Source organism: Lissotriton vulgaris, chromosome 6, assembly GCF_964263255.1.
Source record: "Lissotriton vulgaris chromosome 6, aLisVul1.2, whole genome shotgun sequence".
Lineage (NCBI taxonomy): Eukaryota > Metazoa > Chordata > Amphibia > Caudata > Salamandridae > Lissotriton > Lissotriton vulgaris.
The window spans coordinates 394,690,549-394,762,637 of NC_141694.1; positions in this window are offsets into that span (position 1 = coordinate 394,690,549).

Sequence of the window (72,089 nt, forward strand, 5' to 3'; positions counted from 1 at the left end):
GTCTTGGGGCATTCCTGGGAAGGTCTAATACCGGGTAGAAGTGGTTGGGACAAAATCCAGGCCGATTTTTTTTTGGGCTATTTCTGACATTTTGCTCTATGTAGCGTTTTCGGGGGCCTGTTTGGGGGGCTTCCTGGTGTTTGTGGGTGAGTTTCGTGGTCTGGGAGCACTGCTGGGACACTCTAATCTTGATTGCATTTGCTTTTCAGGAAATCCGTCGTGCCAACCCCGACTTATGGCCTAGCTACGCAGCGCGTTTGGACCGAAGGCCCAGAAATATTGCAAGTATGAGATTTTGCTTTTGGCCTGTTTGGGGGTGTTATGCTTCTTGGCGGGTGGGTTGCCGGGTCTTGGGGCATTCCTGGGAAGGTCTAATACCGGGTAGAAGTGGTGGGGACAAAATCCAGGCCGATTTTTTTTTTGGGCTATTTCTGACATTTTGCTCTATGTAGCGTTTTCGGGGGCCTGTTTGGGGGGCTTCCTGGTGTTTGTGGGTGAGTTTCGTGGTCTGGGAGCACTGCTGGGACACTCTAATCTTGATTGCATTTGCTTTTCAGGAAATCCGTCGTGCCAACCCCGACTTATGGCCTAGCTACGCAGCGCGTTTGGACCGAAGGCCCAGAAATATTGCAAGTATGAGATTTTGCTTTTGGCCTGTTTGGGGGTGTTATGCTTCTTGGCGGGTGGGTTGCCGGGTCTTGGGGCATTCCTGGGAAGGTCTAATACCGGGTAGAAGTGGTTGGGACAAAATCCAGGCCGATTTTTTTTTGGGCTATTTCTGACATTTTGCTCTATGTAGCGTTTTCGGGGGCCTGTTTGGGGGGCTTCCTGGTGTTTGTGGGTGAGTTTCGTGGTCTGGGAGCACTGCTGGGACACTCTAATCTTGATTGCATTTGCTTTTCAGGAAATCCGTCGTGCCAACCCCGACTTATGGCCTAGCTACGCAGCGCGTTTGGACCGAAGGCCCAGAAATATTGCAAGTATGAGATTTTGCTTTTGGCCTGTTTGGGGGTGTTATGCTTCTTGGCGGGTGGGTTGCCGGGTCTTGGGGCATTCCTGGGAAGGTCTAATACCGGGTAGAAGTGGTTGGGACAAAATCCAGGCCGATTTTTTTTGGGCTATTTCTGACATTTTGCTCTATGTAGCGTTTTCGGGGGCCTGTTTGGGGGGCTTCCTGGTGTTTGTGGGTGAGTTTCGTGGTGTGGGAGCACTGCTGGCTATATATACTTTACTTTGCAAGAGGTTTGAAGCAAATCCATGGTGGCTGAGGGGACTTAGGGCCTAGCTGCAGAGTGCGCGCGGAGTGATTTGGGAAATTTGTGAAAAAGTGACTAAGTCCCCATTTTTGTACTTTTGCTCTTTGGCTGTTTGGGGGTCTTCTACTCGTTTTCTCCTGGGTTGACGGCTCTGGGGCCATTGCTGGGAAGCTCTAATACCGGATAAAAGTGTTTTGGACCAAATCCCAGGCGGAATTTTTTTTGTGTTTTTGATGACTTGCTTGCCTTTGAGGTGCTCTTAGGGGGGGTTCCGTCTGTTTGCGGGTGAGTTTCGTGGTCTGGGAGCACTGCTGGGACACTCTAATCTTGATTGCATTTGCTTTTCAGGAAATCCGTCGTGCCAACCCCGACTTATGGCCTAGCTACGCAGCGCGTTTGGACCGAAGGCCCAGAAATATTGCAAGTATGAGATTTTGCTTTTGGCCTGTTTGGGGGTGTTATGCTTCTTGGCGGGTGGGTTGCCGGGTCTTGGGGCATTCCTGGGAAGGTCTAATACCGGGTAGAAGTGGTTGGGACAAAATCCAGGCCGATTTTTTTTTGGGCTATTTCTGACATTTTGCTCTATGTAGCGTTTTCGGGGGCCTGTTTGGGGGGCTTCCTGGTGTTTGCGGGTGAGTTTCGTGGTCTGGGAGCACTGCTGGGACACTTTAATCTTGATTGCATTTGCTTTTCAGGAAATCCGTCGTGCCAACCCCGACTTATGGCCTAGCTACGCAGCGCGTTTGGACCGAAGGCCCAGAAATATTGCAAGTATGAGATTTTGCTTTTGGCCTGTTTGGGGGTGTTACGCTTCTTGGCGGGTGGGTTGCCGGGTCTTGGGGCATTCCTGGGAAGGTCTAATACCGGGTAGAAGTGGTTGGGACAAAATCCGCGCGGAAAAGCCTTTAGTTTTGGCACTTTTTGTAACTTAGGGTTCGTTAGGGTTAGCCCTAGCAGCAGGATTGCATGTGTTTCGGGGTGTTCTAGATTTTTCAAACTGAGTTCTGGGGTCTTAGAGCACTCGTGAGAATGTGTAATTTTGGTTGCAAGTCATTTGAAGAAAATCCATGGTGGGAAAGGGGGGATTTGGCATAGTTAAAGAAAGCCTTTGCCACTATTCTTAACTTAGCGTTCGTTAGGGTTAGCAGTATTTCTATTGCATGTGTTTGAGTGGGGGGGATTTCGAGTCTTGGAGCGATGCTGGCTATGGCTACTTTTGCTTGGTTGCTTGCAAGTGGTATGAATGCAATCCACGGTGGGTAATGGGTAATTAGGGTACTTCGGCCTACTTTTACTTTCAAAGTAAGTTTTGTCACCAGTTTTCTGCTAGGCCTCGTTTTTTGAGATTTGATTGGGGGTCTTCTACATTTTTGCGACTGGCTTTAGTAAGGGTCTGGGTGGGAGCACTGCTAGGAAGATCTAATTTTGTTCTAAAACACAGTTTACAGTACACCTAGCTTGAGGGGCAAGATCCGATACATTAATTTGCCCATACATCCTTCAAAAGGTGACTCAGAGTACGCACTTTCAAAAACATTGTACTGTCTACTAGGAAAAACAAATTGTGACTTTTTGCACTCCACAGCCTACATGCCTTATATTTATTTATCAGTGGTGTTGTAATATTATATCACTTCCTGTTTTTCGTTGAATAATTACAGGCCGGGTTTCAGTCTCTGCAATGGGGAAAAAAGGATGGAGTCAGGCTTCACAGTAGCGAGCCACAATTCAGCATCAGGCAGGCAGTGGACAGGGTGTCTTCTGGTGACCAACATCGATGGACGAAGCGTCGGCTGCAATGGAGGAGTGCCGCTAATAGGAGGATTTTTTTTCTGCGGGCAACTTACTTACCACTTCCAACAGGACCACTACAACCACATAGATACAGTATCCCTTGCCTTTTTCTCTGACTGTGACTGCATTTCTTGGCTCTCTCTCTGCTTCTACATTGATCCCTTAACACATCACTTAGTCCACTCCACTATCACATCTGCACCACACATAGTCATTTGTAAGTGCTCCTACGTAATTCGCAAGTCGCAGCACGCCCCAGGCCGTAGAGGACTGGGATGGCCCCAATGATGAAGCATGTCACCAAGGGGCAACCCTGGTGAGTGAGGGGACACCTAGAAAAAAAGCAATTTCTCCTTTTCTATCTACTATACCTTCTGTCAGGTTACGCAGCCCCTAAGCGCCTACCGTACTATGAAACTACATTTCCCATGAGTAGGCGGGAGACTTGCAGACTATTTAGTGAGACTATATGAGAGTACCCTTGTATGTTAGGACAGCACTTCACTGATGCCTGTCTTGTCTTCTGTTACAGGTATCCTTTCCCTGCTGACCCTACCTTTACCCATCCCACATTTTTTATTTTAGTTTGTTATTTTTCTCCCCCGCCTAATGCCTCGAACACCCTGTGTTTACACTTCTGGGTGTTGGTGACATTTGGAGGTGGAACCATATTTGCATCGACTGGATCACGGGGAGTAAACCTGACACCTTCCAGACCAACCCCATTGAGTGTTGTTGTGAATGGATTTATAGTGACCAGCAAGGCTCTCAGGTATCTGGCTACAGAGACCTTATGTTGAATATAGTTATCAATATTTCCACCCACGCCCTGTACTGTCGCATTCTTTCTTCCACAGTTGTCGAAAGTACTAATTACTTTTAACTGACATGCATGCAGTTACAGTAGTGTATGCACTTTCAAAGATTGAGGGATAGGTTTGTACCCAAAGATTTGTTTATGTTCACAATTGTTCGTCCATGCTGTGCTACTTTTTCTTGTCTCCCAAAACCTTTCCCAAAAACCCCCGTACCCATCCATTTTTCAAACCCTAACCCTCTTCCCCCGGGCTGTGTGGTTTTGATTGATGTGTGACTAAATTACAGCAATAAATCCACACACTTGCTGGGGAGGATAAGGTGATAGCAACAGGCTGGTGAAGAAATCCGAGGATATATTCTTACTCTGCTTGACAAAGACCCATGGCTAATGTCAAAGAACTTCAACCGAATTAGTTATACTTTAACATTTGTTAGGCTACAACGTGGCACTGTTCTAGTGTACTTCTGTCACCTGCTATATTCTGTATTGTACCTTTGTATTGCTCAGGAGGACAAACCAGATTTCATTTTCTTTTTTTCATAGGCAAGCAACTGCCACTGTGTCACACCAGTAGTACCACCGCTATGAGGAAATTTTATCCGCCCAGGATTGCCAATGCCAACCTTATTTGCTGTTTCCCATGGAGCCAGCCCTGGGCCTAGCCCTACTTGCAAACAGAAATTACAGGTAAGATAGGCGTTTGGTTGGAGGTAGTATAATGGAGTATTAGGAGAGACGAGAGATTTGATTGACGGTAGTACTACTAAAGTCCTAGGACTATTCAGGAAAACAAACTTACTGTTATGTTAAACCCCCACCCACCAGACTCAAAAGCAGTAAAAAACAGGTATGGTCAGATAAAGTTTCAAAAAGTATATTTTTATAGCCCTAACAAAAGAATCTCCCGCAAGACCCTCCCTAACCCCAACGATTGTCCTTCAAAAGTCCCCAAAAATCACAACTCCCAATTCCCACCCCCCAAAAGTCTCTAAAAAAGGGGCAAGGGATACTATGGCAGGGTGCTGTTGGAATTAGCAGCCAGGGCATCATGCTCCTTGCGGAGGGTGGCAAGTTCGAAGCGGAGGCCCTCCACCACGTTCTTATAATTATGGACCTCCTGCTCCAGGTAGGACAGTCTGAGGGATAAGCGGCGCCGGTGTGCCTTGCAAATCCTGTGAGGGGCAGCTGCTTTCTTTGCTGCTGGGCGGTGGCGTTTGGCTTTGGTAGCCCGGCTCCGTACCGCTGGAGCACTGCGCTGGCTGGCAGCCCGCACGGAGGAGGAGGCAGCTGTCCCAGTGGACGTTGTTGTTGTTCCAGACTGCGTCTCCTCCTCCTCCAGGGCCACCAGCCGCCGATATTCAGCAACAGTGGCATCCAGCCTCCGTTGCCGGGCCATTCGAGCCTGCTCCTTCCTCCTTGATGGTGTCTTGGATTTGGAAGGAGCAACTACATGAAAAAAGAAAGACATAGTCTGTGACCAATGCTCCTTAAGATTAACACAAAATGATTGAGCAGAAAGTTGTCACAGTACAAGTAGCAAATTGAAAGCACAGTGCATAACTATTGAGGACAGTATCTATGTAACCTCCGACTTCTTCATCCTTGCTCTAACATTAGTGGGAGTTTAAGGAACAAATTCTACGAGCACTATGGACTTCTATTACAGTCGACTATGACAGTACACCACTCTTATTCTTCTTCTTCTCTCTTGTTTAGGAAAATTGGTACGTTATCTTATGCAAGCCGGCATAATGCCAGCGCAGTGAACTTGCACCCGAGAAAAACAGACGCACACCATGGTGAGTGAGACAGACTTGCGTTACTGTACCGGTCCAGTACATGCAGGTGGTGAAGCTCTTACTTTTCTATTACGGGTGGCACTGAGAATACTCTGTTAAAAGGGCTACGGCTTAATTAATTTAGCTTTCACCCTACAGTGCAAATGAGTATTAGAAAAGGAAAATGAAGAAGCTAAATTATCTGATTATCTATCACTTCACATGGGATGTATTTGATGACATATGGGATGACTTTAGGTGCTTTGCTTATTATTGAGTGAACAGTGATACCCCCACACATGAATGACGTACTACTACTAAACTAAAGTTATTAAGGGAGGTAGGGAGTGCCCACCGTAATAACTGGATATATGCTGTGCTTGCAGTTGCAATACAAACTACTGCTACTATTCATGGTAGTCTTTGGACAACGTTACAACTTCTTTTCCTTGCCTTTCCTACACTGGAACGGACGTGCGGGTGCGGTGTTACATGCTCTTCAAAGTAACACTTAGTTCATCCAGTGACCGTCTACTCTCTCTAGATTCACATATGCTATCTAAGAGTCAGATAGTACCATGAATGATCCAGGCATCCATCCATTCAAAGTATATTGCACACATACAGTTTCTGTCTCACCCACCCAGGCTGTTCTCCTTCCACCCATCCTTGCTTCATCATTCACCCAGCCATGCACCATACCATTTTCTTACCTTCCCAGCCACCTCGGGGACCAAGCAAACACATATCATTCTTCTTTGCCAGTCATCATTACATTTCTCGTGCTTCCACACTTACTTACACCCTTCTTTCGCTTTTCGTTCATCCCATCCATCAAGTTCACCTCAGATCTGATTGGGATTCTTCTCGCCAAAAACTTCACAGCTAAGTCGAAGTACATTTAGAGGAGGCTACTACCTGCTTTTTTTATAATACACCCGTGCAGAAAGCACACTCTGCAGTCTTCAATCTCAATGACTAAGGAATGTATAGCTTACCTCTGCCCGCCACCACCGTGTGAACCCTCACAGGCATGTCCTTTTCCGGCACTTGCACCGCCTCCTCCCCAGAGTTGTCCTCCTCGTCCAATGCCACCACCTCCGCGCTGGCCCCGTCTCCAGATGTTCCACCTACAAAGTACATTTAATAATGTTAGAATACACCACTCACTACTATATAATATTTGGTCTAGGAGGAAGAAAGAAATGTGAAAAAAAGTGTACAATTTAATAATTTTTGACTGTGTACTCTAGAGTAAAAATGTCCCTTTTTCCAGGGAAGGCTGTTGTCTTGCTGCACTTTTTGGCACAACTGATGAATGTTTGCTTTTTACTTTTTAACACGCACCACTTTTTCTCCTAACAGACAGAACCTTGACTTCTAAGAACACGAGCAGGATCAAGTTCAAACCAGGTGAGAGCTCGGCTCGACCACAAGAAATGTGTCCAATTAATCGTCAGCACTAAGCACTTTTCCATTTTCAGTTACACGTTCACTTTTATGACAAACTTGAATTTAATAAATGTGTTTACTTTTAATAAAGCTTTTAAACTTAAATAGACTCTGTGGTTTTTGGTCCTCCAGACTAGAGTGGATGAGCTAAAGGTTTTCGAATTTTTGCAAGCATGAGTCCGTGCCTCTGCCATCGGTGACTTTGGGAGCTAAATGACTCTGCCACACTATCTAGTCAGTAAGGAGATTGGGGCCGGGGTTCAACTACAAAGTCTGTTATCACTGAGGTATGTGGAAAGTCTAACAGTTACAGCACCTATTATAATTGATAAGCTAAGCGATGCATTATTTAGTGTCCATAGTTCTGTTTGTGCAGATTTGTCCCTGCAACAGTAGTAGAATGGATTGTCCTATCCAAACCAAAAGTAAAGTAGTATCTTATTATTTCTTGGTGGTGGTCATTCACCTTTTTATTGTTGGCAATGGTCAAAGCATAAACATTTAGAATACTTGAAAAGACAATATGGACAATCCCAGAGGACTACACTCAGTGCATAGAGCTATTGCTGACTAGAATGGGAGTCCAATGGAAATGCCAAATGTGCAATCTTAGTTAGCTACACAGACAGACTAATAAGAATAATCTAGTAATACCACACGGAGTCATAGGGATAAGAATTTAGATCCTGTCTACAAGAAGATCAAAGACGATTTAGAAAAAATCGAATGAGGAACGCTAGGAAAAAATAAGTACTCTATATTAAAATTAAAACTTACTGGGGCCAGCAAAGGAGCCCTCGACTGCCCGGTCCTGGCCTGCATCGACAACAGCACCCTCCTCCTCCTCCTCCTGTGTCCTCCTCTTGCCCCTGGGGGAAGCTGATGTACAACATGAAAGAAAGAAAAACAGAAAACATGGATGATATTTATTTCTCAACCAAATCAAACATTTAAAAAAGAACTAACAAAGTAACAAAATATTTTTGCGAAATAGCAAATAGGGAACGACTCCACGGGATATATTATTGACCAATCTCATGTGGTCGACTACGTCATTACTTTAGTATTGCTTGATTTGCGGACCGTCGAATTGGAAACTACCCTATGTAACTCACTAAACAAAGTACTAAAAAGGTTTGCCTAGGATTGGCAGGCAGCAGTACGCAGCACGCAAAGTGACAGCCAAAGTCCATCGTGATTGAAGATCAGCGACAACACTAAAGTTTCCTACTACATTCACCAGTCATTAAAATACTCAAACTATTAATCCACCACCACTATTTCTTCTTATCGCCATGTGTACAAAGGAAGGACTGGACTTGAGTCTGTAGGGGCTGATTTATAAGGCCCTTGCGGCTCTTTTGCTCCATTGTTGCGTGACTTTTGTGACGCAGCGACAGCACAAAAGAGGCGCAATGGTGCGGCGTATATTAACAACGTGACGCATCTGGGAGATGCATCACGTTGTAAAGCCCTGCGCCAATAGGGGTGTTCCGGCGCAAGGGAGGGCGTTCCTGCGCAGGAACGCATCCTAAAAGTGGCTGAGGGAAATCTACAAGATTTCAATCAGTCACTTTGAGGACAATGATGCGTGACTCAAACCCTGCGCCTGCTTGAAGCAGACGTACGGCTTGACGCAGCATTGGGGAGATAGGGCACCCCAGAGAATTGATGGAGCTGCACCATCGTTGCGACGCAACTCCAGCAATGCGCCACCTTTACGGCACAGATGCGTAACGCTTTGGTGACGTTTTGGGCCCATGGCGCGCCGCATTGTAATACGGCGCACCATGGGTGATGGTGGCGTGACGCACAATTACTGGCGCATCCCTGCAACTTTGCAGGGATGCGCCGGTAATTAAAAATCTGAACCTTAGTGTGTAGCATTGCGCAGTTCTTTCAACTACACTCATACATAATTTCACAGGCCAATGAAATGAACACAAAATCTAAAACAAATAAGCATAGTAGCAACACTACTGAGAAGGAGAGCAGTGTACCTGAAATGCACAGAAGATTTTGAAATAAAATGTACCTACAATGTAATGAGCAGCATTATTGCTCTTGGTAAAAAACAAAAATTTGCAATATAATAACACAGCAGGAGAAAACATAGTAGTAAAGACATAGCTACTACTACTCACCAAGCCCGGGGATCTCAAGGCCAAGGAGGTCGAGCAGATCTCGCTCACGGGTCAGGACATCCGTCCAGCGGTGGGTGGCCTGGTTGTAGGTGCGCCAGACCCGAGAGTGGTGGTAAATGGCCTGGCACACCTTCTCCCACCGCTTCTGGCGCTCCCGGGCCCCGTACCCGGCACTGATCTTGCCGCCTCCCATGATGGTCCTGGGGAGGCGGCGCTGAACATAAAAAATGAGTTGGGCCACCTCCTCCGGGGTAAAGATCTCCCGTGGCATCACTAGCTCCCCCCTCAAACGCCCGCACGGGAGCCGGACACGGGGTGCGGGACCCTTCCCCTTCTCGGGATGCTTCCCGGCTCCCTTCACCATGGTCTGGGCGGAAAGGAATAAAGAAAATAGAATAGGGAAGAGAAGAAAAGAAAAGAGTTTACAAAAGTAGTTTAAAATTAACCAAAAGTAGCAGTAAACACAAAAATATAGGGCTAGAAAAATAGAGGGATAGATAATAAGTAAAATAGATAAAAAAAAACTTCAAACAAGCAAAGGATGGCAGAGATTGACAGAGGATACAAAGACCATGCCCAGAACCATAGCAATGAATGAGAAACAAGATGGCCGCGCCCGTTCACGAGTTCGCGGGTAAGTTCGCGCGAGATTTTCCTTGCGAACACGCGCGAGACTGTACTGGCAAACCGCGGACTTTGCGAGATTACACTTCGCACCCGGAAACGGAAATACGTCAGGCAAACAAGATGGCTGCGCCCTTGAACGACCGCGAGGGTAACTTCGCGTCTTGCGCTACGAGCGGCTCGCAAAAACGCACAAAACCTTGCCAACTAACACGCCGCAAAAAAAACAAATTGCATATTCGCACGAATTTGCGGCTTCCGAATCCGATCTTGCGCGTGTTCGCACCCTGCGAACCCCGCGAAATTGCAGAAAAACGAGTTTTTCAAAAGTGAAAGCACTCGGCAGGGGCAAGAGTTCAAACTCATCATTAGTAACAATTCCCGGTAGTGCTTCCTGACTGGGGCCCCTCCAGAATTCAGTTGCTAGTTGCAACAATTGTATGACCCTGCTCTGACCCTCACAGCAGGCTCATACAATAGCTACAAGTAGGCCACAAAGAAGGTCCTGGGGAAAAAAAATGCACTGCAACAGAAAGCAAAATTACAGATAAGGAAGCAGGTGCCAGACTGGAATTTTAAAACAGTGACACATTAATAAACTAACCCCAAATTAATTCATCTGAGTTGAAGCAGGGATGGTGTGCTTGCTTTTCCCCCCCATAATCTACAGTAATGATGAACCAGAGGGTGGCATTGATGTAACAGAGGGTTGCAGTGGTGAAACAGAGGGTGCTGGGAACCTGTGATGATGAACTAGACGTAGAAACAACATAATTCGCGACCGTTGCGCGACGAAATGTAAGTTCGCAATTGCGAACTGGTACGAAACCCTCGCGAACTGGCAGAAATCCTTGCGAACACAAAAAAAAAAAAAATCCGCAAATTCGCAAGAATTCGCGGATTTTGCGGATTGCGAGTTCAAAAATCCGCAAATTCGCGAACGCGAGATCCGCAAAATTCGCCCATGCTTAGTCAGCACCAAGAATATCAGGAGAACAAGAGATATGAGGACCAGAGCAAGGAGGAGTAGTGTCAAAGCCCAGCTCACCTGAGTTTCTGTTCAGTTCTGATGGAGGTTGAAGACAGTCCGACCCCACCCTGAAACTGCTTGTTTCAGCACACTAGTTTTAAAACAGTGCACTAAGAACCAGAAGCTCAAGGGAAGGGGGGAAGTGGATAAAGTAAAAAAAGAGAGACAACACCGATCTTGCGTTTCCACAGTAGGAGAGCTGCTAAAATCTGCGGCCCTCTCTGACTTCTGTTGAAACTGGTGCCTAATGAAACATCAACAAACGACAGATAAGTGCAACCTATCCCTAAATGAGTTCCTGACTAAACCTTAATCTTATTAGAAATTCTCTTCTAAAAGTACATCTTGGATCCTGGTCTCAAGCTTCCAGGTTTGGAATGTGTTACTGTTCTGGGATGTGCTTTCTATTACTGTAAAACTTCTGTAAAATCAAACGAATAACATTATCAGAATTACCAACGTCCAACATTCACCTTAATATAACTAAAGCCTAAATTCTTAATAGCAAACTCACTTTTCACACATTTCCAGACTTTTTATAAAACAAATACTGTACTTTTACATCAAAATACAGCAGATAATTTGTGCAAGTCCTTGATTTACTGTTTGCCTTGCTGTCAATGGTTTCCTCTGTTCGATTCTTTAAAAAGTTCCATGTAAAACAATGTTTATTTCACAAAGTTCCAAAAAGTATTCTTGTAACAAAGGGTTTGAACCACAAAGTTCGTGGGAGATATCTTGTTCCAAATTGTCTTTACATGAATCCAGAAATCACCGATAAAGTTCTTTCAGGTAATAAAAGGTTTTGCTCTTACTTGTGGCTGAAAAAAGAAGCTGATCAGTCTAACCTTGACCTCTTTCTCTTTTGCAGGTTGATTGCAGTGGACAGAAGAGGGGCTGAGGCAAGAAGTAACCGGAAACCAGAAGAAGGAAGAGCCAGAAGCCGCGCCTGTTGAAGTCAATGAAGGTCTGGAGAGAGCAGGAGTGCCAGCGCCGAAGGATCTGTTCTCAGGTAAGTGGGAGGTAGACGAGCACAAGCACTGGGTGAGGCTCAGGGGCTGCCTTTTATAGACAGGCTGGGTGTGATTCGAAGAGCTGGGTGTGGTTCGAAGAACTGGGTGTGGTTCTCACAAGCAGGTGTGCAGAGCTTCAGTTATTATGCTAATGAGTTGAAGTAACACATGGCCTAGGGAGGAGTGTTCTAAATAAGCCTAGGTAAAAGCAAGGTCCAATGTTTTCTAAATAAGCCTTGGTAAAAGCAAGGTCCAATGTGCAAACAAGACAGCAATGCCCAAACTTGTGAATACATTGAGCAACATACACAGAAGTCTTAGGGAGGGGCTGAGATAACAAGAAAGGCTTTCAGTATTATGTTTAAAGAGAGCTATTATAGAGACCACAAATGCAATGAGAGGGGACATGCTCTTTGCTGTGCACAAACCCTAACAAGTAGAAGGATCAGCATCAATAGGACCAAGAACAGGCCTAGGAGTTGCAGGGGACCATGACCAAAGGATCAAGGCTCAAAGTACCAAGTGGTGCAGAAAGTCCAGGACCTTGGGGTAGCAGGACCAGAGTGAGGAAGATCTGAAGGACCAGAATAGCCAGGAAGACTAAAGGAACTGGACCTGAATGTCTAGGAGGACCAGAACCAACATAACATGGTTCAGAAGAACCCAACCAAAGTAAATCCAGGTCCAACAGGGCCCAAATTGTTGGCTGCAGCACGAGAAGGACCACAAGGCAGGACTAAGCAGGACAAGTATGATCCAAAGCATGAGGACAAGAGCTAACAGGGCAATGCTGAAGAGGGCCCGGACACAAGATGCCAGTTAGACTACGGTGTCCGGCGGGATCAGGAACTGATTTACTGGCAATCTTAGGAGCAGAGTGAGACGGATAAGGAGGACAGGGTTAAATAGAAGTGGGTCAAGAGGATCAGGAAAGAAAAAAAAGAGCTTGGGGAAGGGGGTCTGAAACACCAGGATGGCATGAAGGACCAGAACTAAGAGTATCAGGTATACAAAGGCCCAAACAAGGAGGACCAGAAGCAAAAGGATCAAGTCTAGTGGGCACACAACCAGGCAGAGAACACAGACTATGAGCACCAATTATATAAAGATGACTGTTAGGCAAACCAGAGTGAGAGTGAGGCAGTCTAGGAAATTGGGACCTGAAAAATAAAGACAAGCTGGTCAGACAGCAACAAGACAAGCGCTAAGAGGACCACGTCAATGAGAACCAGTTGGACTATAATCAGGAGAAAAAGGATGCTCAATTCGTATTTGGAGACAGTCACAATTTGGATCAAGAGAGCCATGAATTGACCGCATTCCTGGAGGTCGGCAATCAAAAAGATTCATGCATTTACCAGTGGGTTATAAAAACAGCCCTGGGCATTTGGTGCATGTGTTCTCTCTTTGTTACACAGAATTACCCATGGTGCGTTCTCATATGACTATGACATTTATCTAGAGGTAATCAATTGGAGGGGAGTAAGAGATGAGATCCTTTCAAACTCCTGTTAAATTACATTTCATCAAATGGGGAAAGGATCACTTGTCCTGCGAAAAACTTAGGTCTGCAGGTTGGTAACTGGGTGTCTCCCAATAAAATGACCCTCATACACGTGTTTCTCTCTTGCTTGTTTTCGTAAGCGGTATATGAGGTGTCCCCGCTTATATCACACGTGTGTGCGTAATCACTGGGTCAAGTCATTTGTGTGCACCCTCCACCAGGAGGTTGTACCTTAAGTTTTAAGGCAGTAGTGATCGTGGAAATAGAGTGATCGGGATAGTGATGAGTGATGTTAAAAAATAGTCCAGATATCCAGTACTTGGAAGTTTATTAATTTTGGAATTGGACTATTGTTAAAAAAGGGATGATCGTGCTGCTGTGGAATCTGTTATGAATTCTAGCGTACTTAAGGGTCTGCTAAAATGGTCGACGTGTTTCAGCTATAGGTGACAATTTGTCAGACAGCTTTCTTCAGGACCAGGGGGTGAAAGTGATGGAAAAAAGTGAAAGAATAGGTAAATTTGTAACCTGATTCTTCGAGTGATGAGAGGTCTTATTGTACCTGCAAAATAAAACACACAAAAAACAACAAACCAGAAAGGGAGATAGGGGGTAGGGGGAGAAAAGAACTTGGTGAAGTACAAATATGTACACGTTCAAAATCATTTGATTTTGAATGAAGAAACTGTAAAATGGCAATACTTAGCGCAGAATCACTCTCATTTTAGGCGTCAACTCATCCATTCTCATGCCTTACCAGCGTGAGGTGATTGTGCTATACTGTTCTTTTGTGCTCTTAACTGTAACCGGTAATTGGCGGTATCACATTTCTTTCGTTTAGTGAGAATCACATGCTTATTTAGGGCACTTAGTGCTCTTAATGTGGTTTGTGTGCTGATTATTGCATTCTCGGTATTCCCAATCGTGGTTGGTTATCATTATAAGGAAACTCTCTTTTTTACTACTACCCTCTAGGTACTGGCGGGTATAGTGGTCTAGAGTTCGTGGCTGTTGGCGGATTGGGCGTGGTTCCCTATCTAATTCAAGAGATTATGCCTACCTCCTTATTAGTAGCTAGTTGCCTCATCAGGGGAGGGAGGTTCTATGAGGAAGACGGTAGAGCTAAAGGGAGCAAAACATTTGTTAGTGCGGACAGGTTTTACTTGCGCTTGCTGTCTCTTGGTTGAGCGGCGTCTCAGTCTGCTACCTTTCGCCTTAACGTCCTCGTCTGCAGCATGTGCTGTCTCTGCCTCCCTCCACCCGGAAATGGTGTTTGTTGAAGAGGCGGATGTTTATAAGTAGTTTAGTATGGAAATAGAAGAAATCCTTTCCATGGCGAGGGTTACGAGAAATGTTAAAAAATATATATATTTTTTGAAGATTTATTAAGAGGTGCTTTTTAAATTCTGCAGTGTATTTTTTGGCATACTCGCTAAATAGTGAGGAGTTGGTTAAATCTTCAATGATATTTTTTATGAATTAAGAAATCAGCAAACGTGCAAAATTAATTTAGACAGTGATACACGTTTAACAAGAAATGGTTATTAGACCGGGATGTGAAAGTAGGATAGCCAGGATGGAATTTTCATTTGTTGAGGGCAAGCCAAGGGATAGAATCACTGAGTCCCAGGGTGTCGGTTTTAAGTCTATGTACCCAGCGTTGTTCTTTTTCGAACAGGATTTTTTTTGGGGCGTTTCTATCTATTGTTTCCAGAGTCTCTAGAATGACCCATTGTAGATCTTTGGCCGTATGTCCCTGATCTTTGAAATGTGTAGACATTTTTGTTGTTGTTCTTTTGCAATTGACATTGCTACGGTGTTCGTACATCCGTTGTTTTGCCTTGCGACAAGTCATGCCGATGTATTTCAGCTGGCATGGGCATATTATCATGTATATGACATGACTAGTATTGCAATTAGTATGTCTCTTTAGTTTCCAAGTCAGATCAGGGAGTAGTTGTAGTTCTTTGGTAGGTTTGGTAGTTTCACAGGCTAGGCAGGTACCACAAGGATAATGTCCTGTTATAGGGACAGTATTCCATAAGCCTTGTTGTTCTTTTTTCTTTTTTGGTGGCGGTCTGGTGTGTACTAATAGATCTTTGAGATTTCTGCTCCTTTTATTGGCAAAACGGGGTTTTGGCCAGTCAAGGTTGTTGGAGGTGATTTTTTTCCAGTTCTTGTTGATTATCTTTTTAACCTTATTTGTGACTGGGCTGTAGGTGGTGACACATGTTGTTCTTTCGTCCCGTTGCTTGGGGTGTGTTTCTAATAGTACATCTCTTGGCTGGCTTTGTGCACATTTTTTACAAGAGGAAATTATCTTCTTGGGGTATTCTCGTGCTGCGAGTTTATCACAGAGGTCTTTTGCTTGGTCCTTGTAATCACTTGTGGTGCTGCAATTTCTCCTAAGACGCAGAAATTGACTATAAGGGAGGTTTTCCCTTAGGGGCCGAGGGTGGAAGCTTTTGAAGGATAGTAAACTATTCTTGGCTGTAGGTTTGAAGAATGTTTTGGTATGTAGGGAGTTGTTCTTTGCAAAGATGGTTATGTCTAGAAAGTCTAGTGTACTTTTGTTGGCAGTGTACGTGAAGTTCAGGCAGTCGTCTTGATCATTTAGCCACCTGTGAAAGTAATTAAGGGTCTGTTCATCTCCTTTCCAAATCAGTATGATATCGTCTATATATCTTTTCCAAAAGACAATCTTGTTAAGGAAAGGGTTGATTTCGTTTTGGATGAACTTCTTCTTAAAATTGCTCACGTACAGCCCGGCCACGCTGGGGGCAAATGTACTGCCCATCGAAGTCCCATGGCGTTGGAGAAAGAGGGTGTCTTTGTACATAAAGAAGTTTTCCATCAAGGCCAATCTGCAACATTCTAGCACAAAGTGTCTTGGGGTTTTATGGGGCCAATCGATACTGAACAGTATGCTCTCTAAAATATTCAGTGTTTTTTGTTGCGGTAGGCTCGTGTAGAGGCTCTCTACATCTAGCCCTACCAGGAGCATAGAGTCTTCAGAGTATTCAAAGGAATTGAGTAGATTCAAAAGGTCTCTCGTATCTTTAAGATACGTGGGGGTTTTTTGAACCAGAGGTCTCAAAAACTGGTCAGCGAATTCGGATAGTGGTTCCAGGAGTGAATTGATTCCTGAGACGATTGGTCGTCCTGGAGGAGGTACTCACCCTTTATGAGTTTTTGGAAGGGAGTAGAAGTAAGGTATTGTGGGTGACTTGGTTACCAGGTAATCCGCTTCATTTTTAGATATCCAATTGTTAGTCTCAGCTTCATCGATCATGAGCGATATTGTTTTTTGTAAGCGCGCAGTGGGGTCTGAAGTGAGAGTTTCATAGAATTTTGTGTCAGCCAATAAATCAGTACATTGTTTATCATATCCTTCATTAGTTAGGAGAACTATCCCTCCCCCTTTGTCAGCCGGTTTGATCACTAGTTCTTTGTCATTCCGTAGATCTGTTAGGGCCAGTTGTTCTGCTTTTGTGATGTTTTGAAAGGCCTTTTGTGGTTTTTGGTTTAGGTCATCCAGTTCTTTCATTATCGCCTGTTCAAATGTACAGATTTCAATAGGAACTTGGGAATTCAAGGCACAGAAGTTGGATTTATTTCTCAAAGTGGTATCGCCTTCTTGGGGTGGTGGTGCTTCGTCCTTGAAGAAGGCTTTCAATTTTAGGGTGCGACAGAAGTTAGCTATTTCACATTTGGTTCTGAAAATGTCTGTTTTGGGAGTTGGTACATACCCAAGTCCTTTATTTAGGACACTTATTTCTTCATTTGTGAGGATTTTGTCAGTCAAGTTGACGATGAGGTCGCTGGACTGGGGCCTGTTTTCGCCTTGGTTACGCTCCTGGTCTCGACCTGTCTTGTCTGATCGGACCAGGTTACTCCTTTTCGTTTTGGTCGGCGGCTGTTGCGGCCATTCCCTAAAAAAGGAACCCCTTGTTGGTAATTATGTCCACCTTGTGGATGCATTTGGTGGTTTAGAGGTAATTGAAAATAGGGATTAGGCCATCCTTGAAACATGGGGTTGAAGGGATGAAAAGGCATTCCTTGTCCATTGTTCTGATAATACAGAGGGCGTCCTGTGGTATTGTAGCCTCTCCTGTATCCTCTTTTGTTCTGGAAATTGTTTCTGCCTCTATTTGACTGTTCGTCTCCACTGTGGTCTGAACTATCATTAGATGAGGCACTGCTTGAATCCAAATTTGTGGTATTTTCATTGGGTTTGTAATCTTTACTGCTGTAAGGATGGATTCTTTCTAATGAGAACCTTTTTAGTTCTTTTGCTAGTTTTTGTAATTTTGTTTGGATTAGGTATTCTGGACTTTCCTTCATCTCTTTATTAATTTCCTCTAGGCGGGTTTTGTAGATGGTAATGTTAATGGTGCTGTTCAATTTTGTCTCAAGGAGTTCTATTTTTACTGTTAATTCATTTGTAAGTCTTGTCGCTGTCTTTATTATCAGGACTAGGTAGTCTCTGGTACACTTCCAGGAGATGGCAGACCAATCTATCCTGAAAGCGAGATCTTTGAGAAAAATCCGGGGTGCATTCGTTACCCATAGTCCTCTTGGTGCTGCATTTACCCGAAGGTATTCTGTCATTATTATCCCATGCACGGCCGTGCGTACTTGTTCTTTCTTGGCTTCACTTAACTCATCCCATTCAGCTGTTAAAAATTACCCCATAAGCTTGTATAGTGAAAATTACATGCATTTTTGAGGCTTTCCTAATATGGACCTATCGAAGAATTGACGCAGGATACAAGAAATTTATCGTATCGTACTTAGCGGCAATGGCATCAAGAAAATATAGGTGATTACCAGCAGATTTATTCCCTGTTTTAGGTTAGTACATGTCAATCTAAACCAAGTAATGAGATAACAAAATTGCAGGTGTTATGGTGGATTTAGTAACAATTGGTTTGTTATTCTTTTATTTTCAGAATATAAGGGATAGATTCATCATATCCGGATAATACCATTAGTTAGAACACAAATAGAGTTTTGCAAGAAAGAGAAAAAATTAGATAAAAAGTAAGTGATTTTGTAGTATAATTACGAGCAGTCATAGGGGCTATTTTAATAAATTGATGAATCATTAGGTTAACTTACAACTCAGTACATTATGTCCTTAGAGAGAAGTAATTCGATGTACCTGCCTAACATCAACAGTCAGAATAGATGAGATCTGCAACATAAGAGAAAAAATCAGATAAAATGTAAGTGATCTTTCAGTATAATTGCGAGGAATCGTAGGGCCTATTCTAAGAAATTGATGAATTATTAGGTTAACTTCGAATCCTGTACATTATGTCCTTAGAGAGAAGAAACCTGATGTACCTGCCTCCGTAACAGAACTGCCATTTTATATCTGAAGATCTATTACCTTTTAACATAAGGTGATAAATATTTCCATCTATATAGATGTTGTATAGTCTAGAGATAGTATGGATAAATAACAGGGAATTGAAATCCTGCTCTATACATAGGTTACAATGTTTCTAATAGAGCAACATTACTAAAGGCATCTGGTTCCATGTATACTACTGTCAAGACGTTTATGTCATAAAGGATAACACAATTCTGTCTAGATATAGTAGTTATCATACTTTATATAGGCATACAAGGGGAGGTTTGGACAGAATAGTGAAGACCATTATACATGAAGAGATGGGCAAGTTATAGAAACACATAAACTCATATATATTCACTTCTATATTTTTTATATAGTGTGAATACAGAAGAACAATCTAAAGTTCCTTATCTAATTGAATGAAGAGTAATGTCCTAATAAACTACAAGAAGAATTTAGTACAGGTAATCCATCTGAAACAAAAGGAATCATGTGCATAAGATTTTAATAGACTATAACATCACAAGAAGTATATTGACTTCTAAAATTAGAATTTTATTGTGCCTGCATGCACATGTAGAGCTTGAATAGACACTATGATCTAGAGCCGCAGCACGTCCCAATGTATTGAAACCAGTAGGACTCAGACAGACCTACATTACATTTTTGTTCCTTCATACACTTTTAATAATAGCACTATAGCACTTATGTAAGCAAGAATGGTTCACTTTTAACGTGATGTTTGCACAGTATGACTTAATCATAGTTGTTTTAGTTATTAGACCAGGCTCATCATTTATACATCAAATGCTGTATATATAGAATTGAGAAAAATAGTTCGTTTTAATACTAGATTACATTTTTGTTTATATATTTGTTCATTTTAGTAAACCATTTGTAAAGAAAATCCTGAAGAAGGTATTTGCCGAAACGTGTTGGTGATATTCTACAAATCATTACCAGTGATGGCGAATATGGCTTGAATATCTTCTTGGTGATTTGTGTAACAACTATAGAGATGATGAGGAATGCAATGTATTATCTAAATAATCTATTATATATGAGTTAGTAGAATTTACCAAATATGTACATCTATTTCATTCAGGACAGTTTTGAATCAATTCATAAAAGTGTTTTTTGGAAAGGGGCGACCACTCGGTCCCCCCGAACGTATGGTGGAGTACCCCGATACCCCCGGGAAGCCGTTTTTTGGCGGGAGGCGAGCCTCGGCTGGTATGCCCGAAGCGGCGTAGCTGGGGCGCGCCTGTTCCCGCCCAAGAGTGGGTTGTCCTAGACACCGAAGCCGCTAGCCACGCCCCGGAGGCGGATTGGAGGTGGGTCCACGCCCGCCCGAAGAAGGATAAAAGGAGCGACAAGCCAAGAAAGCATCCTCTTGTTCCTGTGCTCTGAAGCTGCACCTCCCCGTTTGCACGTGAGCTAGAGACGGAACGAAGAGCCAATTTTGAAGGATTTAATTTTGTCTTTATTCTTTCAGAAAAGTCAGCGTTGGACGATGCCGGGCAAGAAAGTCGGAAAACGGGTCGGTACTGATCAGATGCTCCGCATGCTGGTGAAAGACATGGCCGAGATGAAGAAGCAGATGGCGGCAATGAATGGTGTGGGGGGACCCAAGCGAGTCGTTGGACCAGCATTGCCGGGAGTAGTCCCTAACGGGAGAGGTAGAAGGGCCAAGAAGGGAGCGCCAGGGGGGGAGGCCCCAGTTCCCGAGGCGCCGCCGGTGCACCCAGATACACCAACTGAGGCCCCGATCCCAGTCCCGAACGAGGGGCAACCAGTTCCGGTTGTAGTCACCCCCGTGAATGGGGACGATATGCCTCCCGAACTGGCTGCACAGTTGGCAGCATGGTTGGGGAAAGATAGCGAGGGGGCCACGGCTGATGAGGCCAGAGCAGTGATGAAGCAGTTGCGGCAATCGAAAGATGCTGCGAAGGCACCATGTCCTCTTGTTCCCCCGCAGGCTCCCGTGGAACAACCAGTATCGGGCGTGAGTTCGGCAGCGACTACGGTCACAGTTACCGGTGCAGGTAAGCAGCTATTGCCGATGGCGGGGGAGGGGTCGGTACCCTCAAGGAGGGAAAAAGTGGCTCAGCATATCCCGATGGAAGTCAGAGAGAGGATATGGGCTGATAAATATGTAAACATGTTTTCTTTGCTAACTGATCATTATGAGATTGAGCATGTAAAAATTCAAAAGGAATTTCTGCACCCTAGTGTTTGGCGCGCAAAAATGGCCGCCTTCAGAGTTGACGAAACAATAGGTAATTGGGGCAGAGCGTTTGGGATGTTCACCGCAATTATGGGGGAACGAAGACCCGAACTGTTGGCTGAATTACCCGTGTATCAGACACGTATCATGGAGTTTTCTCAGACATATGAGGGTAATCAATGGTTCTTGTACAATAGCATATTCCGTAAGTCCAAGGAGTTCGACACATCTCTGACGTGGGATTGTTTCGACTCCATTTCCTGGCAAAAAATGGAGAAATCAGGCATGGCAAAGTCGCCATTGTTGGGGGGGAACGGGGGTGAGTTTTCCCGCCACTCGTCTGGGGCGCCCTTTCGGGTGGGATCAGGCAATGATCAGCACTCAAGGACCAATGGCAACTAAGGTAAAAAAGGGGCATGCTGGAGTTTTAACAGAGGCAAGTGTACAAGGCCCCAGGGGTCATGCAAGTTTAGACATGAATGTACAGGGTGTGGGCAGTCCTCGCATCCCGAGACCATGTGCAGAGCCAAAACGGGTGACACGGGAAGTAGGGGAGCGCCAAACAGGTCTGAAATAGTCCGAGGGGCGCCCCTACCTACCCCGGTTGATACCATGGCAATGATTCCTTGGCTCAATGAATACCCGGATCATAGCTCCGCTGGGGTGTTGCGAGACGGGTTCTTGTATGGTTTCCGCATCCCGGCGGGGAATTTTCAGGGTAGAACACAATGTAGGAACCAACTGTCGGTTCTGCAGAATACAACTGTGGTTCAAGCGAAGATTGGGAAAGAGGTGACCCGGGGTCGGGTTGCCGGACCATACGACAGACCGCCAGTTCCTGATTTTGTTTGTTCACCCCTGGGAGTAGTCCCCAAAAAGAACCCAGGCGAATTTAGGTTGATACATAACTTGTCAGCTCCGAGGGGTCTTTCGGTGAACGATGCGATTGACCCGGGAGTTTGTTCAGTGCGGTATGCGTCTTTTGATGAGGCTGTCGCCATGTTGAATCGCCTGGGGCCCGGAGCGCTGATGGCCAAATCGGACATCGAGTCAGCGTTCCGGTTGCTCCCGGTACACCCAGACGACCAGCGTCTCCTTGGTTTCATGTTTCAGGGACGCTATTACATGGATAAATGTATGCCAATGGGTTGCTCCATATCTTGTGCGTATTTTGAGAAATTCAGTAGTTTTCTTCAATGGGCGTTCACAAGAATAACGGGGTTTACGCATGTGATGCATTATCTTGACGATTTTCTGTTCCTGGGGGCAGCCGGGGACTCCGAATGTGCACAGGCTTTGAATGAATTTTGTGATCTCATGAGACATTTCGGGGTGCCATTGGCGCCAGGTAAGACTGTGGGACCGTCTACTTCGCTCGAGTTTCTTGGAATAGAGCTCGATTCCGAAGAGGGTTGCTTCCGGTTGCCCAAAGAAAAGGTAACAAAATTCAGGGCCTCGCTGGAAACATGTATTAGCGAGACAAAGGTGAATTTGCATCAATTACAACAGACGGTCGGTCAGCTGAATTTTGCCCTTAGAGTGATACCAATGGCTCGCCCTTTTTCCCGCTCGATTGCACAAGCCATGGTCGGCCTTAAAGAGGGGCACCACCGCACAAGGCTCACGGCAGAGGTTCGCCAGGACATGCGCATTTGGTTTGCATTCCTGGCGGATTTCAATGGTCGTGTGGTCTGGAACAAACCGGCGATGTCCTCCGAGGAGCTGGGGTTGTGGACAGACTCGGCAGGGAGTATGGGCTTTGGCGCCATATTGGGTAATCACTGGTCAGCCCAGACATGGCCGTCGTGGTGGCATGAGGGTGGGCTTACAGGTAACATTGGGTTTCTCGAATTATTCCCTATTCTGGTGGCCTTGAAAACATGGCCTGAGGGGTTTCGGGATCACTCGGTGGTGTTCTGGTCTGATAACATGACCGTGGTTGAGTGTATCAATAGTCAGGCAGCACGATGCAAATGGATTTTGAGATTGCTTAAGGAAATTGTCTTGCTATGTATGCAACTGAACGTCCTTTTTAGGGCAAGACATGTGCCAGGGGTGCTGAATCAAGCAGCTGATGCGCTTTCTCGTTTCCGTATGCAGGCCTTCTGGGATTTGCTGCCCACAGCGGACCCGGTGGCAGCACCATTTCCCGAAGCTCTCTGGTCTCTCGGTGCCCCGAACTACAAAACCTCGTGGGAGAGAGTTTAGCACCCAGGACAAGGAAGGCATACGAAGGGGCGTTCCGTTCCTATTGGTCCTTTTTGGGTTCTGCTAGGGGGGAGCTTTGGGGCCAAGAAGAGTATGTCCTGAAATTTTTGTTGTCGTTACATCAGGCAGGCAAATCAGTAGCTACGGCTCAGAGGCACCGGGCCGCCATTTATTTTATGGCTCGGGCTCATGGTATCCAGGACCCCACAGCGTCTTTTGTGGTACAGAAGGCGCTGCGTGGGTGGCAACGCCTTGAGGGTCGCAGAGTGGACGAAAGGCACCCGATAGGTCTGGAAAGGTTGGCCCTGTTACTGTCCGTACTCCCTGCAACATGTTCATCTCAGTCTGAGACAGTGCTATTCCGGGCCGCTTTTGCATTGGCATTTCATGGGGCTATGCGGGTTAGCGAACTGGTAGCAAAGAACAAGCAGGATACGGGGGGAGGTCTGTGCCGAGAGCACATACAAATTAAGGGGGAGACGATGATGGTCCAAGACCGATCAGGATGCGATCGGGGACAGTGTAGTAGTCCAGCGGATTCCCGGATCTCCCATGTGCCCGGTTGCATGCGTTGAGGAGTATTTGGCGCACAGGGCGGCATCATGTGGGGGAACCTTGCTGAGGCACGCAGACGCCACCCCACTGACTAGATTTCAGTTCAAGCGGGTGCTTGCGATGGCAATTACAGCCGCGGGCTTGAACCCGTGCGAGTTTGAGACCCATTCCTTCCGGATAGGGGCTGCAACAGAGGCTACAGCCAGGGGTCTGAGTGTGGAAAAAGTAAAACAGTTGGGGCGTTGGTCCTCGAATTGTTACAAAAGGTATGTGCGGTTGCACATGTTGTGAAGCTGATATCATGCACTCACGCTTCTTGTTTTTGTTTGGTTTACAGTTTCGCAAGCTTACGAGGCGGGGCGGACTGTGCAGTCGACCCGACACCTGGGAACCAGCGGTCAAAGACCACCGGCTGAGGAGAGAGTGGTGTGGGTCGTGGGCCACTCATACGTGAGGCGTGCCGCGGACGTATTCAAGGCAGGTGACATGATTCACATGGCTGGGGAATACGGGTACAGGGTGACCTTCTACGGAAGGGGCGGGCTCTGTATTGACCAGTTTCAAACTTTTATGGAGGGCTTGTTAGGGCGGACAAGGTCACCGCCATCTATAATCATAGTGCATCTTGGGGGCAATGATTTGGTGACCACTGGTAGACGACTACTTCTCGAGGCGATACTATCCACAGTAAGTTGGTTGGTGAGAAGGGTTCCAGGGTGCACGATTGCATGGTCCCATATGATTCCACGGAAAGTGTGGCGGGGGGCTAGTTCGGTGGCTGCTGTAAATCATTCAGTGAAGAAGGTGAATAACAAGCTTGGTAGATTGTTCCGTACTAGTACATTGCATTCTATTCCGCATGGGTGTATCAGGGGGGACCGAATGTATCTAGAGGATGGAGTCCATTTGTCCCGGGTGGGGAATTCTTTACTCTTAGGAGACTTCGTAGCTTGGTTAAAGAGTTTGCAGCCATGACCTTTAAGTAGGAGTTTTTTGTGGGGGGTCCGGATAGCCGGTCAACTATCCGGCCTGTGGCGGTAAGGTCATGATCGGTGAGCAGTAATTGGAAGATCCCTAGAGGTGGGGGCGTCACCCATTACGGATGGGAGCGCCCGGGGGGAGGCGGCCATTGGCCCCTCAACGGGGAGGCGGTCCCCTCTAAGGATGGGGACGCCGAAAGGGAAGGCGGCCATAGGCCCCTCCCTGGGGAGGAGGGGCTGCAGGGCCTCTCCTGGGAATTTCCCGGGGCCAGGACATCTGCGAAGGCAGATGTGGTAAGTTGTGTGGGGTGGGAGGGGGGTCTACGCTACCTTCTAGACACCTCACACGAGTCCTCGGACGACCACTAAGATGGCGTCGAGTTAACATGGGGCCCCCGTCAAGACAAGGGAAATTGGAAATCGGCACAAAAGGTGTAGTCCTCTGTGCGACCGGCCCTCACAAGTGAGGGGGGAGTTCTGGGTTAGGGATCTGACACCGGTTACGACCTTGCCGTTGGCCCGTAATGTTAGGATGTACAATTTCAATTTTTAGAAAATGCATTTGCAGGATGTTTAGTATCGGCTAGGAGAACCTTTGTATTAGAGATGTGTTAAGGTTAGCCAAGAACATCGTAATGTGGAAATGAAATTGTACATGATATGAAACTGTTATTTTAATGTTTTAATTTTTGTTTCATATTTTAATAAATACGGCCGGGAGGGTAACTCCCTCCCGCCTTCCAAAAGTTCAGAACCGTTTCCGTATTCCCATTCTTGGGGATTGTGTTGAGAGGGGGTGGCGGGTATTTCAGCCATATGGAAAGGGGCGACCACTCGGTCCCCCCGAACGTATGGTGGAGTACCCCGATCCCCCCGGGAAGCCGTTTTTGGGCGGGAGGCGAGCCTCGGCTGGTATGCCCGAAGCGGCGTAGCTGGGGCGGGCCTGTTCCCGCCCATGAGTGGGTTGTCCTAGACACCGAAGCCGCTAGCCACGCCCCGGAGGCGGATTGGAGGTGGGTCCACGCCCGCCCGAAGAAGGATAAAAGGAGCGACAAGCCAAGAAAGCATCCTCTTGTTCCTGTGCTCTGAAGCTGCACCTCCCCGTTTGCACGTGAGCTAGAGACGGAACGAAGAGCCAATTTTGACCCACCCACCAGCCCCTGATGACAGCGAGTTGTTTGAATAAAGTCGTGTGACGTGGTATTGTTTTTCTTACAGGTTGTTCTGAATAAAGTTGGTGATTTGATATGCAATAAAGTTGATAATGTTTTTTTTCAACATGTTATCCAAAAATAGTTGCACCAGAGTTGAACAGTGATGTTCTGTAGAGTTATACTTTGAATGCTTAAGTATAATTGTTTTTTCTCCTCTTTTAGCCTTAGTTTGTCGTATTTATTTTTTTGGTCGGGCGGTAAGGTCATGATCGGTGAGCAGTAATTGGAAGATCCCTAGAGGTGGGGGCGTCACCCATTACGGATGGGAGCGCCCGGGGGGAGGCGGCCATTGGCCCCTCAACGGGGAGGCGGTCCCCTCTAAGGATGGGGACGGCGAAAGGGAAGGCGGCCATAGGCCCCTCCCTGGGGAGGAGGGGCTGCAGGGCCTCTGCTGGGAATTTCCCGGGGCCAGGACATCTGCGACGGCAGATGTGGTAAGTTGTGTGGGGTGGGAGGGGGGTCTACGCTACCTTCTAGACACCTCACACGAGTCCTCGGACGACCACTAAGATGGCGTCGAGTTAACATGGGGCCCCCGTCAAGACAAGGGAAATTGGAAATAGGCACAAAAGGTGTAGTCCTCTGTGCGACCGGCCCTCACAAGTGAGGGGGGAGTTCTGGGTTAGGGATCTGACACCGGTTACGACCTTGCCGTTGGCCCGTAATGTTAGGATGTACAATTTCAATTTTTAGAAATGCATTTGCAGGATGTTTAGTATCGGCTAGGAGAACCTTTGTATTAGAGATGTGTTAAGGTTAGCCAAGAACATCGTAATGTGGAAATGAAATTGTACATGATATGAAACTGTTATTTTAATGTTTTAATTTTTGTTTCATATTTTAATAAATACGGCCGGGAGGGTAACTCCCTCCCACCTTCCAAAAGTTCAGAACCGTTTCCGTATTCCCATTCTTGGGGATTGTGTTGAGAGGGGGTGGCGGGTATCTCAGCCATATGAACAGTGTATTTAAATTACTGAAAGACATAGTCATTCATGTTTTGAAATTAACTATGCATAAATAGGAGAAAAGAAAGAAAGAAAAAAACATGTTTTAACATATATATATTTTTAGGGACACATAAAAACAAACAAGAAAGAAGAATAAAAATCGAACATATTTTTCTAGATTATGCATTGTTATGTGTTTTATATTTTTGTGTATCTGAAGTTTTCACGATCTTTGATAGTAAATCAGCACTGAGCCCGCTGCATATACTGTCCCAGTGAGCTGTTTTCCTAGTTAGGGTTTATTCTTTTTTTCAGGGGCCCGTGTATTTACCAGAAGTACATAGGCGTCAAGGCAAGAGTGAAGAGGGTTAGTTGAATGTGAGAATGATCCGAAAATATTTGAATAATTTCTGCCAATTTGTTTATTGAAAGTAAATCCTTTTACAGAAAATCATTAGGAACGTGAGGATAAACAGGAATAAAACACATCCTTTTGCTACCTGAGAAGAAAGAACTGAGAGAAGAGTAGGATATTTACTATGTTAAAAGCAGAAGATAGATAAAAATCGATAAGAAATAAAATAAAGTTCTGATAAAATAATAGCTGAAGAAACTTAGAAACATGAATAAGAGAATGTAGAGTATTAAAATGCCTTAGTGAGTTGACTACTGAAGATAACATTTCTTATGGTACAGATCAAAGGTTCAAACCTAGCTAAAGAAACTCAGCCCTTCATGCTGCCATGGTTAAAATAATAATAATTATTATTATTATGTTTCTTATATAGCGCCTGAATCGACCCCCGACGGGGTATCTCCGCGCTTGCCTTGGGAACCCGTCCTGGGTTTTCCCTGTGAGATAGCCCCTACAGGGCATCCCCAAGGTGAAAGCCAGGCATCCTGCCGCAGGGGGCCGTTGTGGAGATTAAGCAAGCTTAATGCCCAGAGTTGCAGAGTGTGAACCCATGATTAGGTTAGGCACCGAAGCGAGAATTATCGAGTCCATGGACATTTGAGCTCAAGACCCTGCCGCGTCGGGAATTGACCCCTGGTCCTGGGTCTGACCTCTGCTTCAGGGTCTGCCTGCTCTAACCTGTGAGCCACACTTCTCCGCTACCATTACCATGAAGAAAGGATTTAGTGGATCCTGGAATTTAAACTTTCAATCTAGTTTTTTTAGATTTGTAATACAAACCATAAAAATATATCAGTACTAATAACTTAGTGTTGAAAACAAATAATATGAATACAAAATGTAAGTACTGAGTTTCATTCCATACTTTAGTCCACAGCAGCACGAGAATTATTATTCACCTCTCTAGTTAAGCACTATGAATTGAGGTGTTGTTTCAAAATGCCTTTTTGTTGGCCAGAATAATCTACATCCACCAGGTATTTCAAGTATATCTCCTTAAGTGACATTAACTGTGAGTAGGTTAGCAAAACAAGTTGGTTTGTCTCTAGCTCAACATGGTACAGCTTGTTAAGTCAAGCAACCTTATGAACTCCATACCTGGCCCTATTCAGTACTTAAAAAAGGAAATGGCCAATTCGTATCAGTTGAGGCAGCCTTTCATACTCTGACTTTTGTCTAGCAAACAAGTTATGTTTACTTCATTGGCGTACATCATTTATGCACCAAAAGGATGGGAGGCTTTTCAACGCAGATGATTCAATGTTATATCCTATTTTAGGCGCAAAACATATAGGGAATGATAATTATTGCACACCTCACGCACAATTCAATACACCTTGGTTTTCGTTTTTTATAATGTGCAGTAATTATCGTACATAAAAAACAGGTTAAATAGTAATGAGAGGTTTAGAAAGCTATGGTTGGATAAAAAATAATGGGGTATATTTACTAAGCTTTTGAGCCGTGTTTGTGTCACAAAAGTGATGTAAATTGACACAAAACCTTTTTTTACCAATTTGCCTTCCCATACAAAACGTGATTTGCCCAGGACATTCGCTTAAAACAAAAGCAAAGCAGCAAATAATGCTGCTTTGCACAACTTGCTGCCAAGGGGGCATTCCATGGGTGGTGTATAGGCGTTCCATGGCAATAACCCATGGTTTTTGATGCAAAACCGTATTTACTAAATAAAGTAGATAGGGTTTTGCCTCACAAAAAAAAGCCCAATTCACATAGGGGCTATCAAGGAGAAATGCTTTAATTTATTTTTTCTTTTTTGACTTTACATGTGTTGCACTGTACGGCACACATACAAAGTGGGAAATATTTTGCAGATGGTCTAAGCATTATGTTTTTTACTGGAAAGAAACAGCTGCCTGATTGTGTGTTGGCGCTAGCGAGAGGACAGGACATTGCCATATCTCTGTAAATATATCTCTGTCCTGCTTTCTCCTTCCTATGCCGTGAGCATTTTTGGCTGCTGCGCTGCACTGTGTGAAAATTTGGTAAATAGATCCCAATGCTGGATAATCATGTCAGATAACTGGACACCTTGGAAACTGGCAACACCTGTAGAATCAGTTTATCCTACCATATGACATGAGACACTATGGGCCCGATTCACTGAATGAACTTAAGACTAAATCCTAAACTTACTACTATTTGGTATTCACAGAATGCACTTACTACTTTCGGGATTCACAGAGTGAACTTACTACTTTTGGGATTCACAGAATGAACTTACTACTTTCGGTATTCACAGAATAGACTTAAGACTACTAACTTTACGTCCGAACTCGGGCCGTAAATTACGGCCCGGGGGCGGAATTTCCGGTGTGGGGGCGGAGCTTGCGGCCCGGAGGCGGAGCTTCCGGGCTAGAGGCGGAGCTTCCGGGCTGGAGGCGGAGCTTCCGGCCCGGAGGCGGAGCTTGCGGCCCAGAAGTGGGGATTTAGGCATGTCTGAAATGCCCACTTCTGGGCTGCAAGCTCCGCCTCCGGCCGGAAGCTCCGCCTCCAGCCCGGAAGCTCCGCCTCCGGGCCGCAAGCTCCGCCCCCAAGCCGGAAATTCCGCCCCCGGGCCGTAATTTACGGCCCGAGTTCGGACGTAAAGTTAGTAGTCTTAAGTCTATTCTGTGAATACCGAAAGTAGTAAGTTCATTCTGTGAATCCCAAAAGTAGTAAGTTCACTCTGTGAATCCCGAAAGTAGTAAGTGCATTCTGTGAATACCAAATAGTAGTAAGTTTAGGATTTAGTCTTAAGTTCATTCTGTGAATCGGGCCCTATATTTACATATGACGATAGTATATAGCTCATACTATTGGTCTTGTTGATCTTGAAGACTGGGGCCATAGATATTAAAAGCAGTTAATGAAATATTAATCAACAATTTAACAATCAACAATCTACCTTCGGAGTCTGTTTCTTGAGTAATAACAGTAGTAACAGTATATTTACATTTTTTATCATAAAATAATTAATTAATTAATTTTATTTTTATTAGAAACAAAAATCAAACCCACCCAATAAGGTTCTAGTTCTAAAGTCTCCACATCTGTAAGATGTATTTCCTTGAGAAAGACTAAGTCAGGGTTATAGGAGGCAAAATGAGCCTTTTATTAGGGCTAAAAAAACATTTTACATTCCAGAATTTAACTCTGAATACAACAATTACCAAATAACTAGAAAACCATATTGTTAGACCTGGCACCATAGGCGTGGGTTTCCCCTGCATTTTTTGCATCGCCACCTGTATTTTTGCTGTGTTTTGGACTCTGTTTTGCTGGTCTGAATGCTTTGGGCACTTTGCCACTACTGTTCAGTGCCAACATGCAAGTGCTGCCTTTGTAAATTACTGTTATGGATTGATGTTCCCATGAAAGGCTATTCGATTTACTAGTCAGTTCCTAGTACAGTGCATCGTGTGTGCCATTGCCCGGTAAATCAAATGCTGCTAGTGGGTTTGATTAGGCCACACACATAAGCAGCCTGTAATTGTAATTCTAGCCTGCTATTGCAGAGCCTGTGGGCAGTCTGCTACTGCCATGTCGACTTGGCAAGTGCACCCACTTGCCAGGCCTAACCTTCCCTTTTCTTACATATCAGACACCCCTTAGATAGGCCTAAGGTACCCTTGTCTGCAAGGTGCAGTTTATGTGAAAGGAAGGACATGCCCATGTGTGTGTGGCATGTCCTGATAGTGAATTACTGCCAAATTTGTTTTCTCACTGTTTCAATGCTACCTGTTCCCATAGGACAGAATGTGGAGTTTGTTTATAACATCTTATAAATGTATCTGCCCCTAGGAACCAGGTAGGAAAATAAAGTTAAGTATGCCAACAGCATGGCCAGCAATACCCGGCTGGAGGCAGCGATCCAATCAGAACGGGGCCACGGAGACGGACCATGCACATCCGCCATCATTAAGAGGTCAGAACTCCGGGGAAGCCTGCAGTAAGTGACGGAGCCCAGCACCAAGAAAAACTGAGGGACGCCCAGGGCCATGGGGAGACAGATCACTCAATATTGCCCAGGCCCGGGGGAGACCCCAACACTGAAGACGGGGAGCCTATGTGCCGAAGAGCAGAAATAGCTCCATACCACCGGCTGCTCCCGGATTGGGCCCCGCGCGCCACTAGCTCCTGGGAGGCCTGGGGAGAGCTAGGGGAGACCCATTGATGGCATTAGAGCGGGGTGCAGATGGTGGAAGAGGCCTGTGGGACAGCAGAGACTCAGGGAACCAAGGAGGGAAGGGACAGCGAGGCGCCTCTACAACGGGGTGAAAGGAAGTCGACCCCTCCCCATGGCCTGAAGAAAAGCAGCGAAGGGTAAGTGAGGGAGTCATCCAAGCGGGTGAACACGTGGAGGTGTCGGAGATGGGAAAAAAGGACTTGGCCGCTAAAACCTCCAGGCAGGGGACCATGGACAACTACGCCATGACCCGGCCACAGATAGAGGCTACACCTTCCGCCTCTGGCTCACGCTCGGACACCGAGCTGCTGATGGGGGCGATTCAAGCGTCCAGGACAGACATTAAGGCTCTCCATGGCAAAAGTCCCAAGTTCATTAACCATCTGATAAACAAACACGAACCGACTCTTAATCTCCGCTCTGCTCACTTGTCCCTCCTCACCTTGCCCTTTTTCAAAAAGAAATGACTTGGCCCCTAAGATCAGGAACTCTTTTCCCCTTTCACTCCGGAGCTGCACCAATCTGGCGGAATTCAGGGGCGTACTGAAGACCTGGTTATTCAAGTAAGCGCACGGTTAGGGTACTGGTTACCATCCTTCTCACCTCTAGCGCCATGAAACCCCTGGGTGCCCATGCGCTTAACAAATTTCGAATAACATAACATAACATAAAAATTCAAGAGTCCGGGGCAGCCCTGGAGGCTAAGATCGGTGAGGTGTGCTCGGCAGTGACACTACTGTGGCAGGACTTCCGAAATCTAACAGAGAGGGTGACGACGGTGGAGACACGGATAAGTGAGGCGGAAGTTTCACTCACTACCCTCCGGGAAGACATGGCGGAACTCCAAGCATCACATGAACGGGCACACACAGGGAGCTGTTGGTAAAGCCACCAGAAGGTGCGAGGCCGAGACCGGTCATTGCATGCTTTCTCAATTTTGCGGACCGAGACCTGATACTCCGAGAGGCCAGATGGGGGAGATCCGACTAGAGAATACAAACATTATGATATTCCCAGACTACAGCCAAGAGGTGCAAAAACAGCGGCTCTCCTATGATGAGATAAAAGCGAAGCTGAGGGACTTGCATATCACATATATGTTGCTCTTCCCGTCGAAACTGTAGGTGATATATGATCGCAGAACGCACTTCTTCAATCATCCGGAAGATGCATGGCAGTGGCTGGAGGAATGTCCTACATTCCCTAGAGCGGAGGCCGAAGGACATAGGGTGGTGGACGGGATGGCAGACAGTGGACTTCAGCGGGGATCGCCAAAGACCGAAGAAACCGAGGAGCAGGAGACGGATGCAGACAACGCCATATCCAGGACACAACTCTTCTGGACGACGGAGACGGAACTCGGCTTCACCCAGAGGGAAAGATGTGACGGGATCTAGGTTCAGCTGTCTAGAAAGGGATGCCCACTCTGAAGGTGAAGATGACACTGTGGGTCGCTCCTCTGGAGGGGAAGATGAGGAGATGCGCTTCATGCATCCTTTATTGGCAACAATCTGAGAAATGGAACAGGACGCGTCTGGACGGAAGGAAGACCCAAGAACTGATACCCAGGACTCAAATTCCTGAAAGGGGGCAGAACTGGCAGCACAGATTGCAGCTCATAGCTAAGGGGGCACACAAGTTAAAACACCTCCTTTACTTATTGTTTTGCTTCTTACTCTTATGTACTGTTTTCGTGAATTTCCAGGTTGATCGGGCGGGAATGGGCTACATACCCGCTACGTAGATCGCAATTGTTGGTTAAAGGGGGGGTTTCAAGGGAGGGCGACAGACCCTCTCCGCCGACAGTCCTGTTTCTGTGGAAGTTGGGACTGAAGAGGGGGTGGTGTGGGGTGGGGGGTTATGTGTGTTTCCAGTTTGGGGGAGTTGAGGGTCTGAATGGCGAGGAGGGCGGGGGGGGGGCAGGAAAGGAGAGGGAACGGGACATGTCAGAAAGGTCACATATGCTGCAATACAGGATACTCCACTAGCACTCTCGCTTCTTTTCCCCTCAGGCACTTAAGATCATCATGGCCGCATTAGTGATGTCACGATTGGACTACGCAAACGCTCTCTACCATGGCATCCCCGCGTACAGCCTGCGTAGACTCCAGATTATTCAAAACCAGGCAGCCCGGCTGGTGTATGGCCTTTCTCGCTATCACCATTCCACCCCCCTTCTCAAGGAGCTTCACTGGCTCCCTGTAAAAGAACGCTCCCTTTTTAAGATCGGCTGTATGGCCTTCCAGGCCCGCCAGGGCACCGCCCCGCTTTTATTTCCTCACTAATCCACCCGTATGTACCTGCAAGAGATCTTCGGTCTTCCTCCAAGTCCCTTCTTCAGACCCCCCGCTTCACACGCAAAAAGTGGGGCGGGGCCAGTTTTTCCACACTGGCTCCAACTTTTTGGAACTCACTCCCCGACCACCTCCGCTCTGCCACTCAGTACCTCTCCTTTCGTAGAGACCTGAAAACGTTCCTCTTCGACCAGGCCTTCCCTTCTTAAAACTTCCTAAACACCCCCTTTTTCCCTTCTCCTGGTCTCTCTCCCTCAGTTGCCAATCCCCCCAGCGCCAAGAAACCGCAAGGTGTACGCTGCGCTCTACAAATATTTTAAATTAGAAATTAGAATTAGAAATTAGCAAGAAGCCAGAACACCTTGATAATAACATGGAATGTGAATGGGCTAGGCAGTAGGATCAAAAGAGGCCTGGTAAATGCATATATCAAAAGGGTAGGCCCGGATATAGTGTTGCAACAAGAAACACACCTTATCGGTAGCAATTGCCGTTTCCTAGCGAGAGGGCAATATAAATTCCTAGCACATGCGGGATTCACCAAAGGCTCGAGGGGGTTGGCAATACTGATAAGGAAGAACCAACCATTCCAGGTAGTACGGATCTGGGCGGACCCACAGGGGACATATGTTGCGGTACGGGGCGCCTGGAAGAGGAAAGAATACACAATAGTTTCGGCCTATGCACCACCTAAATTACAGGCAGCCACACTGAAAGGAGTCACAGAGGTTCTACTCCATACATCTGACAATATACAGGTGCTGGGGGAGATTTCAATGACGTAAGGATCCAGACCCTTGATGGAACAGGAGACAGGGTCAGAGACCAAACCCATACCACCCTCTCTAGCTTGCTCAACGCTATATGACTGACAGCAGATGTCTGGAGGTGGCTTCACCCAACAGAAAGGGCCTATTCCTTCTTCTCCAGTCCATATAAGGTCTACTCTAGACTGGATTATGTATTTCTAGCCCGACACGCTATAGCAATAGATGACTCTGCCGAGTACAAAGCTAGGGGAATATTGGACCACTCCCCGCTCATGGTAAAGGTGGGAAGAAGACCCCAGCGACAGGGGTCCTGGAGGCTGTCAGCCTGGGACTTGCAGAACCCGAGCATATTGAAGTGCCTTCGGGCTGATGTAAAAGTCTGCATAGCAGAATACGAGGGCTCCGTATCGTCCAAAGTGGTCTTATAGAAGGCCTTTAAGACAGTTATGAGAGACAGGGCCAAAATAGGCTAGCAGAGGTGAATCGGGAGGCTCAGAGAGAGCTGGAAACACTGGAAACCCAAATATTAAAGCTAGAAAGGGAATATCAAGAAGGTAAAGCCACGGGGATTCTCCGTCAACTAACGGACACTCAAAGTCAGTATAGGGACCTAGTAATGGGAGAGGCCAGAATGCAAGCATTGGCGACGCTACACCATCTATATGACGTAGGGGACTAATCTGGCAAACTACTGACATGGCTGAGCAGGAGGGAGAGGGATGCCTGATGGATAGAGCAGGTGCGAGACACCCAAGGGAATCTGATGAGATCAGACATCAAGATTGCAGATGCGTTTGGCACACACTATCAGACATTCTATGAGGCGAGAGATCTGGGCACTGAGGAGGATGCTCTGCAATATATGGAGCACCTTGACCTCCCAGTGCTGACAGACACTGATCTTAAGGACCTGGAGGCTCCCATCACGCTGGAAGAGGTTAAAAAGGCCCTGGCTAAACAACGTGCAGGAAAAGCCTCTTGCCTGAATGGGTTCCCGGCAGAGTTCTTTAAAAAAATGGCGGACCTTCTGTCTCGCCATCTACTTGGACTCTTTGAGGAGGCACGTCAGGAAAAGAAACTTCCGCCAGGCCTCCGCATGGCCACGATCATCCCGATTTTCAAGGATGGTAAACCACCAGAGGAATGCACCTCTTATCATCCTATTTCCCTCCTGAATATAGAGGTGAAACTACTGGGGACGGTACTAGCGCTTAGATTGCGTAGGGTGATCCCAGACTTGGTCCATTTGGACCAAACGGGATTCCTCCCAGGTAGGGCCACGAGATTCAACCTCCGGCAAACTCATAATTGGCTGCAGGAGGTGAGTAAGGGGCGAGACCCCCATTGGTTCCTCTTGCTGGCGCTGAGAAAGCGTTTGACGCGGTCCACTGGCCCTTCCTGGAGGGAGTCCTGATGCGACTGGGCTTTGGTCCCAATTTTGGGCAATGGATACATCTACTCTATACAGACCCGAGAGCAAGGGTCAAGGTAAACGGGATTATGTCGGGGGACTTCCCAGTGAGATGGGGAACCAGGCAGGGTTGCCCGCTGTCCCCCTTGCTCTTCATGTTGACGATAAAGGTGTTGGCAGTGACGATCCGACTACATCCAGACATCAGAGGCTTTCAGCTGGGGCCACTAGACGACACCAAAGAAAAAATATCCCTGTACGGGGACGACGTCCTCCTTTATATAACACGTCCGGAAACTACGGTACCAGCGCTTTTCTCAGAGCTGGAACGTTATGGAGCACGCGTGGGTTATAGGATTAACTAGCAAAAGTCGGTCCTGTACGACCCCAGAGGCCTAGAGCAGTGGATAAACCTTCTGGAAAGGCTACAGATGACAACGGAGGGCTTTACCTACCTTGGAGTGTTTATGACACTAGATAAGACCGCCTCGTACGAAAAAAATATCGGACAGATATTACGACATTTTGTAGAAGATGCGGCTTGATGGGGGCTCCTACCCCTCACACTCCTAGGTCGCGCAGCCATGTTCGAGATGATGACGCTGCCCAAGCTCCTATATGCGTTTCAAAATTAATATTACCCTCTTTCCCAAAGGGTGTTTCAGGAAATAAACTCAGAAGTCCGCACCTATCTCTGGCTCGGTAAGCAACCTAGAGTAGTTCTGTCGACCTTACAAAGACACCAATATAGGGGGGGTTTTCACTTCCCAGCATTGAAGCCTATTACTGGGCAGAACACTTGGTAGCCATCAATGACTGGTTTCATGCCTCGGCTATGCACCCCACATACGCACTAGGGAAACACACGATGGATACCCACTCCTACAATTACTACGTATACGGGGGCAAAGGGAAAGGGAGACTGCTGCCGGCTACTAGGCTCACGTTGGTGCTATGGCATAGAGCAAACAGAACCATAGGCTAGGAAAAAAAGCCCACAAGACAGACACCCCTGTGGCACTGCTCATGGCTACAAGACCTGAATAAATTGAAGGGGTTCAAGAGGTGGGATGATATAGGGATCTCAACGCTAGGAGATGTGATTGCGAAGGGGGAACTGAAGTCATTCCCAGCCCTTAGGGCTATACCTTAAATATGCTTAGCTGAGACATGCGTGGTCGGCGGAGGAGATCCCGGTGGCCACACTCCTGGAGTATGCACCTCTAGAGGGCCTCCTATTGCAAGAACAAATACCAGAGAGAGCAGTGTCAGTCACTTACATATAGGACCCTTATGAATAACATGCCAGATGACCTAGGTGCAATTAGAAGTAAATGGGAGAGTGAGGTGGGTGACTTGGAAGAGGTAGACTGGGGCACTGTTCTCATGCATCCACGGGAAGTAGAGATTAAATCCCAGCTGCGACTAATACAATTTAATGTTCTCCACAGGACCTATTTCGACAGGGTATGCCTACATAAAATGGGAAAGATAGGAGATACGAATTGCCTATGATGTGGCCAAGAAGGGGGGGACTTCTTCCTCACACTCTGGTCATGTCCGCAGATTCAGGTTTATTGGGGGGAGATCCTTAGAGAACTGGGTGAGGTATTGGAAGCTCCTCTGCCGGCAGATCCATAAATGGTCCTACTGGGTATGACTAACAATATAGATCTCACTCGTCCGCTGCTGATCTTCTTGGCCCTGGCCTTGGTGGTAGCTAAGAGAGATGTGGCAAAGTACTGGGGGGCAGCTACGACACCATGGTTGGAGGAAAGGAGGAGAGGCCTAGACCTCTATATGGCTGCTGAAAGGGTCATATACAAGGCACGGGGCTGCCCTAAAAAATTTGGCAGTGTTTGGAGTAAGTAGCGGAAATATCACGGCCTTGATGGGGGTCTGTGAGCAGGGGGGCGGGAAGAAGGTCCATACGCAGCCAAGTGGGAGATGAGGGAACTCTGGCAAGACATGGCAGATTGGGACGCAGACTGTGGTAGTGAAATGGTGTGGGAGGAGCACTGAAGTATTGTTTTTAATGGTAAGGCTAAGGGGGTGGAGGGTGGACAGGCGGGATATGTGGACCAGTGATGACATGACTGTTTTGTTGTAATATGATAAAATGCAAATACAAATATTTATATAAGTATGCCTGAACTCAGAATGTTAAAATGCATCTTTTATTGAGGGTGATTTTCACATTCTATGTTTAAAAATACCACTTTTAGAAAGTAGGTTTGTTTATTGCATGTCAGGCTTTTGGATAACAGGGGCTGGCGAGGGGCAGTGGCTCCAGAGAGCCTAATTAGTTAGGGCAAGACTGAATAGACCTGGGTTGCATTCAGAGTAGGGGGAGGAGATTTCCTTTCACCTTGGGCCTGGTCTGCCAATGACAATGCTATCTCCACCTCCTGCCAGGAAGCTGCACCAAAGAGGACATAACTGGTTTTGCCTGCGCACAGGGCTCCTCTGCCACCAAAGAACAAAGGATTTTACTGTATACAAAGAGGTGCCTAGACCTCAGATCTTTAGATCACTACTGGGAAATCAAGAGGAACCTCAGCCAAGGAGAAGAGCCGGAGAAGCTGTGGAGGAATATTACCTCTATGCTGTTTGCTGTCTGGGGTTGGCCTGCAGTGACTACTTGCTGCCAAGGAAAGGAGAAAAGGACTTTGCTGTTTGCTTTGTCACCAGTTTGAGGAAAAGATCTCCAAGGGCTTGAAACTGAGTTTGCCTCCTGTTCTGAAGTCTCATGGACACAAATACTTCACCACCAGCTCCCCGGAACTGCCTTGCTGGTGGTTCTGACCTGCAAAGAGGTGCCTGTGGATGTTTTGGGCCTATAGATAACTGGAAAAGCAATGCATCTTTGAAAAAGCAAGACGCATCTGCACCTGTTTCTGAGGCATCGTTGAAGAAGCCGTCACAGCGCCTGCCGCAGCTCGAGGAATCACCACATGCCACACCAAGTGCACCGATATTCGAAGTCCAAGATCGTCACACCGACTTCGACTCAAGGCCCGCTGTGCAGCTGCAAGAATCCATGCATCATTTAGGATCATGGTATTGCATAGAGGTGCCAAGTTTTTTGGAGTAAGAAACTGACGGGAACCAACACATCACCTCCCCGGAGCAGGGAAACAACACATCACCTTCCCTGAGTGGAAGGAATCGAGGCACCACCTTCCCTGCGGCCCTTTTTGTTTGTTTGTGTGACACATCCCAGGTACTTTGTGAGAAAAGTGTTGCATCTGCAATTTGCTTTGAACTGAACTATTTCTACCATCAGAAAGTCATATTTTTTTTACTGTATTGTGGATCTGTGTATTTTGTTCTTGTTGTGCTTTAGATAAAGATTAGTAAACTGATGTGGTGTCCATTTGAAGTGTTTTCACTGTATTACTGTATGTGATCACAAACGCTTTACACATTGCCTCTGTGATAAGCCTGTCTGCTCATGCCAAGCTACCAAGGGGTGAGCAGGGGTTATTTTAGAAGTGTATCCCCTTTACCCTGACTAAAAGCAAGGGCCCCTATTTGGACAAAAGTACCTACCACTGCCAACTAGAGACCCTTATTTCTAACACATATGATTTACAATATTAAAAGAAGCTCATGCACCATTCATTGAGATCACAGAAGAAGACGAGCCAGAGTCTGGTGGGTAAAGAGAATGACCTTTACTGGAGTTTAAAGGTTTCCTAATTCTGCCAGATGAGTCTTATCTTGAATAAAACAAAGTCTGACAGAATAGTTCAGTCAAAGCAGCTTGTGAGACCCCTCAAGCCTATATATTAGAATGCAGGTGCTTTAGAAATCGTGTAGGCATGTAGCAATGACTTCCCAGGAAAATGTCATAATAGAGCTCCAGAAAGCTTGTAAAGCAGAAAGGAAAAATATTAATGTGCCAACTGTGGGGTCAAAAATGAAAAGAACTTTTAGAAACATCATATTTTGCTTCATATGACAGTAACTCATGAGCGATTGTAGCGCTGAAGAGCCAGTGTTTGTCCTGGTAAGCTTTCAAAATTTAGACCACATTGCTTCATCTGATATAGCTTCTCCTAAATAGCTCTACGCTGCCATAATAAATATTGTATTATGGAGTAAAAATGTGAGGTAACACTCTGCTGCTTAAAATTTTTATTTACGCTAGTGGAACATTCCAGAAACTGCACTTATTTAATCTGCTGTTCCAGTTTGGCGTGGTGTTCATCTTGAGTCATATCTTAGCCACACCCTCACACCCAATTCCTACAAATATGGAAAAATATAAAGAACAAAATGACCCCAAAATGTCAAACATCTAATAATGGGAACCAGAGATATGAATTTTCAAACATTCAAGAAAAATCACCAAGAAAAAATATAGCACATCATTAGTCATATTTTACAGTTGAATGGGACCAAGAAATTAATTCAGGTTGAATACAATAAAGCTCAGTTTGAATATACCCAGTGGGTCTACACAAACTACGATTTAAAATATCGATTTTGAAACTACAAGTATCGGGATCCAATTAGTAACTCAGTATTCTTGATGTATGATACTCACCATTCCTAATTTTGCGATTTGTTAGTATTTACATTCGCTATTCATCGATTACCAAGCATAGATTCTGTAGTTAGAGAATGACCATTTGGTAATAGCAAATTAAGAAAGTGGCTTACGGAAGCAGCTTGATGACCTCGTAATGAGGAAGTTAGTTCACACATGCTCTATTGAGTTCACAGATCCAAAGAGGAAGGCATGCGGTGTGAGCTCTATGTGAGCTTAGTATATGAAAGTTGTATTTTTAAATAAGCCAAATCTACTGGATTTCAGATTTACTTTAATAATTATTATTAATGAGATAGGTCTCACTTTGTGTCCCATTGGGAAAGATAGCCATCACAGGGATTATGGGCTGCTGAGTAGCAGACCACCATGCCTGTGCTTTCTTTTATACAAATCAATTTTGAAAAAGAAATGCAAGAAAATAACTATTTAGCTTCAATTTCATAAGAGTACTCAGTGTCAAGGCACAGGGAGAACATGCAAGCGGAGATGGGTCTCTACAGTTGTAATGTAGCATGTGGCCTAGAACAAGTCACCAGGGCTTTGGAAAGCATCCAAAGGTAAAACATCTCTGCAACTGATGAATTTCCCGGATGTGAAAGTGAGAAATAATGAAGCCTCAGTAGCATTTCAGCCCCAGGAGCAATGAGTTTATATTGCTCTCACAGTCAATGTTAAATTACAGATGTCTCACAACGTCAATAGGCTGAACACACTGAAAAGCCGAGTGGAGTGAGAGGTAGGAAGAAGCATTATCACAAATAGTTTAAAATTACAGGTTTTTTTTAAGTTTAAAGATTATTGAAAGAAAAGTTATAATATTCAATAGGAAACATAATGTTGTAGAGTAAATAGCAAAAAAATATGTATAATCTGGTAACTAATGAAAGGGGGAGAGAGGGGAAGGGTATCATAATAAACAGTACAAGTAAGAAAATAACCTGAATCATAAAACTTAATACATCAACAAGAAAACAATAGCAAATATACAATAAGTCATACAAAGTTCAAAATTGTAGTAATGAGAAAAAATAAAAGGAATAAGAACAAATAGTAAATCTTAAAAAGAACAAAATAAAAACAACAAAGCATTCATGGAGGTTTCCGAACTGCATCAGGGTGGGCTGATAAACTGGCCAAGTATGAAGCAATGGTTAAGATAAGGGGAGCCATAAAAGATCCCTTTTAATGGATAAAGATATAGAAGTGACATTACTCTTGTCCAATCTATGATGAAAACAAACAGCATTCCACCAAGCTTTGAAAGTAACCTTATCAGCTTGTTTCCAATTTGAAGTGAGTAAATGAAGGGCAATGGCAAATAACAAGTCAATTAATGAGGGAGTAGACGTTGAGGATGGCCAGGAAGGTGATAGGGAACCTAAAAAGATGTTGGAAATGGAAAAATGGATTTGAGTGTTAAAAATGTTATTAATATGAGACCAGTCTAATAGCCAAAATTTGAAAGAGATGGGCATCAAAAAGCATGTGTTTTAGATCAGCGGTGGGTTTTTTGCATGACCAGCAAGTGGAGGAAAGGTCAGTGGAAAATGAGGCTAATATCATTGGGGTAAAAGGGAGGCGCTTATAGATAAAATAAAGAGTCTGAGAGGTATTAGCTGCTCTCGACGTTTTATGAATTTTTAACCACAATTTGTCCAAAAAAGAAGTGGACCCACATTCAGAAAGATCTTTTTCCCAAGCCAAATCAGACTTCACCTTGACCTTGTCAGATGAGGAGGAAAAGAACGAAGACCTATATAGGGAAGAAGCCGATGTAGCAATAGATAGTAAAGGAAAATGAGTAGAACTTCTGGCAGTTATACTGGGCGCAGGTGGTAAGGAAGAAAGATATTGAGAAAGGGAATGAAGAAGGTAATCATACTGGGATTTAGAGGAATAGGGTAACGAGATTTAATTGAAGATCTGAAAAGGATAAAGGTGTATTTTTAAATAGCAATTGTGAAATCCAGAGTAAACCTTTAAGTCTCCAAGTTTTCCAATAAATAGTCTGACCTTTGATGCGTATTAAGCGATTATGCCAGATAGGTTGATGATCTAATGATGTAGAGGAAGGGTAAGAGGATGGAAGAAGAGGAGTTAATAATTTACGTGTATGAGATATCACTGAAGAGCGGAGAGAAGAAATATTAGTAGTAAAAGCAAGAACTTCTTTAAAATGAAAAGGGGCTATAAAGTGTCATTCAATATCCAACTAAAGAGGAGGATGAACAGATTGATCTGAAGAAAGCCAACGAGATGACTGTCTCAGAGAAAAAGCATAATGATATGACTTAAAATCCGGAAATTTGAGGCCACCAGAACATTTGTCTGCTTTAAGAGCATTAAGAGCTATTCAAGGAGATTTATTCTTCCAAAGGAATTTGTTTAAGATTGAATCAATTCTCTTAAAATAGAAACAAGGAATGTGGACCGGAATCATAGAATAGAGATAAAGAATTAGTGGGGAGAGCATCATCCTAATAGAGTCTAGGCGACCCCACAAGGAGAGGAAAAGTGGATGCCATTGATCAATAGATGCGGAAAGATTCTTGGAAAGAACATCAAAGTTTTCTTTTAAGGTTTCTGTGATAGTAGGGGAAAACCATAATCCTAAATATTTAATCTTAGAAGATTTTCAAGAGAAACCAGTTAAAATAAAGTCCTGTTTCAAACAATGAACATTTAAAGGGATAATTTCACATTTATCCGAGTTCAGACGATATCCAGATAATTGCAAAAATGTAGCAACTTGGGAAAGAAAAGCTGGGAGAGAAATAGAGGGATTAGAGCAATATAAAAGTATGTCATTGGCGTAAACAGACATCTTAACATGAGAGGTATCAAGTTTAAAACCGGTAATTCTGTCATCGAAACAAATTTTTGTTAAAAAAGGTTATAAAGCAATAATAAATAAAAGAGGAGAAAGGAGACAACCTTGACGAACTCCTCTGAAAAGAGTAAAATAATCAGAAGTTTTCCCATTAACAAAAAGAGAAGCCTTGGGACCAGAATATAATAGTGAAATAATAGAAATTAATTTAGAAGGAAACCCAATCCATTTGAGCTCCTGAAACATAAAATCCCACCCAATCCTGTCAAAAGCCTTCTCAGCATCCAATGCTATCGCGGCGATGGGATAATCGAGGGAAGAAGCTTTACTTAAGGTATTAAAGAAAACCCTGGAATTGTCTGAGGATAAGCGACCCTTGACAAATCCCGATTGCTCAGGACCAATAATATTGGGCAAAATGGGGTCAATACGGAGAGCCAAGATCTTTGCCCAAATGTTATAATCTAAATTAACGAATGAGATTGGACGATCATTTTTACAGAAAGAGGTTTCTTTATTCTCCTTGGGAATTAAACAGATTACGGCGTCTTGAAAGGAACCTGAAGAGGATTGTTCTGAAATAAAAAATTTATAAAGTGATAACAAATGGGGCAATAGTAGAGACGCAAAATGAGAATAAAATTCAATGGTAAACCCATCCAGACCTGGTGCTTTACCTCTTTTCAGGACTGATACTGCATGCTTAATTCCGGACATAGTGATATCCAATTCAAGTGAAGTAAAATCGGTCTCATGAGTAGGGAAGAATTTATCGATTGAAAGAATGAGGATAGATCAGCAGGGGATGGTTGTTGCTCTGGTGTGTATAGATTTTTATTAAAAGAAACGAAGGGGCATATTATCAAGGGGGTTTATCTCCGGTTTTTTTGGCTTTAAAAGCCAAGAAAGCGGAGATAAAATTATCTCCCTATTACCTAGCTAACACCAGTTAGAAACAGCTAGTAGGAGATAGCGACCATCTTGGGCCCCGCTTTGCATGTCAGTGATTTTTATCACTAATGAACTGCAAAGTGGGCGTGCCAAGATGTTAGCGACTGGAAACAGTCGCTAACATCGCTATCTCCTATTACCAACGTTTGGAGATATTAGCGCTAAGCGCAAATTTCTCCAAAAGCTAACACCTGCCCCTGAACAGTTCTTAGCCATGTTATCCAACGGTAGGTGGATAACATGGCTAAGAGCATTAGCTCGGTAATGCATGAATATCGCTGACTTTTCAGCGATATTCATGCATTTCGGCCGAGTTTTATCGCTTAGGAGATAAACCTTGATAATAGCAAGGTTCCTAAGCGATAAAAATCGCCGCAGCTAGGCGATAAAAATATCGCCGCTAAACCAACATGGCAATAATTATCGCTAGTTGTTGGTAATATGCCCCTTATTCCTTTAAAATATCTTTGTCTTTAAATAGTGACTCTCCAGCAGAATTAGGAATGGACTCAATTTTTGTTAATTCCCGATGGATTTTTTAAATAATTTGCAAGGAGTTTACCCATCTTATTCTGGCCTCCATAGTAACGAGCACTGCTTTTTAGAAAATAAGCAGATGCAGCTTCTGTAGAGGATTTATTAAAAGATATTTTTGCTTCAGGAAGGCTTTTTAAGGATGATTCAGAAGATGAGCGATAATAATCATATTCAAGTTTTTTAATATTTGTCAATAACTGAACATGTTTGGCCTCAAAAAATTTCTTCTTTCGTGAAACAAACTTGATGATAAAACCTCTAGCCGCAGCATTAAAAGAGTCCCAAATCATCACTGGGGAGGAATCTGGAGTGGAATTAATAGAGAAGAATTCAGAGGCAAAAGAGGTGAATTGGCTTGTGAAATTGGGATCTGATATTAGAGTATTGTTAAAACGCCATCTACCAGCGTTAGGTGAGAAGGGAAGCAAATCAAAATCAACAAAAACTGGGGCATGATCAGAAATAAGGATAGAGCGAATCTCGGCATGCAAGACAAGTTGAGAGAGGGATTTACTTAGAAAAAGATCATTTATTCTGGATTGGGAATTGTGGGGAGGAGAGTAAAAAGTATATTCCTGAATATCAGGGTTACAAAGTTTCCAAATGTCAATTAGAGCTGTGCGTTGTATTGCAGAGGTAATTGAGAGTGCATTTTAGTATTGGCAAATTTCACAGAGGAACGTCCATCCAAAATAGGGTCTAGAATCTGATTACAATTACCTCCAAAAATAACATAATCTTGTTAAACATGAGAAGTTAATCAGAAATTTGAGTCCAAAACTTGCTATCAATATTAACTGATGCATAAACGTCAAATAACACTAAAGGAATTCGGTCAATAAGTAATTTAGTAATGACCCAACGGCCATCAGGATCACATTCCTGATGCATGACTGAAGGCTGATGTTTTTTATGACACAATATAGAGGTGCCATTTTTCTTTCCTAAAGCAGGGAAAGAAAAAACATAACCAACCCAACCCCTTTTCAATTTGGCTGCTTCAACTTCTATCAAATTAGTTTCTTGAAGAAAAGCAATATCAGTATTTAACCTAGCTAAGTGAGTTAACACGCGTTGCCTTTTTATAGGATTGTTAACTCCGTTAACGTTCTATGTTACAACTCTAAAGTTAAACCATTAACAACAAAACATATGCAATTGTTATGAAAACAATAAAAGAAGAATCTATCAAGTAATGCATGAACTATTGTTAGACAAACAGCATGGAAATGCATGTACTTTGTATAAACATTATGAAGATGCAAGAACGTTGAATGCGATGAAAAGAAAATTGAGAAAAAAAGAGTACGTAAGAAAATCAGGAGCGGAAATATGAGAAAAAGGAGAAAAATAAAAGTACTGTGAGATAAAGTATAATGGAGTAAGAAAGAAGAAAAAAGAAAAAAGAAAGATAGGGAATGAGATATCCGAAGGAAAAGAGAGATAAATTAGAAAGAGAAAGAAATAGAAAAGAGTGCACTATCAACCAGAGTAAAAGGAATAATTAGGAAAGAGGAGAGAAAGGAGGAACAAGAAAGGAGAAGATAGAAAAAGTAAGAAGAACAAAAAAGAAGTAGAGAACACGGAACAGATATAGAAACCATGATAAACACAATGTAAGATATTATAAAAATACCAAAAAGACATACTACAGAAAGACAATGAGAGCGGGGGTGTGTCTATTGCGGTTTTCCAAGTTTTCAACCTGTTGTTTAAGGGACTGTATTTCTTTCTGCATTCCAGGAACTTGATCTGTAATCACCTGTACAATAGTAGCCTTCCGGTCCAGATCAGCAACCTGTAGCTCCGTATGAGTCCATTTGTCCTCAAGACTCTGGAGACGAGCATTTGTTTTAATCATGAAAGGTTTGAGGGCTCTTATTTCTTCAAGAAGCAGTTCCATGGAGATGGAGAAGGAGGTATTGGGGGAGAAGGAGGGTTCACCTTCACCCGTTTACCTGGTGTGGCAGGTATCTTGGAATTAGTTTTAGTGTTCGAGCGGGCAACAGTAGAAGAAGAACCTTTTACTCCAAAAGAGTCAGTACTAGAGTCTTCCACATCATCATGTAGCCCACTGAATAGATTAAACTCTTGAAGTGGCACGCCACTAGAGGACAATTGCTGTGAATTGCTACGTTGAGAGTGAGCCATCGTAACAAATAAAGTAGAAATAATAACAGGTAAGTAAAAGGGACAAATGATACAATGGAGAATAAGCGAAAAAATCAGCTAATTTGCATCAAAAATAAAACCATCATCCATCCAAACAATTGTCTATTCTGAAACAAGAAGAGAGGAGTGCCAGCACATTTGAAGTTGTAGAGAGCACAATGAAACACAAGTGATGAGGAGAAGGCATCCGCAGCAAAAATGGAGGATAGTGAGGCTGAGGGGACACGGAGGAAAAACTGCCCAAATGATGAAAAACAGCCGATTCTCCAGTGAGCTACATATCCACAGTGATAGAAGAAAGCATAGATGTCTTCATTGCTGTAAACTAATATGAGGCAGAGAAAACATTGGTGCAGGACGCACAGGGAGCCGCTAAACACAAAATGGCGGCCGCAACAGCACTGAAAGACGCAGTCGATAACAAGAGGCTGAAAATTGCCATGTGCGCTCACCCTGTGTCTCTGCTTCGGTGCCGGTGCATGTTAGAGATATTCCACCCCGTTTGAGGAAAGTCTTGAGTCCTCGGAGCCGCTATGACAGCCCGGAGCGGTCCTGTTGCTCTACGCTCTCTCGGAGCTTCCCAGAGCGGCGGCTATTCCCTCAGGCGGCCAAGCCACGCCCCCTAAAATTAAAGTTTCTAATAGATAGATGTCTTTAAATATCGTACTGTCAAAATTACATATCTGATTTATCACATTATTCTGTTTAATTTTCAACTTGAAAAATAATCATGCAGTAAAGGACAAAAAATACTGCAGTTGAACAAACATTGCTAACTGTCATCAGTACGTACATTCACATGTGTTACTTACTTTAAAAATAATCTTTATCAATCTCAGCTCTTCTTTCTCTGCCTTTTCATGGGCTTGAATAACCTGAAGGATAAAGCTGGGGTTTTGGCAGTTCTTCTTCTTAGGACTCAGGATTGGAGAGGATGATCGGTAATCCTCTTAATGTGGCATTGTTGTACACTATAGAACATGTTGCTCCTGTTTATCAGGTGGTGTCTGTTGTATATTATAGTCCTCTCAACTACATTTTTTGTCGAGAATATGTGCAACATTGCAGTGGTGCTCACTTGGTAAAATAGGTTATATATAAGGGGTCAAAATCCAGGAGCGCAAAGCATATGCAGTGTCTTCTATATTAGAATACAAATAGATAAAGTGACAACATGAAGCTACATTCCCACTATATACTTAGGCACATATAGAAATTGTTACTAGTTAAATATCCTCAAGCAAAATAACCTCTAAGAAGATGTGCATAAATCCCAGTATGACGAAATATGAAGGCATCTTGTCCACTTCCTGGGAATCTGACCACTATAGCAGTAATTATATTGGAGGCAAAGTACACAATTTCAATGTTTAAAGAATAATGGGGCATATTACCAACAACTAGCGATAATTTTTGTCTCTAACTTGTTTAGAGACAAAAATTATCGCCGCACATCGGCAATTTTTATCGCAGATAAACCTTGCTATTAACAAGGTTTATCGCAAATGCGATAAAAAACGGCCGAAATGCATGAATATCGCTGAAAAGTCAGCGATATTCATGCATTATCGAGCAAATGCTCTTAGCCATGTTATCCACCTCCCATTGGATAACATGGCTAAGAACTGCTCAGGGCAGGTGTTAGCTTTTGGAGATATTCCCGCTTAGCGCGAATATCTCCAAAAGTTGATAATAGGAGATAGCGATGTTAGAGACTGTTTTCAGTCTCTAACATCTTGGCACGCCCACTTTGCATCTCATTAGTGATAAATATCACTGACATGCAAAGTGGGGCCCAAGATGGTCGCTATCTCCTACTAGCTGTCGCTAACTGGTGTTAGCGACAGCTTGGTAATAGGGAGACAATTTTATCTCCGCTTTCTTGGCTTTTAAAGCCAAAAAAGCAGAGATAAACCCCCTTGATAATATGCCCCAATGTTTTTCTATTTCTAAACATAAACTCATTGTCAGATGTAGGGAATATGTGAATGAGTCCCATCAATCCATCCATGAGGGTATTGAGTTATCTGATAAAAATGTGATTTTCCTATCTGTTGTATTGTATGAAATGTAATTTAATTATTGATTTTCCTAAGCTTTGCATCTAGAAATGCTCTGAAAAAGCATGAGAGCACACTTTGGGAATCCCCACCTGCTGCAGTTTTCACACCCTGATAGCTGCAAGAGGCTAAGAGGTGCAGTGAACATAACACTTGCATATGGTTGGGGATTTAATTGCTCCTGAAAGTGTTTCACTCTAGCTGAGGTTCAATGTCAGCTAATACATTTATTATGAGGGAAATTAATAATTTGTACCTATCATAAATGTTCTCCACTGTATAGCCAAGTGTAGCAAACTCTAAATATGATCTCCTGTCTACTCCTCTTTGTCTGTAAACCAGCCAGTATCCATATCCACCTCATCATAACATAAAAAGTAGCCATTGGGAAAATTGCAAATGCACTCTGGGGCTCTTTATGTAGTTTGCACCTGGTTATCACGTGTTTTGAGCTAGTAGTAAATTACAGATGCAAAATAAGCATTTCACAACTACTTACAATTTACGAACACTTAACACATTAAAACAGTGATTCGGTAGTAAGAAAGCGCTAGCTGCAATTCTGTAATTATTCACTTAACAGCAAGCGTTGCAGGGTTGTAAGCTCTACCTGATGGAATTATCTGGAAGGCCCGCTAAAGTTATTGATTTTGGTATAAAAGCTTACACAGGAAGAAAATCAAATTTCAGGGCTGCTGAGGTCTTCTCATTAGGTGGACACGTGTTATGCAGTTGTATAGTCAAGACTTCTACCTTTTGAGATAGTCTTCTTTTATGAAGATCATAATGCCCCAGAAGAACGAAATTAGAGTTGTGTCCAACAAAGTCCTCTAAAAATCAGCCGATGTTGCTGCGATTAAATATTGAAGTTCTGGGGCCATGGATGTCCAACATATTTTAAGTTTCTCCTGGCCATATTTAAAGCTCGCAGAATATCAGCAAAAGGACATAGGGTGCAGCGTTCACTCCATCAGAGGGCACTGGTATGGTGCAGTTCTGGTTCAGTCGCTACTGGTCAGCTTTGCACTTCAGTAAGGATGCTTCTTGCCTCTTGTTCTGTCCCTACAGCCAAAGAGAGGTCAGCCAACTGCTGCTAAATCCGGAAACTCAATAACTAAAATTCCCATGTGTAAACATTCTCATTTTTTCAGCTCATCCTCCCTATGCTACGTATGGGCTTGGGCTTTCCCAGCCCATATGGGCAGTTTAACAAGCTAATTAACATGATACAAATGTCCTCCCTAAACATTCCTTGCCCAGGAATTGGATCAATCACTAATAATGGCTATATTGTGTGGGGAGACCTTTATGTCTCCCTTTGGAGAGAAGAGTATTTTGCTTGGCCCAGTAAGGGGACAAACACCCAGAATATGATTTAGAGTTGAGACAGAGAAAGATGTAAATCTTTAAAGTATCCTAAGGAGTGCAGATATGATGTTCTGGACTTGGGATGCATGTTTACCCAAGACTTACAGGCCCAAGTGGAACAAAAATGTACTTAAGTGTTGATTTTCCTATAACTTGTAATTCAATCAAACTACCAAAGACCTTTAGTAAGCCGTAGAGACCTTCACTATAATTGTCCACTCACATTATAAGTCCTACCCTGGTCAGCATTAATCCATGAAGGCTCTAATATGTTAAATTCTACCTGTGCGCATATGCCAGTCCTCGCACGACGGTCATCTGACACACACAGTCAGCACATATGTGCACTCATTCGTTCACTTGTAACCAGCCCTGAGCCTCTTACCCTAACTGCGAAGCAGCAGCCTTACTGAAAAAGGCCAAGACTGGCAGTTAACACTGTCACGGTATTTCAACAGTATGTACTGTTAGTGAGACTCAGTTGGTGAGACTCACTCACAGTGACGGTCTCAAACACGGGTAGTCCAAAAGTGAAAAATCTAGTGGGGGCTAAAAGGATGGAACCTATTTACTACAACAGCTACAGCCAAGGCAACATTTAAATCTTGCTGATGAAATAATTGTGTTGTTGACAATTTTGCATTTCACTTACGTGAAATTCCCAAAATGATACTATTACACCATGCCACACATTTATGTGGCATTGTCAGTATAAATTTACAATGAATGGCATCATTTGTGGTACAAATTTACCACAAAAGCCAAGGTTCAAGAGAACATGACTGCTTATTGTTCACACTGCTTTGTTTAAATGCATGCTAACACCAAAAACTGGCACAAGAATACATTTTGTGAAAAAACACAGTACACATTATACTGATTTGCATTTCACATAATTACATACAATTTTGAATGTTTGTTGAAATTCTGCACAAATGATAATAATTACACACGTTGGACATGCCTTCTAGAGTTCTTCTCAGTGAAAATAGTGTTTAAGAACCACACACTGTGGGTACATGCCAACTCTAAATACTCCTAAGCACTCCTTTCAACTACTCGGCAACCTAGCTTGTGGGATATCAAGCCTAGTTAGGGGTGATGTAATTAATATTTCAAAGCATGTTTACTTCCTGTCAAAACTATTTATGTTGACACATTTGCCTTCAGGTTTAAAAGCTGCAGGAGTCAGGCTACACAGATATGCCTGAAGCCTTTTTTGTTTTGTCAGCCTAGTTGATGGCACAACATGAGCTGCTGTACACAGGTGACATTGAGTATTTCCCTACACATCTACTATGACTTTACTGGAAGGTTAGGTAGTCCAATTAGGAGTCAGACAAATTTACCATGTTTCAGGTGTTCGAGCACATACACTGGGGCCTGAAAGCAGTGCACTCTTATGTAGTGATAAAAGTAGCAATATTCGTCAGCAAAAAGAAGGAATAACACACAAAAAAGGTACTTTTTAACAGAATGCATTTTAACTTCACCTCTCACTATATAACCCTCAACTACTGACTCTTTTTTATAAACCTCTTTTTTAAGGCTCCAGCTTAAATATGGTAATAAATCTGCAAATATAGTATGCTCAGCAAATGTGCCCAATATTATTACAAGCACAAATACCATCATTAATATCATTACCTTTATCACCACCACTATAACTACCATCAATATCAGCACAACAAATATTATAACGATTACCCCACCAACATTGCTAGCTCGGTTACTTGCACCAAACCACTACCACATTACCATCACCACTGCCCCAACACTATTACCACCACTGCAAAACTAAGCCTGGGCGGGCAGCTACGCTCTGTGCACGGAGTGTGCGTAGTGCCGGCTTCTACACATTTTGCGTAGCAGGCGTAGATTTCGGCACTACGCACACTCCGCAGACAGTGCGTAGCTGGCCGCCACCTGCGTCCCTCCCGCCCTCCCTAAATACTTTAATTTAAATGTTAGAAAGAATTAAAAGGCACTTACCTTGCCCGCCGCTGCCCTCTGCGTCCCCGGGGCTCCCTCTCTTCATCGCTGCCGTCTTAGGTACTAAGGCGCATGCGCGGGCGGCCGCGCATGAGCATTTCTCACGAGGTGCATTACGAATTGGAACTGGTTCACCTTATAGGCCCCTGTAACAGTGTACCATAGGTACCCAGGGCATAGGTGTAGCCAAGGCCTACCAGGGGCTGCAGCATGTATTGTGCCACCCCTGGCCTGGCCTCCATATTTTGACACAACTGGCTGATCACTCAGCTGGGGTAAGTTGGTGTAATCACCTCTTGCTTAGATATAGTATCCCTATATCTAACCTTAACTTGACACATATAAGCCATTCCCATGGAAGGCCCCTGCAATCCTGGGGGCAGAGTGCGTGCTTTCATGTGAGATGGTGCTCTAGCATGAGCTGAGCCTGTCTGCAGCTGTCGGGAACAACTCCCTTAGCTGTTCCGGGATGCTGCCATACCATATACTCTTAAGTGCATTATAATCCTCACGGTTATATGCTAACTTTGGATGCCCAAAAAGGTTCAGTGGACAGTAAACTGTCAAAAGGCATTTGATGACCTGAAGAAGGCCATGTGCTCTGCACCTATCCTGAAGAGTCCTGACTACTCAAGAGAGTTCATTGTCCAAACAGATGCTTCTGAGTTGGGAGTGGGAGCTGTGCTTTCACAACTTAATGTAGATGGTCAATACCAGCCCATTGCTTTTATTAGCATAAGGCTGACACCCAGAGAGAAACGTTGGTCAGCCATTGAGAGGGAGGCCTTTGCTGTGGTGTGGGCCCTGAAGAAGTTGAGACCATACTTGTTTGGCACTCACTTCAAGATTCAGACCGACCATAAGCCCCTCTTATGGCTTAATCAGATGAAGGGTGAAAACCGCAAACTACTCAGGTGGTCCATCTCCCTACAGGGGATGGACTTTACAGTGGAGCACCGCCCAGGGACTGACCATGGCAATGCAGATGGTCTCTCCAGGTACTTCCACTTAGAACATGAAGACACAACTGGTCAAGGTTAGTCTAATGTCCCTGCGTTTGGGGGGGTTGTGTAGGAGAGTAGGGTCTGCTATCCTGTGGCCACCCCAAATCAAATTTTTGCTTTTTGCTTCACTAATTTATGACTTAATGTGGCTGTGGGCCTGCTAATCAGACCCACAGCCTGCTGTTCTTTCTCTAAATTGATGCCAATGCACTCTAGGTGCATTACGAATTGGAACTGGTTCACCTTATAGGCCCCTGTAACAGTGTACCATAGGTACCCAGGGCATAGGTTTAGACAAGGCCTACCAGGGGCTGCAGCATGTATTGTGCCACCCCTGGCCTAGCCTCCATATTTTGACACAACTGGCTGATCACTCAGCTGGGGTAAGTTGGTGTAATCAACTCTTGCTTAGATATAGTATCCCTATATCTAACCTTAACTGGACACATGTTAACCTATAAGCCATTCCTAGAAGGCCCCTGCAATCCTGGGGGCAGAGTGCGTGGTTTCATGTGAGATGGTGCTCTAGCATGAGCTGAGCCTGTCTGCAGCTGTCGGGAACAACTTCCTTAGCTGTTCCGGGATAGTGCCATACCATATACTCTTTAGTGCATTATAATCCTCGCGGTTATATGCTAACTTTGGTTTGGCTTTATCAAAACATGTCGAGTAAGGTGTCATACGAATTGGAATACTATCCCCTCGACAGTTCTGTAGACGGGGATAGCATTCCACCCTTCTAGAGGGACACGACATTTACATAACCTGAACCCCGGTTAAAGTTGAACTCGAGCCTCAGCATCACAAAATGGATGCTGCCACCACAGACAAAAGTCTGACCTCCTGCTGCTGGGAGTCCTTCCAGCGAGGGAGGCTTGGACAAAGGGTTTCCTGCCTTGGGAGGTGCGAGCACCACCCCAGACAGGATTTTGTGTATTGGGTAGGACAGGGCTGAATAGAATCAGACATGCCCGGGGCACACAAGGTGTCCTCGTGCATAAGCCAGTCCAAACTGGTCCTGGGACTTTCCAGACCCAGACCTGGTGAGGAGCTGGACAAAGGAAAGGGGGTGTAACCGCCCCCCTTCCTGGTCCCACCCAGAGGAGGGACCTAGCAGGTGATCCTCCCCTCAGATTGGGAATAAGGGTGGGAGCAGTGCCATAGCGCCTCAGATCATCCTGAATCAACTTGAAAATAAGAAGACAACTGGACTTCGACATTCTGCTGCACAGAAGACTGAAGAGCATCTCCCTTGTGGCCTAGGAGTGGCCACCCTGTGAACACAGGCCCCATCCAGCAACTCAACGTCTGCTTTGCCGCCGCCTCCTGCCGGAGCCCGAGCCCAGAGCCTGACGAGACCCAGACTCCCAGGCTTCTCACCGCCCGTTCCACAGTCCTTGCAAAGAAGGGAGCCGTGGGGGCACCGAGAGACGTGGGACCGGACATCTCGAAAGACCCTCGAGAAGCTGACTGCGCAGCACCCGAGGTATCCTCAATGCTGTGCTTTGGGGATTGAGAAGCCCACAACCGAGCAGCCCTTGCACCGAAGATCAGCCCCCCAGCATCTCCACGATCTGTGTGTGGCCCTTTCGCATCGTGCCACTCGACGCGCCATCCCGGCCACTTGCCACGTGGTCAGCGGCCATCTTGGCGACGAAACCTACAATCTACACTATGGGTTTGGTTGCTCCAGACTTGCCCTCGCTCCTGTAAAAAGGAGCACCCTCTCTGACCTTGCTGGTGCGAGTGAGGAGCTTGCATCTATTCCTGCATGGCTTGCATTAGCCAAGGCCTGTTTGTTCTGATCAAGAAGCCGACACCGCCAGCCGCTAGAGCCTTTGTGGGACAGCTCGTGAGCATCGCCTGGACGTCCTCGACCTCTTCGTGTCCACGTGGCTGCAGAGACAATCTTCACCTCATCGCCTGTTTGCACCGACATCGCCTGGTTCCATCCTGGTTCCACGGTAGTCACTGGCTAGTGACTTTGAACATTGTCCCCTCTGCTTTCAGGTCTTCACCACTTCAGATCCATCCTTGGATCCACCGGAACTCTTCACATCGAGCCGCCTGCAGCATCTTCAGCTCCAGCACCATCGACCTGCGTGACGAAACCTGACACTACTTCGCACCTGTGCACCCGCTTCCTGTGGGTGAGGTAACTCAACAACGCCAGTGTTCCTACACTGGTACACACCTCTAGTGTCTGTGTCTAAAGTTTCATTCTTCTAGGTCACTCGGAAGGTTCCTTAATAACTAACTTTGTAACTTTTACGCACCATTGACTTAACATTGGTATATGCGTGCACTTTCCGCACTGCACCCGAGTCCCGCGGGCCTTTCCCGACTTCATCACTGTTAGTCCCGAACAGCTCCAGCGATTCCTAACGCCCTAGGCCTACTACCTTTCAGCTAGGTGGTTCCTATACCACTATTTTCGTATATGGTTTAGCTGGCCCCTATGGCTCATCCATATTGTGCAACTTTTGTATATTTAAACTGGGTTTTGTTTTAACGCATTTGCTTCTGTGCTCATAAAGAGTATAGGGGACTTTGTAGTAAATAAATATATATATATTTTCAATATATATCTGTGTGGTGTCCTTTCATTTGGTATTCAAGGGGATTGTGTATGGTAAACAGCTTGCTTCACATGCCTTTGCAGAGTTTAGCCTAAGACTGCTTTGTCCACGCTACTAGGATAGCTGGTTTATAAGGTTGACTTACAACCAATCATCATAAGGGTTGCTTAGCATGGTACAAGGTGATCACTAGAATTAGTGAGCATCACATACCAGGCCAACTTCTCACATTGGTGAGCAGCGGTTGGGATTTGAGCTTGCTGTTTGTTTTACCATTACAATCTTTGAGAGTATCATTTGAAAGATCATACAGGTACCTGCTAGGTACATATAAAACAAGACTAGTATACATAAGTTCTACTGAACTTAGTTGTTGTAGAGGATAGGGAGTAGCACACCCTGACTACAACTACTAGATAGGTTTAGTAGGTAAACACCAGTGTAGGTAGATTGCAACATATCCACCCACACTAGAGCAATGTCTGGAGCAGAGGGTTCCACTGGGAATGTCTCTGTTGAGAGTGACCCTCCAAGGGCACCATCCAAATTTGCTATGCTTAATTTAAGGAATTTAGGCAGCTTTGTGCCTCAAGAGGTCTCAAGACAGGGCCAATCCCCTACTACAGTCCACCTTAGAGAGCTTTTAGACCAGTCTGAAGTTCTAAAGACCTCTAAATCAGACCCCACATGGAATGCTGAAGGAGGCTCTCCCACTGAAGATGACAATACTGATACCCCTGTCCCTATAGTCCAGGTAGATGCAGATGACCAAGTCACTGGAGATATTCAGCCTGATGAGGAGGAAGATGAAGAGGAAACAGAAGGGGGAACAGTGACTCTGATGATGGTAGAAATAGTCAGGTGCCAGCCAGCCGGCTTACCCAGGCTAACTTAAGTGTATTTGGGACTGAAGTAAGGATGACCTTACCCAGGCACCCAAGTGGACTTAACCAGGAGCATAGAAGGAGGAGGAATCACTCAGGTGAATCCAATACCTCCCAGGCTTCTAGAGGTTCTCATGGTCACTCCAGAAGGGGGTTGACTAGCCCTCAGAGAAGGGAACATGAGGCCAAAATGAGAGAGGCTGAACTTAGGATCCAGAAGCAAGAATTAGAGGTTACCCTGGCCCAAGAAAAACTTGCAAGAGCAAGGCAGTCTAGAGAGAGTGGATTAGTACCCACTGGTGGCAGCATTATCCCTAAGGATAAAGACAGGTCTTTTGATAACAGAAACCTGAGTAAGATTGAGCCCCCCTACAAAGCTGGGGATGATATCCACAAATGGATGACTGCACTTGAGAGAGCCTGCAAAGTACAGCATATCCCTCAGGAGCAGTGGGCAGCAATCTTGTGGCTCTCCTTTGAAGGTAGAGGCCGAGACAGACTCCTCACAGTTAGTGATGGGGATTCTAGAAACTACCTGGTCCTGAAGAGTGCTCTGATTGATGGGTTAGGCTTAACCACTGAACAGTACAGGTTAATGCCAGAGATACCCAGAAGACACAGACTCAGGACTGGTCTGAATTTATTGAATGTGCCACTAAGGCTCTGGAGGGATGGTTGCTGGGAAGTAAGGTTACAGACTATGAAGGATTGTACAATTTGCTTATGAGAGAACACATTTTAAATAATTGTCAGAACCAGCAGTTGCATCAACATTTGGTTGACTCAGATCTGACCTCTCCCCAAGAATTGGGAAAGAGGGCAGACAAATGTGTTAGAACCAGAGTTAAGCAAAAGAACCAGAACCAGAACCAGGGTGGTGACCAAAAGAAAACAGACCAGAAGGGTGGGGAGCAGTAAGCTAAAGACCAGAAGTCTTCAACAGGGTCCCAAACTAATACTGAGGGTGGGTCCCAAACTTCTAAGAAGAAGAAGAAAGAAGGTCAAAGAAAACCCTGGTGTAGTACATGTAAAAACACCTCTCACTGGACCAGTGAGTGTAAAAAGGGTGGAGCCCCCAACACTGCAGCCCCTAAGGCACCTGCACCCACTAGTACAGTTGGCAGTGTTGGTCCACAAACTAAGGGGGTAGTGGGTATCACCTTGGGAACTGAGGGAGATTCTGGCGTAGTCAGAACCCCTACACAGGCTGTTCTGATTTCTGATAGGGAACTAGATTGGACCCATACTGTCAGCCCCAGTAATCTGGGCAAGTACAGTCAGACACCTTTGATTAATGAAAAAGTGGCTCAAGCATACAGGGACACATGTGCCAGTGTCACTATGGTGACACCTAGCTTGGTGGACCCTGGACAATACCTGCCAGGTGATAATTACCTGGTGACCAATGCCAACAATGTCACAACTACACATAGTGTGGCAATTGTTAACTTTTCCTGGGGAGGGGTAACTGGCCTAAAAAGAGTTGAGGTTAGTTCTGATCTCCCAGTTGAATGTTTGTTGGGCAATGACCTGGAGAACTCTCTATGGTCAGAGGTTGAGTACAGGACTCATGCAGAGATGTTAGGGATATCATCACATGTCCTTGCTGTGACCAGGTCACAGGCCAAAAAGTGCCTCTCTGAACCTCAGGTCTTGATCCTGGAACAATGGACCAAGCACCTTCCAAGAATAAGAACAGGAGGGTAAAGGCTGTGCCTTCCCAACTGCCTACAAGTGAGGATCAGCCTTCACAGGAAGATGATCTTGAGACCCCTGAAGGAACTGTCCCTGAAGAACTTGAACCTGACCAGGTTGAGTTTCTGGGGACAGGGGGACCTTCAAGGGCAGATTTGGGGCAGGCTAAGTTAACCTGTCCATCTCTTGAACCCCTCAGACAGCAGGCTACTGCTGAGGCTGCTGGGAATGCTCAAGGTACCATAGAGTGTTTTGGGATGATGGGCTCCTTTATTCAGAGGGTAGGGACCCCAAGCCTGGTACAACCAGGAGGTTGGTTATTCCTCTGCAATATAGGGGCTTCCTTCTTACCTTGGCCCATGATATTCCATTAGCAGGACACCTAGGCCAGAATAAGACTTGGGACAGGCTTGTTCCTCACTTTCCCTGGCCTCACATGTCTGAAGACACCAAGGAGTTTTGTCGCTCCCGTGTAACCTACCAAGCCAGTGTTAAAGCAGGTGGCACAACAAAGGCCCCCCTGATACCACTACCTGTGGTGGGGGTTCCATTTGAAAGAGTGGGGATTGATATTGTAGGTCCAATGGATCCCCCTACAGCATCTGGGCACAGATTCATGCTGGTGGTGGTGGACCATGCCACCAGGTACCCAGAGGCAATTCCACTTAGGACCACACCAGCTCCTGTTGTGGCCAGGGCCTTACTTGGAGTTTTCTCCAGAGTGGGGTTTCCTAAGGAGGTAGTATCTGACAGAGGTGCCAACTTCATGTCAGGATACTTGACAGCTATGTGGAAGGAATGTGGTGTCAACTACAAGTTCACCACTCCTTATCATCCACAGTGTAATGGGCTTGTTGAGAGATTTAACAAGACCCTAAAGGGTATGATCAAAGGATTACCTGAAAAGCTCAGGCGAAGATGGGACATCCTTCTACCCTGCCTTCTGTTTGCTTACAGAGAGGTCCCACAAAAGGGGGTTGGCTTTAGCCCCTTTGATTTGTTGTTTGGGCACCCTGTAAGAGGACCCCTATGTCTGGTGAGGGAAGGATGGGAGTTACCTCTCAAAAAGCCTAAACAAGACATAGTGGACTATGTACTTGGTCTCCGCTCCAGGATGGCTGAGTATATGGAGAAGGCATCCAAAAACACCTTGAGGCTAGCCAAGAATTAAAGAAAGCTTGGCATGACCAAAAGGCTGTCTTGACTGAGTATCAGCCTGAACAGAAGGTATGGGTGTTGGAGCCAGTGGCCCCAGCAGCACTCCAAGACAAATGGTCTGGACCCCATACAATTGTTGAGAAAAAGGGAGAGGTTACCTACTTGGTGGACCTAGGAACTCCCAGGACCCCCCACAGGGTGCTCCATGTCAACAGACTGAAGGCATATGTTGATAGGGCAGACATGGGCTTGCTCATGGCTACAGACGAGGGAAAGGAGGAAGGAAGTGACCCTCTCTCAGACCTGCTCAATCAGAACCCTGAAGATGGCTCAGTTGATGGTGTGGCCTTAGATGGCAGCCTCACTGAACATCAGCAACATGACTGTAGACACGTTTTGCAGTCATACAGACATATGTTCTCATTGACACCCAGTCAAACTAACTGGTGTACCCATGTGGTGGACAATGGTGACAGTCTTCCTGTGAAAAGCAAGATTTACAGGCAACCTGACCACGTCAGGGACTGTATGAAGACTGAGGTGCAAAATATGCTGGAATTAGGTGTTATTGAGCCTTCAGAGAGCCCCTGGGCTAGCCCAGTGGTTCTGGTCCCCAAACCTCACACCAAAGATGGCAAGAGAGAGATGAGGTTCTATGTGGATTACAGAGGACTCAATGCTGTCACCAGGGCAGATGCACACCCTATTCCAAGGCCAGATGAGCTCATTGACAAGTTGGCTTCTGCAAAATATTTGAGCACATTTGACTTGGCAGCTGGCTACTGGCAAATCAGGTTAGCTGAGGAGTCTAAAGCCAATACTGCATTTTCTACCCCAGGTGGGCATTATCAATTTGTGGTGATGCCCTTTGGTTTGAAAAATGCACCTGCCACATTCCAAAGGTTGGTGAATCAAGTCCTTACTGGGTTGGATGACTTTTGCGCAGCATATCTGGATGATATTGCTGTCTTCAGCTCCACCTGGGAGGATCACCTGGTCCACCTGAAGGAAGTGCTAGAGGCTCTGCAAAAGGCAGGCCTCACTATCAAGGCCACAAAGTGCCAGATAGGGCAGAGTAAGGTTGTGTACTTGGGCCACCTTGTAGGTGGAGGCCAAGTTCAAACACTGGAGAGTAAGATCCAGACCATCAAGGACTGGTCCCCTCCAACTACCCAGACTCAGGTCAGAGCTTTCTTGGGCCTGACTGGGTACTACAGGAAGTGTGTTAAGGACTATCGGTCCATTGTGATCCCTCCTAATGATCTGACATCTAAGAAGATGCCCAAAAAGGTTCAGTGGACAGTAAACTGTCAAAAGGCATTTGATGATCTGAAGAAGGCCATGTGCTCTGCACCTATCCTGAAGAGTCCTGACTACTCAAGAGAGTCCATTGTCCAAACAGATGCTTCTGAGTTGAGAGTGGGAGCTGTGCTTTCACAACTTAATGTAGATGGTCAAGACCAGCCCATTGCTTTTATTAGCAGAAGGCTGACCCCCAGAGAGAAACGTTGGTCAGCCATTGAGAGGGAGGCCTTTGCTGTGGTGTGGGCCCTGAAGAAGTTGAGACCATACTTGTTTGGCACTCACTTCAAGATTCAGACCGACCATAAGCCCCTCTTATGGCTTAATCAGATGAAGGGTGAAAACCGCAAACTACTCAGGTGGTCCATTTCCCTACAGGGGATGGACTTTACAGTGGAGCACCGCCCAGGAACTGACCATGGCAATGCAGATGGTCTCTCCAGGTACTTCCACTTAGAACATGAAGACACAACTGGTCAAGGTTAGTCTAATGTCCCTGCGTTTGGTGGGGTTGTGTAAGAGAGTAGGGTCTGCTATCCTATGGTCACCCCAAATTTTTGCTTTTTGCTTCACTGGTTTATGACTTAATGTGGCTGTGGGCCTGCTAATCAGACCGACAGCCTGCTGTTCTTTCTCTAAATTGATGCCAATGCACTCTAGGTGCATTACGAATTGGAACTGGTTCACCTTATAGGCCCCTGTAACAGTGTACCATAGGTACCCAGGGCATAGGTGTAGCCAAGGCCTACCAGGGGCTGCAGCATGTATTGTGCCACCCCTGGCCTGGCCTCCATATTTTGACACAACTGGCTGATCACTCAGCTGGGGTAAGTTGGTGTAATCAACTCTTTTTTAGATATAGTATCCCTATATCTAACCTTAACTGGACACATGTTAACCTATAAGCCATTCCTATAGAAGGCCCCTGCAATCCTGGGGGCAGAGTGCGTGGTTTCATGTGAGATGGTGCTCTAGCATGAGCTGAGCCTGTCTGCAGCTGTCGGGAACAACTCCCTCAGCTGTTCCGGGATAGTGCCATACCATATACTCTTTAGTGCATTATAATCCTCGCGGTTATATGCTAACTTTGGTTTGGCTTTATCAAAACATGTCGAGTAAGGTGTCATACGAATTGGAATACTATCCCCTCGACAGTTCTGTCGACGGGGATAGCATTCCACCCTTCTAGAGGGACACGACATGTACATAACCTGAACCCCGGTTAAAGTTAAACTCAAGCCTCAGCATCACAAAATGTTTGCTGCCACCACAGACACAAGTCTGACCTCCTGCTGCTGGGAGTCCTTCCAGCGAGGGAGGCTTGGACAAAGGGTTTCCTGCCTTGGGAGGTGCAAGCACCACCCCAGACAGGATTTTGTGTATTGGGTAAGACAGGGCTGAATAGAATCAGACATGCCCGGGGCACACAAGGTGTCCTCGTGCATAAGCCAGTCCAAACCGGTCCTGGGACTTTCCAGACCCAGGCCTGACGAGTAGCTGGACAAAAGAAAGGGGATGTAACCGCCCCCCTTCCTGGTCCCACCCAGAGGAGGGACCTAGCAGGTGATCCATCCCTCAGATAGGGAATGAGAGTGGGAGCAGTGCCATAGCACCTCAGATCATCCTGAATCAACTTGAAAATAAGAAGACGACTGGATTTCAACATTCTGCTGCACAGAAGACTGAAGAGCATCTCTCTTGTGGCCTAGGAGTGGCCACCCTTTGAACACAGGCACCATCCAGAAACTCGACATCTGGTTTGCCGCCACCTCCAGCCGGAGCCGATGCCCAGAGCCTGACGAGACCCAGACTTCCAGACTTCTCACTGCCCGATCCACTGTCCTTGCAAAGAATGGACCCGTGGAGGCACCGAGAGACCTGGGACCGGACATATCGAAAGACCCCCGAGAAGCTGACTACACAGCACCAGAGGTATCCTCAATGCTGTGCTTTGGAGATTGGGAAGCCCCATAACCGAGCAGCCCTTGCACCGAAGATCAGCCCCCCAGCATCTCTATGATCTACGTGGGGCTCTTTTGGATCCTGCCACTCGACGCGCCATCCCGGCCACTTGCCACGTGGTCAGCGGCCATCTTGGCGACAAAACCTACAATCTACACTACGGGTCTGGTTGGTCCAGACTTGCCCTCACTCCTGTAAAAAGGAGCACCCGCTCTGACCTTGCTTGTCCGAGTGAGGAGCTTGCATCGATTCCAGCGTGGATTGCATTAGCCAAGGCCTGTTTGCTCCGATCAAGAAGCCAACACCGCCAGCAGCTAGAGCCTTTGTGGGACAGTTTGTGACCGACGCCTGGACATCCTCGACCTCTTCGTGTCCACGTGGCTGCAGAGACAATCTTCACCTCATCGCCTGTTTGCACTCGACATCGCCTGGTTCCATCCTGGTTCCACGGTAGTCACTGGCTAGTGACTTTGAACATTGTCCCCTCTGCTTTCAGGTCTTCACCACTATAGATCCACCCTTGGATCCACCGGAACTCTTCACATCGAGCCGCCTGCAGCATCTTCAGCTCCAAGCACCATCGACCTGCTTGACGAAACCCGACACTACTTCGCCCCTGTGCACGCGCTTCCTGTGGGTGAGGTAACTCAACAACACCGGTGTTCCTACACTGGTACACACCTCTAGTGTCTGTGTCTAAAGTTTCATTCTTCTAGGTCACTTGGAAGGTTCCTTAATAACTAACTTTGTAAATTTTACGCACCATTGACTTAACATTGGTATATGCGTGCAATTTTCGCACTGCACCCGAGTCCCACGGGCCTTTCCCGACTTCATCACTGTTAGTCCCGAACAGCTCCAGCGATTCCCAATGCCCTAGGCCTACTTCCTTTTAGCTAGGTGGTTCTTATACCACTATTTTAGTATATAGTTTAGGCGGCCCCTAGGGCTCATCCATATTGTGCAACTTTTGTATATTTAAACTGTGCTTTTTAAACGCATTTGCTTCTGTGCTCATAAAGAGTATAGGGGACTTTGTAATAAAAAAAAATATATATATTTTCAATATATATCTGTGTGGTGTCCTTTCATTTGGTATTCAAGGGGATTGTGTATGGTAAAACAGCTTGCTTCACATGCCTTTACAGAGTTTAGACTAAGACTGCTTGGTCCACGCTACTAGGATAGCTGGTCTATAAGGTTGACTTACAACGAATCCTCATAAGGGTTGCTTGGCATGGTACAAGGTGATCACTAGAATTAGTGAGCATCACATACCAGGCCAACTTCTCACAACTATCATCACCATCTTCATCACCACCATTATCACATCCCCCAATATCACCAATGTCGGCACTGCAAAAAACCACAGCCATCACAAACGTAAACACAGGTGGCACTATCAACCTCACCACTGCTTCCACCATAGTCTTTCATTTGAGTGCCATTTCCATTACTAATGACATCTTTAATGATATCATGCACACTATCATGACCAATATCTCTACTACTATCACCTAAACTACATCTACCACCATCACTACTGCTACCACCACTACTATCACCAGCACCCTCACTACCAGCGTTACCATATCTACAATGTTATTGGGAGTTTATTTGTGCAAATGCATTGTGTAGATCACAGAGGAGAACATACAATAAACAGGGGCATGCGGGAACATGTATCTGAGTGAAAGCCCCATATTTTTGTTCACTGCTAGTGTTGGTTTTTGAACTGTGCACAGGGGACACTGTTGACCAGTCTCCAGTGTATATGCTCTGACCCCTAAAACATGGCAAGATTGGTGTAGGAAAATACGCCAATGGCATCGGACGATAAATGTCACCCCAGGATACTGCAACATGGATTAGGAAATTTTAGCAGCACGTACATGTACATTTTTCTACAGGTTATTGTTTTATGGCATTTTTGTGGCTCCTTATTTTACTAATCTTAAGTAGGATTACTTAGTTATGTCCTAATAACATTGGAATCTGTAGGAACAAAACATGGTGTATGTTATCCTGATCACAAAATGTTCCCTATAACCCAGGCTCTAATCTCATCCTGCAAGACTTAAGGGTAAAGCATTAACCTTTGATGTCAGAAAGAGATGCCTACCAACCTGCAGAAATGCACAGCGTGAAACTGGAAAATGTGGGATCAAGCAAAAAACACACACCACTGGAGTAAAGCTATCCAGGCTGATGAAGACTGATAGGCAGAAACCGGTCCTTGGATGCTTGATTCCGGGATGGGAAAGACATGGCTTGGTAGTTCGGACTGGACTGTTCCCATGAGGCACAGGGTCAGAGTTGATTTGCATATAGCCAGTGTCTAACCCAGGGTGGTGTGGAGTGCAGAAAAACGATGGATTTAGGCCCAGATCCTTGTACTGGGGTGAATGTATGACATTGTTCTACATTCTGTCCATCAACTGTGTTTTTTGCAATTTTCACCCCGAGTGTGCTGGGTATACTCAGACGTGAGTCCCAGGCTCTCCACACCACTGGAGTCAAGCTATCCAGGCTGATGAAGGCTGATAGCCAGAAACCAGTCCTTGGATGCTTGATTCCGGTCTGGGAAAGACATGGCTTGGTAGTTCGGACTGGACTGTTCCCATGAGACACAGGGTCAGAGCTGATTTGCATATAGCCAGTGTCTAACCCAGGGTGGTGTGGAGTGCAAAAAAAACGATGGATTTAGGCCCAGATCCTTGTACTGGGGTGTATGTATGACATTGTTCTACACTCTGTCCATCAACTGTGTTTTTTGCAATTTTCACCCCGAGTGTGCTGGGTATACTCAGACGTGAGTCCCAGGCTCTCCACACCACTGTAGTCAAGCTATCCGGGCTGATGAAGGCTGATAGCCAGTAACCGGTCCTTGGATGATTGATTCCGGTCTGGGAAAGACATGGCTTGGTAGTTTGGACTGGACTGTTCCCATGAGGCACAGGGTCAGAGCTGATTTGCATATAGCCAGTGTCTAACCTAGGGTGGTGTGGAGTGCAAAAAAACGATGGATTTAGGCCCAAATCCTTGTACTGGGGTGAATGTATGACATTGTTCTGCATTCTGTCCATCAACTGTTATTTTTGCATTTGGTAAGATTACCAATGTCAGACAACAAGTCACGGTCCCATAGGATGGTGTCCTATAAAATGTTAAATTTGTCTTTATTGTTTAATAATTTAAAAGTGTAGGAGAGTAGGGTCTGCTATCCTATGGTCACCCCAAATGTTTGCTTTTTGCTTCACTGGTTTATGACTTAATGTGGCTGTGAGCCTGCTAATCAGACCCACAGCCTGCTGTTCTCTCTCTAAATTACTTCCAATGCACCCTAGGTGAATTACGAATTGGAACTGGTTCACCTTATTGGCCCCTGTAACAGTGTACCCTAGGCACCCAGGGCATAGGTGCTTCCAAGGCCTACCAGGGGCTGCAGCATGTATTGTGCCACCCCTGGCCTGGCCTCCATATTTGATACAACTGGCTGATCACTCAGCTGGGGTAAGTTGGTGTAATCACCTCTTACTTGGATATAGTATCCCTATATCTAACCTTAACTGGACACATGTTATCCTGTAAGCCATTCCTATGGAAGGCCCCTGTAATCCTGGGGGCAGAGTGCGTGGTTACATGTGAGATGGTGCTCTAGCATGAGCTGAGCCTGTCTGCAGCTGTCGGGAACAACTCCCTTAGCTGGTCCGGGATATTGCCATACCATATACTCTTAAGTGCATTATAATCCTCACGGTTATATGCTAACTTTGGTTTGGCTTTATCAAAACATGTCGAGTAAGGTGTCATACGATTTGGAATACTATCCCCTCGACAGTTCTGTAAACAGGGATAGCATTCCACCCTTCTAGAGGGACACGACATGTGTGTATCCTCAACCCCGGTTAAAGTTAACCAGAGCCTCAGCATCACAAAATGGATGCTGCCACCACAGACACAAGTCTGACCTCCTGCTGCTGGGAGTCCTTCCAGCGAGGGAGGATTGGACAAAGGGTTTCCTGCCTTGGGAGGTGCGAGCACCACCCCAGACAGGATTTTGTGTATTGGGTAGGACAGGGCTGAATAGATTGAGACATGCCCGGGGCACACAAGGTGTTCCCGTGCATAAGCCAGTCCAAACCGGTCCTGGGACTTTCCAGACCCAGGCCTGGCGAGGAGCTGGACAAAGGAAAGGGGGTGTAACCGCCCCCATTCCTGGTCCCACCCAGAGGAGGGACCTAGCAGGTGATCCACCCCTGAGATTGGGAATAAGAGTGGGAGCAGTGCCAGAGCACCTCAGATCATCCTGAATCAACTTGAAACTAAGAAGACGACTAGACTTCGACATTCTGCTGCACAGAAGACTGAAGAGCATCTCCCTTGTGGCCTAGGAGTGGCCACCCTGTGAACACAGGCACCATCCAGCAACTCGACGTCTGCTTTGCCACCGCTTCCCGCCGGAGCCTGAGCCCAGAGCCTGACAAGACCCAGACTCCCAGACTTCTCACAGCCTGATCCACAGTCCCTGCAAAGAAGGGACCCGTGGAAGCACCGAGAGACGTGGGACCGGACCTCTTGAAAGACCCCGAGAAGCTGACTGTGCAGCATCTGAGGCATCCTCGATGTTGTACTTTGGGGACTGAGAAGCCCCACCACCAAGCAGCCCTTGCACTGAAGATCAGCCCCCCAGCATCTCCACGATCTGTGTGGGGCCCTTTTGCATTGTGCCACTTGACGCGCTATCCTGGCCACTAGCCACGTGGTCATCGGCCATCTTGGCGACAAAACCGAAGAACTACACTGCGGGTCTGGTTGCTCTAGACTTGCCCTCGCTCCTGTAAAAAGGAGCACCCGCTCTGACCTCACTGGTCTGAGTGATAAGCCTTTTTCGATTCCTGCGTGGCTTGCATTAGCCAAGGCCTGTTTGCTTCAATCAAGTAGGCGACACCGCCAACAGCGAAAATCCTGTGTGGGACAGCTCTTGACCGCCTCCTGGATGTCCTCGACCCCCGGTGTTCACATGGCTGCAGAGAGAAGCTACACCTCAATGCCTGTTTGCACCCGACATCGCCTGGTTCCAATCTGGTCCCACGGTAGTCACTGGCTAGTGACTTTGAACATTGTCCCCTCTGCTTTCAGGTCTTCACTACTTCAGATCCACCCTTGGATCCACCGGAACTCTTCACATCGAGCCGCCTGCAGCATCTTCAGCTCCAAGCACCATCGACCAGCGTGACGAAACCCGACACTACTTCGACCCTATGCACCCGCTTCCTGTGGGTGAGGTAACTCAGCAACACCAGTGTTCCCACAATGGTACACACCTCTAGGGCCTGTGTCTCAAGTTTCAGCTTTCTAGGTCACTCGGAAGGTTCCTAACTATCTAACTTTGTAACTTTTACGCACCATAGACTTTGCATTGGTGAGTGCATGCACTTTAAACACTGCACCCGAGTCCCCCGGGCCTTTCCTGACTTAGTCACTGCTAGTCCCGAACAGCTCCAGCGATTCCCAAGGCCCTAGGCCTGTTCCCTTTCCGATTGGTATCTCTTATACCCCTTTCTTAGTATATGGTTTAGGTGGCCCCTAGGGCTTATCCATATTGTGCAACTTTTGTGTATTTTAAACTGTGTTTTGTTTAATGCTTGTGCTTCTGTGCTCATAAAGAGTTTAGGGGATATTCGTAGTTAATACATATATATATATTTTCAATATATATCTGTGTGGTGTCCTTTCATTTGGTATTCAAGGGGGTTGTGTATGGTAATACAGCTGGCTTCACATGCCTTTTAGAGTTTAGCCTAAGACTGCTTTGTCCACGTTACCACTAGGATAACTGGTCTATAAGGTTGACTTACAACCGATCATCATAAGGGTTGCTTGGCATGATACAAGGTGATCACTAGAATTAGTGAGCATCACATATCAGGCCAACTTCTCACAAAAATCATTACAAATAGAAAATACTTTGCATATATAAAACACTTTAAAAAAAGAGCAGAGCCAGTAATACAAGAGTTAAAAAAGACAATAACGTTTCTAAATTTCATTAAGGCATAGTGTCGCAGGTTTTAAATATACGCAATTTCCCAGCAGCATAATTTATCTGATGAGAGGTGTCAGCCAGCAGGGACTAAAACTTCATTGTTAACCCTTCAAGTGCTGCGAACGTCCAACGGTTGTCACGTGCACTACCTCGCTAGTGCTGCGCATGACCGTTGGACGTCCGAATCCCGTTAGCGCGATCGAACGTCCGCACTGGGGCGGAATGTTCGACGCGCTAAACGGGTTAATTTGAGGGAACAGTCTCAGTGTGAACAAGGAAAAAGGAAAAAAAGAATAAAAGGGGCCGCTGACTTCAGACTTATCTCTGAAGATTCAAAAGATCTGAGTGGGCTCGGGCTTCGACAATGACGTACAAACTGGAGCTGAGGAACTTGCGATCCTGCTGCACTGAGATTTTTGGCTCCTCTGATGGCTTGTTGCCATGATCGGACACCAAGTTTGTTCAGTTTGCCCCGCAGCAGAATCCTTCTATCATTGAGTAGGACTGGACAGACGCATAACACATGCTCAGCAATTCTGTGTGGCACCCACACCCCCTGCATTCGATGTTGGCACTTGAAGAATGCCAGTCTGGAAGATGTTGCAAAAAAGGTCATTCACCCATCCTCAGTTCCATAAGACCGAGCAAGTGCTTGATACATAGCTAACCTCCGTGCTGGGCTTGAACCATGGCAGGACTATCTATACATGATTTCCTTTGTCCAGTAGTGCTGTATCTGAATGAACGGACCAGAGGTGGACTCTTCTTTTGATGGATATTTTTAGAGCCTGCTGCAGTGGATTAGTCCTCCAGGAGTCATTTACTTAAAGCAGATCCAGAGAGTGTTCTGAGTAGCATAGATGTTTTTGTCCTACTTGGCTCGCCAATTTTTCTTGCCACAGCCTAGCCTCCAGACTTCCTTCCTGCAAATTACATAGCTTGATGAAGGCACCGGCCCCAACCCCTTGATGATCTAATTAGCAAAAATGAAGTCTTATCTGTGCTGGGGATAAAGATTTTGGCAGGTGCCTTCTCGCTTCAAAATTCTTCTTATTTTGTTCACCATTTTGAAATTGCTCCCCAGCATTATCTCTTGGCCATATAATAAATAATTTATGGTCTTAGCTTTCTTACCTGTTAAGAGCTGGGTTAGGCTTAGTCCAAGTAGCTGCCTCTGAAGCTTTGTTAAGGCTGCCTCGAATGATAGAGCTTTTGCCTCGACCATTTCGTTCTGTTTGAGAAAGTTCCCTTTGGGTCCATGTAAACCCCCAAATATATATAGGATGTCGTAGTTTCTATGGTTTGCCATTCAAAAACCACCCACCACTCAGCTGTTTCTGTTTCCTAAAAGAAATTATCTTTGTTTTCGATAAGTTTAATTCCAAGTCATTGCTTATATAGGGAAGCAGCTGGTGGAGAAGCCTCTATACACCGACCCTTGTATGGCTAAATAAAACATGGTTGTCTGAATATAACGGATTACTTATTCAGGTTCCGCCTAGTTGAGGAGATTGGGAATTAAAATTGTCCAATAACTGTAATAAGTCAGAAATAAAAAGGTTAAAAAGGAGGGGTGCCAGCACCCATCCTAGTTTGATGCCACAGGAGGTTTGTATTTTTCTTGCGACGTGAGATCCCTCTCCCAACTTTATCAGGATCCAAGTGTTTCAATCGAGTTGGATTATCGCCTTTAAAACAGCAGGACGAATTCCCCATTTCTGCATCTTATGCCATAGCAGACCTCTGGGCACCTGGTCAAAAGCCGCTTTAAAGTCAACAAAGCAGCAATGAAGTGGTATTCCGAGAACTGATGCTTTCTCTGTCAATACAGATAAAGAGATTGGAATTCAGCCCCAGAGGATTGGGTCCCATGGGCCTATTAAGGCTTGGGGAGGGGATCCCTGCTCTTTCCCCTTAATATATATGATTTTGCCCCAGTTTGGAACATATGGTTAGGCCCCAGGAGATGGGATCTCCAGGGCCACTATTGGCTTGGGGAGGGGGTCCTTACACCACCACCCCTTAAAGGTGGGGTTCCCAGGTCTCCTTCCGTCTCAAAAAGGGGGACACATGCCCTCTCCACTTTACAATATGTATTTGGTCCCGGAGCATGGGATTCCCAGGGACTGATGTGGCTTGGGAAGGAGGGAGCCACATGCCTACCTTCCCTTTAAAAACAAATGCTCTGGGAGAGGGGTTTCCTGCAACCTGAAGGCCAACCCTATGGCGCATATTCTAAATACAGTATGCAGTGTGGGGTTGGCTGCATCTGGGGATTGGATGCAAGGGCGAGGCCGCAGGCCATGTTTTGCTGTCACGACCAATAACTGTGCGCAGCACAGGATATGCTCCCTCTTGGGGTTTTGACATAGGTTATTAATCATCAAAGAGTAGGGAGGAGGAATAGGAAATGCGTCCATTCAGTTCCCCATATCAGTATTTCAAAATCAAAAATAGAATGGACACTTGTAACCGTGACAACTGGTTAATTAAAAAACCCTCATAAACGCGATATCAGAGTCGTGTGTAGCGGTGTTTCTTTTTCTCCACTATCTATTCGCGTTATGGCACAGTCATTGGGTTTCTTAAATAGTGATATGCCAACCTCAAGCCTGAGGTGAACTCCGGTTCCACACGGCAGTGTCCAGAGATAGTGACTCGCCCAAAAAAACAAAATAAAATAAAATACAGATTAGTTCTCTATAAGAACTTTAATGTGATTGGGAACTAGTCTGTTAATAAAACAAAGGTTGGATATACTTGAAGATCGGGTGACTAGATCTAATTATACCACTTATAATTTGTCGACATGTTTCTGCCCATCTTCGCCCAGCCGGGTCTATGGGGCATTCATCAGGACAATTGAAATGTGAATTGATACTTACACTATTTGTGTAGTATTGAGAGTAGTCTTTTTGCGCTACTTGGTTTATGTATCAAGGTGTCTTGTACCTAAATTTGTAGAAAAACAAGAACAAACGCAAATACAGTTGCGAGT